General features: G+C 43.8%; 1 protein-coding gene and 1 long non-coding RNA gene across 2 annotated transcripts; one reads left to right on the top strand and one right to left on the bottom strand.

The window, feature by feature from the left end:
* Window positions 1-11,540: 11,540 nt before the first annotated feature.
* Window positions 11,541-37,032, bottom strand: LOC147006013 (glutathione S-transferase A3). The gene is made up of 7 exons (XM_085835903.1): window positions 36,799-37,032; window positions 27,585-27,685; window positions 19,595-19,646; window positions 18,000-18,132; window positions 16,787-16,928; window positions 13,874-14,005; window positions 11,541-11,909 (listed from the first exon to the last, which is right to left on the bottom strand). The coding sequence occupies exons 2-7, from the start codon at window positions 27,669-27,671 to the stop codon at window positions 11,790-11,792; spliced, it is 666 nt and encodes a 221-aa protein (XP_085692029.1). The 5' UTR covers window positions 27,672-27,685; window positions 36,799-37,032; the 3' UTR covers window positions 11,541-11,789.
* Window positions 37,033-37,057: 25 nt separating this feature from the next.
* Window positions 37,058-38,682, top strand: LOC147006014 (uncharacterized). The gene is made up of 2 exons (XR_015046760.1): window positions 37,058-37,192; window positions 38,434-38,682. It is a non-coding gene; the product is annotated as an uncharacterized LOC147006014 (long non-coding RNA).
* Window positions 38,683-64,680: the final 25,998 nt, after the last annotated feature.

Genomic DNA, 64,680 nt, shown 5'->3' on the forward strand with positions numbered 1-64,680 from the left:
TGGCAAGATAGCCATTTTTACAATGTTGATCCTGCCAATCCATGAGCATGGGAGATCTTTCCATCTTCTGAGATCTTCTATAATTTCTTTCTTCAGAGACTTGAAGTTTTTATCATACAGATCTTTCACTTCCTTAGTTAGAGTCATGCCAAGATATTTTATATTATTTGTGACTATTGAGAAGGGTGTTGTTTCCCTAATTTCTTTCTCAGCCTGTTTATTCTTTGTGTAGAGAAAGGCCATTGATTTGTTTGAGTTAATTTTATATCCAGCTACTTCACCGAAGCTGTTTATCAGGCTTAGGAGTTCTCTGGTGGAATTTTTAGGGTCACTTATATATACTATCATATCATCTGCAAAAAGTGATATTTTGACTTCATCTTTTCCATTTTGTATCCCTTTGATCTCCTTTTGTTGTCGAATTGCTCTGGCTAGGACTTCAAGTACAATGTTGAATAGGTATGGAGAAAGTGGACAGCCTTGTCTAGTCCCTGATTTTAGAGGGATTGCTTCAAGCTTCTCACCATTTACTTTGATGTTGGCTACTGGTTTGCTGTAGATTGCTTTTATCATGTTTAGGTATGGGCCTTGAATTCCTGATCTTTCCAAGACTTTTATCATGAATGGGTGTTGGATCTTGTCAAATGCTTTTTCCGCATCTAATGAGATGACCATGTGTTTTTTTCTTTGAGTTTGTTTATATACTGGATTACGTTGATGGATTTCCGTATATTGAACCATCCCTGCATCCCTGGGATGAAACCTACTTGGTCAGGATGGATGATTGTTTTGATGTGTTCTTGGATTCGGTTAGCAAGAACTTTATTGAGGATTTTTGCATCAATATTCATAAGGGATATTGGTCTGAAGTTTTCTATCTTTGTTGGGTCTTTTTGTGGTTTAGGTATCAGAGTAATTGTGGATTCATAGAATGAGCTGCGTAGAGTACCTTCTGTTTCTATTTTGTGGAATAGTTTGTGAAGAACTGGGATTAGATCTTCTTTGAAGGTCTGATAGAACTCTGCACTAAACCCATCTGGTCCTGGGCTTTTTTTAGTTGGGAGACTATTAATGACTGCTTCTATTTCTTTGGGGGATATAGGGCTGTTTAGATCATTAACCTGATCTTGATTCAACTTTGGTACCTGGTATCTGTCTAGGAACTTCTCCATTTCATCCAGGTTCTCCAGTTTTGTTGAGTATAGCCTTTGGTAGAAGGATCTGATGGTGTTTTGGATGTCTTCAGGATCTGTTGTTATGTCTCCTTTTTCATTTCTGATTTTGTTAATTAGGATGCTTTCCCTGTGCCCTCTAGTGAGTCTGGCTAAGGGTTTATCTATCTTGTTGATTTTCTCAAAGAACCAGCTCCTTGATTGGTTGATTCTTTGAATAGTTTTTCTTGTTTCCACTTGGTTGATTTCACCCCTGAGTTTGATTATTTGCTGCCGTCTACTCCTCTTGGGTGAATTTGCTTCCTTTTGTTCTAGTGCTTTTAGGTGTGTTGTCAAGCTGCTAATGTGTGCTCTCTCTAGTTTCCTTTTGGAGGCACTCAGAGCTATGAGTTTTCCTCTTAGAAATGCTTTCATTGCGTCCCATAAGTTTGGGTATGTTGTGGCTTCATTTTCATTGAACTCTAAAAAGTCCTTAATTTCTTTCTTTATTCCTTCCTTGACCAAAGTATCATTGAGAAGAGTGTTGTTCAGTTTCCACGTGAAGGTTGGCTTTCTATTATTTATTTTGTTATTGAAGATCAGCCTTAGGCCATGGTGATCTGATAGGATGCATGGGACAATTTCAATATTTTTGTATCTGTTGAGGCCTGTTTTGTGACCAATTATGTGGTCAATTTTGGAGAAGGTGCCATGAGGTGCTGAGAAGAAGGTATATCCTTTTGTTTTAGGATAGAATGTTCTGTAGATATCTGCCAGATCCATTTGATTCATAATTTCTCTTAGTTTCTCTGTGTCCCTGTTTAGTTTCTGTTTCCATGATCTGTCCATTGGTGAAAGTGGTGTGTTGAAGTCTCCCACTATTATTGTATGAGGTGCAATGTGTGCTTTGAGATTTACTGAAGTTTCTTTAATGAATGTGGCTGCCTTTGTATTTGGAGCATAGATATTCAGGATTGATAGTTCCTCTTGGAGGATTTTACCTTTGATGAGTATGAAGTGTCCCTCCCTGTCTTTTTTAATGACTTTGGGTTGGAAGTCAATCTTATCAGATATTAGAATGGCTACTCCAGCTTGTTTCTTCATACCATTTGCTTGGAAAATTGTTTTCCAGCCTTTCATTCTGAGGTAGTGTCTATCTTTTTCTCTGAGATGAGTTTCCTGTAAGCAGCAAAATGTTGGGTCTTGTTTGTGTAGCCAGTTTGTTAGTCTATGTCTTTTTATCGGGGAGTTGAGTCCATTGATATTAAGAGATATTAAGGAAAAGTAATTGTTGTTTCCTGTTATTTTTGTTGTTAAAGTTGGCATTTTGTTCTTGTGGCTGTCTTCTTTTAGGTTTGTTGAGGGATTACCTTCTTGTTGTTTCTAGGGCGTGGTTCCTGTCCTTGTATTGGTTTTTTTCTGTTATTATCCTTTGAAGGGCTGGATTCCTGGAGAGATAATGTGTGAATTTGGTTTTGTCGTGGAATACTTTGGTTTCTCCATCTATGTTAATTGAGAGTTTGGCTGGGTATAGTAGCCTGGGCTGGAATTTGTGTTCTTTTAGTGTCTGTATAACATCCGTCCAGGATCTTCTGGCTTTCATAGTCTCTGGTGAAAAATCTGGTGTAATTCTGATAGGCTTGCCTTTATATGTTACTTGGCCTTTTTCTCTTACTGCTTTTAGTATTCTATCTTTATTTAGAGCATTTGTTGTTCTGATTATTATGTGTCGGGAGGTATTTCTTTTCTGGTCCAGTCTATTTGGAGTTCTGTAGGCTTCTTGTATGTTCATGGGCATCTCTTTCCTTAGATTTGGGAAGTTTTCTTCTATAATTTTGTTGAAGATGTTTGCTGGTCCTTTGAGTTGAAAATCTTCATTCTCATCCACTCCTATTATCCATAGGTTTGGTCTTCTCATTGTGTCCTGTATTTCTTGGATGTTTTGAGTTAGGATCTTTTTGCATTTTACATTTTCCTTGATTGTTGTGCCGATGTTCTCTATGGAATCTTCTGCACCTGAGATTCTCTCTTCCATCTCTTGTATTCTGTTGCTGATGCTCGTATCTATGGTTCCAGATTTCTTTCCTAGGGTTTCTATCTCCAGTGTTGCCTCATTTTGGGTTTTCTTTATTGTGTCTACTTCCCTTTTTAGGTCTAGTATGGTTTTGTTCATTTCCATCATCTGTTTGGATGTGTTTTCCTGTTTTTCTTTAAGGACTTCTACCTGTTTGATTGTGTTATCCTGTTTTTCTTTAAGGACTTCTACCTGTTTGATTGTGTTATCCTGTTTTTCTTTAAGGACTTGTAACTCTTTAGCCATGTTCTCCTGTAATTCTTTAAGTGAGTTATTAAAGTCCTTCTTGATGTCCTCTACCATCATCATGAGATATGCTTTTAGATCCGTGTCTAGCTTTTCCGGTGTGTTGGGGTGCCCTGGACTGGGCGAAGTGGGGGTGCTGGGTTCTGATGATGGTGAGTGGTCTTGGTTTCTGTTAGTAAGATTATTACGTTTACCTTTTGTCATCTGGTAATCTCTTGGGTTAGTTGTTATCGTTGTCACTGTTTAAAGATTGGAGCAGAAGCTGTGTTCCACTCACCAGCAGTCTCAAGATCCTGTGGCGGGGGTCATGGTTAGCTGGCGTTACCCTGGTGCTGGTCCAGCCGGAAGAGGCCTGTGGCCCTACTCAGGCTGGTTTCTGCTTCCCTAACTAATGCAGTCTCAGGTCCCACGCGCAATTGGATTGGAGCAGAAGCTGTGTTCCACTCACCAGAAGTCTTAAGATCCTGTGGCGGGTGTTGTGGGTAGCTGGCAAGTGTCAGCCGACCCTGCACCCTAGCTGCCCCGGTGCTTTTCTGACCGGAAGAGGCTTGTGGCCCTATGTAGGCCGGATTTCTCTCTCCCCAACCAGAGCAGTCTCAGGTCCCGCGTGATTGGACTGGAGCAGAAGCTGTGTTCCACTCACCAGCAGTCCCAAAATCCTGTGGCGGGGGTCGTGGGTAGCTGGCGGGTGTCAGGCAACCCTGCGCTCTAGCTACCCTGGCGCTGATCCGGCCGAATCCACCTGGAAATCTTATGTGTCACTCAACTCTGAAGTTATACTAAATGACATAACTGAAGATCATTTACTCTTCAGGGTATTTATTAACTGAGCTTTCTTTGAATTCTTACATATTTTACTTCGCATTTCCCCAGGATGACAAGGTGCTGAGGCCACACGGAATTGTGTCTCTGTTGCTGTGGATCGTAGGTAGACAGTCTTACAGGTTGGCAAAGGCCGAAGGTTTCACTGCACCCTCATCCTGGGCTCCACCCTTGGCTTCCACTAGAGCAGGTGGCAGCTGATGGCTTGAGCTCAGGTGACAAGTTCCCTCTACCTAAAAGCAGTCCTGTTCCACATATCTGACAGTGTGGAATCCCAAATGCCCTACAGAGAGATGTTCTCTGGGGTTCAGTTAGAATCACTGAATAGGAGTGTGTTGTGGCTGCTTCCATCTTCTGGTACTTTAGTAGGAGAATCTCTGAGTGTCTACTCTGAGCCATATCTTATCTTAACCTGCTGCTGGGGCTGATGGAGGTTTGTGTGTGTGTGTGTGTGTGTGAGGGGTGTTTAAGTGCTACAGACTGCACAAGAGAGACTGTGCTCCAACTTTCAGACCAACGAAACAACAACAAAGATATCACAGCGTCATGACAGGAAGTATGATCTATCCAATCATGTCGTTGGGATAATAAAGCCTTCCAAAAGGGTTGTTTTGAGTAGGGAAAGTGTTCTGTGAGTCTGAGGAGACAGAAGGCTGGGGTGAGGGTGGACAAGCAGGATGTGGGAAGGAGGGCCAGGAGGATTCACAGGCAATCGTCAGGATGGGAGTGACTCTACAGCCTTGTGTCTTGCTGCCAGTGCTCCTGCACCTCTTCTGGGGAATGATTATTTCCCTGGGACCAATTTAGACTTCCAAATTCTCAAAATATAATCAAATTATTTCCCCCAAAATACTCTGTGTGTGTGTGTGTTCTTAAGTTTCATTTCTGGGAACTGATTCTCTGGACCGGCAAGATTCAATATGCTTTCCAATTGTGGCGTTCTGTGGCGTTCTGTACCACCCCTCCTGGACATCTAAACCTGGATACTCTGATCTCACAGGGCAATAGCAGGATCACGAGGATATGCCCTTATCTACCTAGATACTGAGCAGTGAGGGCACTCGCCTTTGAAATCAGATCAAGTAGGATTCTGACTGTGGACACATTACTTCACCCTTTGGAATGTCTCCACATCCACTGAAAATGGAAACAATTTGTAGTCTGTGGGTACAAAATTCTTATGACTTGAGAGGTGTGCGTGTGTGTGTGTGGGGGGGGGGGTCCTAGCTAAACCAAGGAGTCTTGCTGTAAGCATCATCCCGGCCGGCAGGGGGCAGCAGACTCCAGACCTACGCTCTGACACAGCTGGGTGGAAAAGGGACTTGGCCTCTGCTGGTCCAGAGCTGCACCTGACTCCCAGGACGAGGACAGAAGAAGGACATGGGATGAAGGACTCCACCTCCCACAAACCAACTCCAAAGAGAACAAGACTGTATAAACACTTAAGCCGGGTCACAGCTACGGAGTGCGCCTGCGCAGTACTGCATCGGAAGTGAGGTTCTGCCCTTGAGCATCTCTGCTTTTTTTCTGTGTTTTCCAGCTGCAAAAAGGGTGCAAGTGGGCTGTGCATCCATTCCATAAAAGAAACTTTTCATGCAAAGGCATGAGAATAAACCAGTCGTTGCTGAGCATCTGCCTTCTCCTTCAATCTCTTGATCTTCACAGAAGAAGACCTGGGGAAGGAGGAAGGAGGGAATGGCATCTGCCCTCCCACAGATCTTTTCTGGCTCATCCTGCCAATTTCCTGAATTTCTGCCTTCTTGGGGACCCTAAATTTCGCATCTGTTTTACCCTTTACCTTCCCGGAGGTGGGGCATTGTGGTAGGTAAAGTTCAAACAAGACTTCCTTCAAAAATGGTTCTCATGCCCACTTAGCTCATAGGTAGGCAATTAGTTTATTTTTATGTGAAGATGCTTTGTGCATACTTATTTACAGATCTCTTAGTGGGTGGGGAAGATTCTGGAGGACCTGAGACGGGGCTGCAGAGGGATTTTCAGTTTCCTATCCCGGGCAGTGAATAATTTTGTTCCATTGCATCCAGGACGTTTTCTAGTCCTATATCAACACCTAGCCTCTGTCTGTTGCACGAACATGCAATGAACATGCCTCCCTCTTCCAGCCACACTCAACTCCTTTCAAGTTCTTACAGCGTCGAGTGGGGTTAGGGGGTGGGTGGAGGGTAGGTGTCCCTTGCCTTCCAGAAGAAGCCAGAAAGGTAACTGACCTGTGTAAGTTTTCTCAGTGAGCACTTGTTGGCAATGGAATAATGTTGTCCTTTAGAATGAAACTCAGTTCTCTGTGGAGACGCAGGAATTGTGGGATTCCTGACAATGTAGCCAAGGATGGTGAGGCAGTGGGGGTGGGGGTTGGGAGTGTGTGGCCAGCCACTGGATAACTTCCACACAGGCTGTGTATTGGAGCCACCCACTCATTCTCTCAGGGCAGCGCTCTTGGAGCTGTGTGCAGGTCAGCAATGGATAAACTAGTGTGGGTTTACCCTACATGAGCTTGGCTGGCAGAGAAAAAGAATCTGACAGGCAACGAACCTCAAGCAGTTTTACAGGAAATTAAAGGAATTTATCTCTTATTGAGACAGGGTCACAAGAACAGTTGGGGGACTCAAGAAGGTGAACTCACTTTTCATATTTTAAGTTAGCTTAGAAGAAAAATTAGACTCCCAAGTTACTATCCAGTGATGAATAATCTGTGCTATCAGCTTTGGATTTTTAAAAAAGTATGTCTTCTTGACTATTAGGCACATCAGTGACTAGTTCAAATACATGTGTGTGTGCACACACAAACATGCTCTCATGTTTACACACACACACTACTGCCCAGAGACTCTGACTAAGGGAAAAGCATCAAGACTTCCCACCCTTAATTCCACTAGTGGTCCAAGGCAGAGACCAGTAGGGAGGGAGCCTTGCTTGTAACTCCCCAGCCTTGCCCACCTCCAGGCTGTAGACTCTCAAGGCTGACTCTCAAATTCATGCATGCTCCCCTTCATTGTCCTTTCTCACGGGTGGGTGTTCTCATCAACTGCTAGCTTCACTGCAGTCAGCTCCAGATTCATGTCCCCCTGTCTTTCCTGAGTATGTTCCACTACCACAGCTAGGAAACATTAAGTCTGCCTGTAAGGCTTGCTCGATTAACCCTTCACTGACCTTGGGGCAAGAACCACAGACTCCCCTTAGAGGCTGATGTGAGCGCAGGTGATATTTCTAATGGACACCCTTTGCACAAAACATGTGTGTTTCAGGTTTTAAGGTGTGTCATTATTCTTTTGTTTGTTTGTTTGTTTGTTTGTTTGTTTGTTTTGAGACAGAATTTATCTGTGTAGCCCTGGCTGTCCTGAAACTCACTCTGTAGACTAGGTTGGCCTCGAACTCAGAAATCTGCCTGCCTCTGCCTCTGCCTCTGCCTCTGCCTCTGCCTCTGCCTCTGCCTCTGCCTCTGCCTCTGCCTCTGCCTCTGCCTCTGCCTCTGCCTCTGCCTCTGCCTCTGCCTCTGCCTCTGCCTCTGCCTCTGCCTCTGCCTCTGCCTCTGCCTCTGCCTCTGCCTCTGCCTCTGCCTCTGCCTCTGCCTCTGCCTCTGCCTCTGCCTCTGCCTCTGCCTCTGCCTCTGCCTCTGCCTCTGCCTCTGCCTCTGCCTCTGCCTCTGCCTCTGCCTCTGCCTCTGCCTCTGCCTCTGCCTCCTCTGCCTCTGCCTCTGCCTCTGCCTCCCAAGTGCTGGGATTAAAGGCATGTGCCACCACTGCCCGGCGTGTCATTATTCTTTAATCATGTGTGTCTCTGTGTGGGTCTGTGCACACTCGGCCTCAGAGTTCAAAGGAGGTCATCAGACGTCCTGCTAGAGTCTCAGGCAGTTGTGAGCTGCCCAGCATAGGTGCTGGAAACAGGGTTCAGATTCTTCACCAAGCTCTCCCAGTCCTCCCCCTACCCTTTGCATTTCATTTCATTTTATTTACAAACATGCCTTGCTTGCTCGCTAACTCCCGGAAGGCTCTGCACATGTTCATTCATCTGCCTGGAACACTGGCTTACTATGCGTGTTCCTGCTTTCCCCAAGATCCCAGCTGGGACCCTGCCTCCCCTGGACATCTATCCTTAGACTCCAATGTCCAACAGATGCCTGTCCCCTTGGGGCTATTCACCATCTGCTTCTCCCTGCCCTGTTGTACTGTAGACAAGCCTGTGTCTACAACCTTTTCAAAACTGCTTCCTACTGCCTTGCACAAAGACAATGCTCAGTGAATACTTGTTGAGTGCAAAGGGGTTTAAATATGCCTCATTGAATGTGCAGGTGACAGATCTGCTCTACATCAGTTGTCTTCTTGGTGTGCTGAAACAGTAATGGTTTTTAAATGGGAGTATCAAGGGAAGGATATTACCACACACAGCTAACGTTTGTTCTAAAGTGTACCTTTATTTTTAATTGACACGTAGTATAAGTGAAAACGCATGGGATTTTTCTTTCTGGGCCTTGAACAATTAATGTTTCCTGAACACTCAGTAAGTACCGGGCACCATCCTGGCACTCTAATTCATTTTGGAAGTAACCATGTGAGCTAGACATTTCTAATTTCCTTTATTAAAATGCAGAAACTGCACCACAGAGCAGTTGAGGAACGCACCTGGTTTGACACAGCTAGTAAGCCTCAGTGTCAGGGAGGCTGAGGTATATGGTATGACCAGTTTCTACCTAGTACTACGTGGGGCTTCCTGTGAGATGCTCACAGGACAGAAGAGAGTGAGTCACAGGTGGATGGTGCACTGTGGTCACAGGGTGTGGGGCGGTTGAACAGAAGAACTCTCCACGGAGATCTCAAGCCCACCGCTCACACTGTTGTTCACCTTGTTCAGCTGGATACCCCTTGTTCTCAGGGGCAGGGTTGCATATGCGCCTAAGGTGAGACTTCTCTGATCCTGAAATCTTGGCTGTGTGTGGTTTGGACATTGCCTGCTTTCTCTGCACCTTAGTGTCCATGCCCAGGAAATACTCACAGTGATAGCACTGCCCTCATAAAAGCTTGTGTGGTGATTGACTGTGGTGATACGGGGCTATGTGCTTGGGGCTCAGAACTGTCTTTCTCATTACCCTATTGCTGTTTCTTTTACAAATTAACCTTTTCCATTTGTTTATTTGTTTAGTTTTTTATTTTATTTCAATTTGTTAAGTGCTTCCCACCTCCACATGGGGGAGAGTCTCACTATGTGGTCCTGGGTGGCCTGGAACTCATTTTACAGACACCACTGTGACCTCAAACTCCCATTATCTACCCACATGAGGTTGAAAGGATATGACTCCCAGTAGTCTGCCACTCTCTAGACCCCATACCCAAGAGTATTTTAGTAACACAAATTGGACTCTTTGGGGGAAGGACAGAGAGACAGAAAGACAGAAAGACAGATGCAGACAGACACAGAAAAGAACAAAACTGTGTTGAAAGGGAAGTAGGTAGTTAGGTAGGGGAGGATCTGAATGAGTTGGGTGGAGGATGTTAAAAATACATCGAATTATCAAAGAATTAATAAAAACAATATTAAAAATTACTAGGCTGGAGAGATGGCTCAGTGGTTAACAGCACTTAACTGCTCTTCTAGAGGTCATGAATTCAAATCCCAGCAGCCACAGGGTGGCTCACAATCATCTGTAACGGGATCTGATGCCCTCTTCTGGCGTGTCTGAAGGTTGGACAGTGTACTGACATACATTAAATAAATAAATAAATAAATTTATTTTAAAAAAATAAATAAAATTTATTTTAAAAAAATAAATAAAATTTTAAAAATTAACAATCAATTTAGGATTTAACAAGCTGCCTCACTTCGGGGGACATAGGGAGTGAAGGGCATGGCCTATGGATCCAGCAGCTAGAGACTGATTCCTTATCTCTTTGGGGCTTTCTGCTATTGCTTCTTGGGTAACTGAGAACAGGGACTCAATGGAACCTTTCTCATCATTGGAGGTGCTTTAGCTGTTGCATAAGTCACACCAAAATGTCACTGACAAACCCTTAATTTTGGCCCAGGGCTCCATTATAATGCATAGTGATTTACTATGGGTTACAACTGAATGTGTTGACCCCTGGAAAGTTGCTATGGACTGTACCTTCAAAGTGTAAACCGAAATAAAACCTTCATTGCTATGTATTGTAATGCTAAATACTGGTCAAAACCTGGTTGTTCTCAGGGATGAAAGAATCTTCACATAGTCCCAAGTGACTATATGTAACCTCGCCCCCCAAGTTATTCCTGATTGGTGAATAAAGTTGCATACAGCCTATAGCTGGGCAGAAGAGAGATAGGTGGGTCTTTTGGTTCAGGGGCTTGGGTTTGGAGGCAGGAGACCATGAGGAAAGAAAGAGGAAAGAGAGGGAGGAAGACACCATGAGGTAAGGGATAGTAAAAACTGGACATGTGAGCTGGCCAGTCAGAGTAAGAGCGGCCCATGCAGAAAATAGCAAGTCATAACTCGGGGTTCTTGATAGGGAGGTATAAACTAATTGCTTAGAGGGTAGATATCTGCCCAGGTCAATACATGTTGATTCTTTATCAAAGCCTTCTGAGAGAATCTAGTGGATCTCAGACTTAGATGTCAGACACCTCCCCAGAACTGAGGAAGAATAAGTTTTATTTTATTTTAAGATACAAAGTTTGTGGTACATTGTTATAGAAACCTTAGGAATAGGACACACAGAATGTCCAGTTCTGTGTTAGGAATGCCTAAGTTTTTAATCCTTCTATTACAGAAATTCAAGATTCTGTGGCTGGGTAATTTGATTGTCCCTGCTGTATCCATCATTCATGCAGCCCCAGGGAAAACAATTGCTCTATATTGAACATAAATGTATTGTTTATATAACTGAAAAAGAAAACCATTACTAAGTTAAAGGAAAACAGTTCCTCACAGTTTGAGTGTGCACACATCTGTGTGTATTTGGTCAGGAAGGACATCTCCATCCTCACAGTTTGAGTGTGCACACATCTGTGTGTATTTGGTCAGGAAGGACATCTCCATCCTCACAGTTTGAGTGTGCACACATCTGTGTGTATTTGTCAGGAAGGACATCTCCATCCTCACAGTTTGAGTGTGCACACATCTGTGTGTATTTGGTCAGGAAGGACATCTCTCTCCATAAGGAAAGATTATTTTTGCATCAGTCAGAATTTGACAGGAGGATTTCTCCTCTGTTTGACAAGGATATGGCAGCTATTGAGTGACGATTTTCGAATACTCCAGAGTCTAAGAAGCTTGTTTTGTTTTATTGAACAGTAAGAACATATCCGAGGAAGTGATCATGATTTCAATTTTAACTACAACTAGAGAGCAACCGGCCATTCCTCGTCAGTCATGTCTACCTGAATTAACACGGACACCTTAGGAAACTTGTTAGTTTTCTAAGTAGGGTCAACACTTAGTCAAAACACTTCAATGTGATACAAAATTTTAGAAGGTTGGTTTTGTGGGTGCTATGTATCCATAGTTGCCTGAATTAACTGAAAATCTTCTTTGCTGACTCAACACATTTTGCATCATCAAAAGGCTTCCTCTGGCTGCCAGGTTGAAGAAACTTCTTCACTGTGGGGAGGTTGCTGACTCTGCTTCTCAGCGCCTGCAACAGACAAAGCAGAGCCTCAGAGAGCAGCTGAAGAAAGAGTTATTGCTTGCCCTGCCCTGTGCCCCTGCCAGTCAAACAACCAACCGAGCCCCTCCATCAGCACCAGGGTGGAGGTTAGAGACAGACACCCAGAGAGAATGAAGATGAGAGGAAGGAAATGGAGCTTTGCCCCAATATATCTTGAAGATTCATTTTGTTCGAGTTTTTTCCATCTTCTTTGGATATTAATCCTGCAGACTCATTACTTCTGTTGGTTTTAAGGGTGGACAATGTATTTCTCAGATCCATAGACCCAAATAGGAAAGTTTTAGTAGAAAATAGAACAGGAAAACCTATATCCAGTCACTCTCAACCATCCCTGAGAAAGAAAAATGGGAGAATCAGAGGTTGGCAGTGTAGCCCAGTGGTACAGCCCTTGCCCAGTAGATGTAAGGTTTACTCACAAGCACCACAGAAAACCAAGGCAAATAAAAAGAGCGAGAGGGCTTAGGAATGGCTCAGTGCGCAAGATGCCTGCTCTGCAAGTGTGAGGCCATGAGTCTGGATCCCCGCCCGACACATAATAACCTAGGAGAGTAGTAGGTGTCTTTGATCAAGTGCTGTGGTGCGGAGGGTGGAGACAGACAGCTCTGGAGTTCACTGGTCAGCCAGGCTAGCTGAATTGATGAGCTCCGGACTCAGTGACATACTATATCTCAAATGAGTGAATGAATGAATGAATGAATGAATGAGATGGAGAATGAACCAGGAAGACATCCTATGTCTACATCTGGCATCCATATGTATAAGTGCATGTGCACACCCTGATAGTAACACAATCATCACACACACACACACACACACACACACACATGAGAGTTGTTGTATTGTGGAAACATGTTTGTAAAGAAGGCCTCTGTAGAAAGAAATGTGTTGAGTGGTGAATAGTTACTCTGTACGGAGCTCCTGGTGGGTGACCATGCTTCTAGCCACCAGCCAGAGTTCTCTGGATTTTTGAATGAAAGACACACGCCAGGTTACTGTTGATATATGCTTTGTTAACACTTTCTAAATCTATATTTTATCTTTGCTGCCCCAGACCCAAGCTGGAGCGAGGCCTCTAGCTCTGCTTCCCTGACTCTTATATGTCAGTGGGCCTTTAAGTCTGATGTCTCTGCTTCCCAATCTTGTCATGTTCTATCCTACACCCCTCTCTTGGCAGAATTTAGAAAGTGTTAACTAAGGAATACTGTAGGGGTGTGTGTGCTAGCTGTGGGGAGGTTTGGAAGTGCCCAATCATTGAGCTCGTCAAGGCATATCAAAATTAGGCTGAAGTGTGTGTGTGTGTGTGTGTGTGTGTGTGTGTGTGTGTGTGTGTGTCTTTTATCCGTGAATCCTGAGATCTCTGGCAGGTGGCTAGAAGTACAATCAGTCGCTGGGAGCTCAGTGCACATTAACTCTTCACGACTATTCACCACTGCAACATATTTCTCTCTACACACCTCCTTTACAAACATATTTCCACAACAGATTAACCATTACCTAACAGATTAACTAACTGTTAACTAGTTAACAGATTAACTATTCACTGCTACAGAAATACAATGTTCATTAATATAGAAGCTTGAAAAAGACCTCTCCAGATACATTCAGTGTGGAAGGACAAGACTGCACCTTTGATAGAGAGGATCCCATGAAATCAGAATCAAATCCAAGGTGGGATAGAGTGTGGGGAGAGAGAGTGGGGTCCTGGGTTTTTTCCATTATACAAGACAAAGTCATATGTCCTGAGATAGCATCCACCTCAGATTTCCTCATGTAACAGGATTCTTTTTATGTCTCAGAACTAGCATCTAAAGTCTAATCTCATAGGTTAAAGGAGAGGGCTAGCTATGGAGGCAGGCAGTAGCTGGAAGTTGCATCAGGATCACCCTTATGGTCAACATATTGGTTCCCATGAGGTAAGATATGTAGAGTACTTTCAGGAGAGGGAAGTTGTCCACAATGCCTGGGTCCAGCTCTTCCACATGATAGAGGAGTTCAACCAGGGCAATATCAGCCCTGCTCAGCCTGTTGCCAACGAGATAATCTTGTCCATGGCTCTTCAACACCTGAGGAATTCAAGATGTTAGTTAGAGCTTGAAGACAACTGGTATCAGACTGGGGCCCCTTGAATTTTCCTGAGCCTCTCCTACTGAATGTCCCTTCGCTTCCTTGTCGGGTACATATGGAGCCCATGCTTGCCTCTAGGCCCTGGCTCATGATAAAATCAAGAAGCAGATCTCTGACCATTATTGTGTCATCTGTCCTTCCCTACATCTTAGAGCCATGCCAAGCTCCTAGCTCCAGCTGCACTATTTCTTCCTACCCATCCTAAAGGGGTGAATCCCTGACATGTGGGGGTGCCCCTCGCCATACTCTGTAGTCTCTTTGTGGGAAGTGGCTTCACTGCACCCTTCACACACGCACAGACTGCCTCAGCAACCACCTTCTTCCTCTCTGCTTCCCATGTTCTCATGTCTATGGCATCTACAGTAAGCCTGATCTGTCATCTCTGCAACGTTGGCTCGGGCTATTTATGTTATGGGATCCTCAGTACTGCTGAAGCATCAAAGGGTTAACTGCATCCCATGTCTACAATTAATTTTCAAATGCTTCAGAAATGTATTATGATTAACTGGTAGAAACAAGGGCAGGTGAAGGAGAGGAATGGACACATTGAGCACACAGGATGTCAATTCTGTCATCAAGCAGACACTGCATATATGTTCTTTAATGTACTTTCTGTCTGTATGTATGTATGAATGCATGCATGCACGCATGTATTTGTTGAGTCAGATTTTCGTGTAGTGCAGACTGACTGGCCTCAAACACACTGTGTACTTAACCTTGTCTTGACCTGATCCTGCTTCTACACCTTGAGTGCCAAGTACAGGCGTGTGTCACCATGCCTAGCTAAACTTTTCTAGATGGATGGAAGTTTTTTAAAAATGTATTATGGCAATAAGTAATATTTGCCTAAATAGTTTATCCACGTTAAAGTCTTAAGAATGAAGAAAAGGACTTCCATTGTGCTACCAATTAAAGATAATATGTCTTCAAATACATATTAGATTAGGTATACACATATAAATATAATTCACTGCTTGGAAAAAGACAAACTAATGAACAGAGCATCTTTACATGGGTTGCATCCTGATCTGCCAGCGTCACGAGAGCCAGGAGTAAGAAACTGAGGGATGATGGTGCATGCTCGTTGCTACATCCTAGATCCGACATCTGAGCAAGGAATTGGTATTTGTTGAATTAAGGAAGGAATAACCTAATACAAAGGAAGTGTTTAATCAAAGAAAGGGGGTAGGGACTGAAATGTGTTACTTGCTAAAATATCCATCATTATTGAATTCCTGAAGACGTAAGGGGAAAGCACCGTATGCAGCAGAGGAAAGGTAGGTGAACTCTGTGGTCTTCCTTTGGGTGCAAGGCTCCGGCCACCGTCACGTGCTTAGAATTATTTCTTATGTCCAGTTTTTTTTTTTTGTTTGTTTGGTTTTTTTTTGGTTTTTTTTTTCGAGACAGGGTTTCTCTGTATAGTCCTGGCTGTCCTGGAACTCACTTTGTAGACCAGGCTGGCCTCGAACTCAGAAATCCGCCTGCCTCTGCCTCCCGAGTGCTGGGATTAAAGGCGTGCGCCACCACGCCCGGCCTTATGTCCAGTTTGACCTTTCCCAGTTCAGTTCTGAAACATGGCCCCTTCATTTGTAAATGGACTTCTCAAGAAGATGGTTATATACAACAAACACACATACATGTGTAAAGGCAGAACTTATTCTTTTATTTTGTGTAACTTTCTTTTTAAAAACTTGAGAGCCATGTTGCTAATTCTGGCAATTTTTTCCCTTCACATCTCTGCCCTGCCTCTTCCCTCCCATGCCTCTGCCAGTATTGTGTAGATACTTCAAATCTATCCCAAACAGAACAATATTCTTCTGATGGCCCACCTGTTTCAAACCTCCCTATATCAGGGGCAGAATATTTTCTGGTATTGCTTTCATTGTGATGCTCTCGAGTCAAAAAGATGGCAGTATTCTGTTTAATCAAGAGCAGCCCCTAGTGTGGCTTGATGTTCACATACCCCAAGTTCTAATTGTGACTGTGAAATCTTTCAGAAAAACTCTAGGGTGGGTCACAGCACTACTCTCTGCTATAACTATCCCAATGGGTCTTTACACTCTATGCTTACACAACACCTCCAACGTTTAGGTGCTGAACTAACAATAATGAAGCCCGTTCTGGAAGCCAAGACTTAACAACCCAAGAACACATTCTTCCTCTGTTGTGACTGAGGATCTGTGTCTGCCCTGCCCAAAATCAAGATGCAGAGAACCCCAGCCCACAGCATGATGCTGTTAGTAAGTAGGACCCTTGAGAAGGGAATAGATTAACTGTGGGCTTAGTGCTCATGAATGGCATCCCCGCTCCCTACAAGGGGGATTCCAGAGACCTCCCATACACCACCTGCAATTGAAGACACAGAAAGAAGGCAAGCATCCATGAACCAAGGAGCCAGTCCAGAATCTGCAGGGTCTTGATGTTATGCTTCATAACATGTTTTAACAGGCTCGGCATTTCTCTTCTAGCAACTTTAGTTGGTCACATGTCCCCTGAGGACTTTTGTTTTGTTTTGTTTTTGTTTTTCGAGACAGGGTTTCTCTGTGTAGCCCTCGGCTGTCCTGGAACTCACTCTGTAGACAAGGCTGGCCTCGAACTCAGAAATCTGCCTGCCTCTGCCTCCCAAGTGCTGGGACTAAAGGCGTGTGCCACCACTCCCGGCGCCCCTGAGGTCTTTTAGACCTTCTGAATGCACGGAAGTTCTGTCAGCTTCCACTTACCTTTTCATAGGCAGGGAAGTAACGGTTCCTTGCTTGTTCCTTGATTTTGGCAAGGCTTGCCTCTTTATCCTCAGGGGGCATATGGGGGTAATAGAGAATCATTATCTCCAGATCCGCCACTCCTTCTGTGTACATGTCAATGCTGAAAGACAGACAAGCATTCGGCCAAAGCCCCCTCACCTGAGGTTTCATACTTAAAAGACTCACACGGCAGGCGGTGGTAAATTTGTTTACCTCTGATGGGGCTTTGGAGTCAGTAGTAGTAATTTGATTTTTACTTGCAGATTAGCAATCCTTTTGGACTTTAAAAAATATATACAGACTTTCTCTATGTAGCTCTGGCTGGGTTGACAGATTGGCCTTAAACTCTCAGCAGTTTGCCTGCCTTTGTCACTGAGCTCAGGGATTAAAGGCAAATGCTATCACACCCAGTGGCATTCCACTTTGAATGACTTGAATGTCTAGCAAGCAATGTTCTTTGCATTCAGTCTTTGGTGAACACTTGGCTCATTTTTTTTTAACACTCTAACTAGCACATCTATGCACATTCCTGTGCAATTATTCCTGAGCATATATTTCCATGTCTCTTATGTATGTGTCTAGTAAAGGAACTGCTAGGTTATTGGTGGCTTGATGTTTAACGTTTGAGAAATAATCCACAGTTCCACAGAAGACTTTTGTTTGAATGGAGTGGATGTAGCATAGAGAGAGGAGATCTGATGATTAGTCTTGGCAGCTTCAAAAAAACCCTCATTCAGTTCCCATGAAAAGCACCGTGCACCATGCAACCCTTGTGTCTCTGCACCAGACTCTATGACTTACAAGTAGGCTGACTATATGTAGATTTAGATGGTAACCTAGGGTCACAGTTACTGTTATATGTCTTATAATGGCCAGAACTAGAAGGTCAGCTCTTTGGATACCTCTCTTTACTGTTAGTTAAAGACTTGGCCTTTGTCCAAAGTTATATTGACTAGAATATCGCTTCTAAAGATTAAACAAATCTTATGGAAACAGGGTACCAATATCTCCTATTCTACCACGATACATCTTTAACCCCTTATATTCTTCCTCCATCTCCATGGCACTCCTCCTAACTGATGTCAGTGTATGTATATCCAAGCACAAAACCCCCCTGTGTTCATGAATCCCTTGCTATAGTTCTGTTCACTCAAGAAAGGAAAACATCTTTTCCAGAGAAAGTCTACCGTACATGGCTCTCTCCTTCATGTCCTTCCCATAGAGGTTGCATTTGGAGGCAATGTAGTTGAGAATGGCTTTGGTCTGCACCAGCTTCATCCCGTCGATCTCTACCATGGGCACTTGCTGGAACATCAAACTTCCATCTATTGGATGAAGCAAAGAGAAAGGAGAATAAGTCGTAAAATCTATAGTTAGATACATTCAAAACAAAATATTTAATCAGATGACTGAACATTTAAAAACAAATTACTAGGTAACTTTCAGTGAAATAGCATCTAATTTTTTATTTCCTGCATCCTTAGTGTCTTCTAAGATGTAGACAATTATTTTACTGATGTTCTTACTTTTTAACCATAATCACTTATACTGTGTCTGTTGACAGGATATGATGGTGTGTTTATTTCATCTTCATATATATTTTAGAGTGAAGTTGAAGGAGGTATAATTGTACTGTCAACAGATTTCCTTACAATAAAAAAGACAGTCCTAAAGTGTTCATGTTATTCATGACATCAAAGGAAAATCATGAATCTGCTTCTATGTAGGTTCCTGTGTGCTTCTCAGTTAACACCAAGGGACAACATGTACTGGGTAGGCCCAGTGACCCTCACCCATAGGTGCTGCCCTTCTCCCTTTCTCCCCTTATCCTCTCTTAGTCTTCCACATAACCAGCACAATCTTTCCGTTAATCCGAGAATACAGTATCCCTATGGAATTAGTTTGCTAAATCTGTTAGAACTCAAGGTCAGTGATTGACATATTTGCTCCTGGCATCCAGTGAGTTGTGTGTGGATGGAGGGCACTGTGGGAGTCTGAGCTAACTGCAATGAGCATGTGGAAGCAAAGCTGGGACACCTGTGGAGCCCTGCGGATGGTTTCTCAGCAGACACAAAGAGCTTCTCAGCTCCTTAAACTGAGAGATTTTCAGATCTGCTCATAGAGAAGACCCGTGACTTAAACTTACTACCCTTTCATCAGCGAACACTACAATTACCTGTAGGGAGTTGGTCTGGTGCTCCTATGTATACAGATGCTAAATGCTGGCCGCTGAGACCAGGTCCCAGTCCTCCAGGAGATCTTCAAGTACAAATAATGCTGTACTTGAACCCTGATTGGTTAACAAAGATGCCTACAGCCAGGCCTGGGCAGAAGAGAGCGGTAGAGCCAAGTTTCCAGGACTTGGGGTCTGAAGTAGGGACCATGAGGAAGGGAGAGGAAAAGGAAGGAAGCCACCACGAGGTAGGTGAATGGTGAACACATGGACATGTGGGCCATGGATAGAGTAGGCAGATCCCAGGCAGAGTAAGGCAAGTTATATCTCAGGGATCATCACAGGATGTAGACAGAATAGTACAGAGGGTTGATACCTGCCCAGCTCTAGTGCTTTTAAGCTTCTTATACTACTAAAGGCTTCTTGTCTTTTATCTGGGAACAATATGGTGTGAAGTGGGGTAGAAACCCCCTAATAGATATTTAAATGAGGTGGTGTAGCAGCCCCCCCCCCGAATAATAATAACCACCTCCTTACATAGGTACTGACTTATGATTAAATGCTTATAGCTTCCACCAGAACCCCCCTCAGGAACATTTACATCTGTTTCTTACCACTTCGTAACCTTGCCAGGTCATCCCGAGTTTTCAGAAATTTCTCTTCAAACTAGAAAACAGAAAGAATAAACAAGTCTTTATTAATTAAGTTCATTGTGCCCCAGGATTTTCACTTTAATGGCTCCTGTCTATAGATAATATGAAAAAAAAAGATTTTTTTTAAAGTTTGGTACACAGGTGAGCTTGAAAAGGTCAGCTCAGGAACTTGGAAAGGTCAGGAAACATGCTCCCCAGCAGAAGGGAGGGGCTAATTAACATTTCTCAGATCACAGGGTGGGAACCAACCTGACCACATTGGGACACATTCCACAGGACTGACTTGCTCACCTTCAGACCAGGGTAGTCCTTGTCACCTTGTTCCCTAAAGACAAATCAGTTTAAAGAGCACACTGTTCCTCCAATTGTGCCTCGTTGCTGATCCTCTATTCCGTCCCTGGAAACCATATAAAAACTCCCCGAATGGATCTTGGGGCTCACTGCCTCTCCTTCGGGTCTGGGGTGACCCCAGTGCACTGGAACTATACATTCCTCTTGCTTTTTGCATAGATCCCAGCTCCACATGATTCACACAGTGGGTCCCTGGTAAGGCACGGTTTGCCAGAGTCTTACAAGCTAAACTTGATTGATGGAAATTTACAGCAGATATTTTAAGAAAGGAGCTGTGGCTACAATTCTTGGGTTTCAGACCCTGGAAAGGTGGTTATTTAACATATCAAAGGGGACCTGGCCTCTAGGTTCTCCCAGTATCCCTCAGTCCTTTGCTGTTACAAGGTGTGGCTGGCATACCCCACCCTCTGCCCTAAACTTTCCAGCCCAAGGGCTGGGCTTCCCCTCCCCCCAGAGGCCTACATCTCCCTCCCTCTCCCCTTCCTCTTCCTTCCTTCCTTCCTTCCTCCTCCTGCCCTGCTGCTCCTGTCCTCCCTCCCTCCCTGGGCACATGCTATCTCTTTCTTCTCCTCCAACCTTAGTCTCCTTGTCCGCGTGGTGATTTTTTTGGCCTTGTTCCTTGAGACTGATGTACCCACTTGAGAGCTGCCCCACAAATAACCTGTCCCTTTTTACTTTTAATTTGGTTTGAATTGGCTTATTTCATGGGCAGAGAAAACCTATTATGTTGTTGCCTTAGGCCAGGGAGGGAGGAGTTAAATCCTCTTGGAAACTGAGGACCTCTCCTTTCCCCTCTCTTTCTCTCTGCATGATGTGATCAACTTTTGACTAGGTAAGTTATCCTTTCCCAGCAGCCTAAGAAGCACCAGGTACTTCTGGGTCTAAGAACCCCAGGATCCCTTGCCAAGCTGCGAGGTGCCTGGGCAAGCCTATTCCGGAACAAGGGGAACTTTGTTCAGGAGCCTTAGGACCCAAAGACATCTAACCCAGAGCAAACCCTCCTCCACTCCAGGCCACCAGGTCGGACGCCATGTTCGAAGTCCTCCCTCGGGTTTTCCCACCACAGTGGTTGCTCAAACCAAGCTGCTGATCTGACGCTCCTGAGGCATGCACTTATCATTTGTCTGTAACTTCAAATTCAAATTCTAGAGCACACTTTATGTCTGCCACATAGTACTGGCTCCTGCAGCCTCCCCACGTGGACTTTGCCATTGGCTTTCTGGGGCCTGTGCTAAGCTAAGCACACACCTGCTCTCTCTTCCTACACGGACTCAGATTTTATACAACAGCTTGGCTAAATTCAAAGGCCAGAAATTGGCATACCTGATTTCCAAATTCCCACTGCCATGGACAAATTATTCACAAATATCTTATGTCTAAACTTGTTCTGCTACACACTCTCAAATTCTCTTATCTCTAAGATTCCAATTCCCCACACTTAAAAAAAAAAATCTTATCTCCTGATTTCTTTGCACTCTGCTCTCAAAAACAAAACATCTTAAGATTATGCCATAAATTCTTATCTAAGGATTTGTATGTTACCCATTAGATATGGTTTAAAATGTATATAATCTGCAACAAAATTTGACTTTAAACCTATAACAAAAGGCTTAGAATTAAAAATGTATATATGAGTGTTTGTATACATGGGTGTTTGTATATGTGCTTCAACTCTTGTTTAGGGTATATGTGCATGTAACGTGAATATACTCATTAAAAAAGATAGAGAGATGATAACTAGATTAGGAAAACAAATGTTTTAAATAGCAACCATGCCAGCCACATGGTTGACAACCTGCCATGTGACTTTGCCATCTTAAGATGACCACACCACATAAAACAATGATCATAATCGTTCATAATCACTTCTTTGTCATAATGAACTATTCATTAATGTATCTCCTTTTAGACTAAGAAAGCAACAAGTCTCAAATATTTTAAGTTGCTATGGCCTTTTGTGTGGTGATGGTAGAAATTTAAGGTTATATTTGCCACAACACACTATATATATGATTCAACTCTAATTTAAAATATTCTGTATGAAATTTTATGTCTTTGCTAATGATTCAGCACGGACTGCTAGAAAATTTAGATAAGTAGCAACATATGTTAAATGAATAAGGTATATTAAATAATCAAGATCTATAAACTCCTAAGGTCTAATATGTTCATAGTAATATTTACCTAGCTTCTCTGTCCTTTAAGCCTTAGCTGTTTGTATACTGTAATTACACGTCTTATTTTTGAGCCAGGCATGGCGGTACAAGCCTTAATCCCAGTCTACAGATCAAGTTCCAGGACAGCCAGGGCTGTTACACGGAGAAACCTTGTCTTATAAAAACAAACAAACAAACAAACAAACAAACAAACAAAAGGCTTATTTTGATACTAAAAGGGCTTCAATTCAAAATCATGATTTTTAAAGCTAAAACCTAAATTCCTAGTCTTATGAAAGCTACTAAATTATTGTAAACTGTTAATGATAATCAAGAATTGCAAGTCAGGTCAGGCAGTGGTGGTGTACACCTTTAATCCCAGCACTTGGGAAGCAGAGGCAGGCAGATTTCTGAGTCCGAGGCCAGCCTGGTCTACCGAGTGAGTCTCAGGACAGTCAGGGCTACACAGAGAAACCCTATCTCAAGAAATTAAAAAAAAAATGCAAGTTAGTAGACAGTCACCTTATAAATGATAAAATCCTTTAATATGTTGAGAACTATATCTGTAATCATGCTAAGTACTAATGTAATTAATTATAGAAATAAACCTTATTTAGCCTCCTGTGTGTGTATATTTTTAAGGTTAAGACTAGTATGGGTAACGAGATACAAGCAAAGTTTGTCTAGTCAAATACACTTTAGACAGAGAGATGGCCTTCAAAAACTTCAGAGATGTGTAGAATATGGCATTTCAAATGTATACTAAAAACCTCTTTGTGATAGACATGGCAGCTTCTGACAGCACCTCTGATCTCAAGATAAGATGGGAACAGGAGAACCTACACCTAAAGCTTGCTTCAAACTCAGAAAAGCTGGACCCTGAGCAGTAGACTGCCCTTTGCCTCCCTGTTGACAGCACACTGTCCCAACTATGGACAGGCAGGACACTGGGAAGTTGACCGATTCACTTTGCCTAGACAAAGTTAGGCAAAAGTCTAAGGAATTTTGAAAGTCCTTCAAAATTCCTGCTTCATAGGAACATCAGCTTATTGTAGTTGATGTTGAAAAGGTCAGCTCAGGAACTTTGGGAAGGTCATGAAAAACTTGCCCCTCTGGAAGAGAGAGGCTAATTAACATTCCTCAGATCACAGGGTAGGAACTGACCTGCGGGTGGGGACACATTCCACTGGATGGACCATTGCCCACCTTCTGACAAGGGAAGTCCTTGTCACCTCGTTCCATAAAGACCAATCAGTTTAAAAGGCACACTGTTCCACCAATCATATTGTGCCTCGTTGCTGATGCTCTATTCCGCTCCTGGAAACCATATAAAAACTCGTCGAACATGCACCAGGGGTGACCGCCTCTCCTTTGAGTCTGGGACAACCCCAGTGCACTAGAACAATAAATTCCTCTTGCTTTTTGCATGGATTCTGGCTCCACATGGTTCACTCAGGGGGTCTCCGGTAAGTTAAGGCTCCCCTGAATCTTACAATGTCACCTCTCCTAGGATCATTCCAATGTCAGTGACTAAGAAATGAGCTATGGAATACCAGTGGCAGGGAAATGATGCTCTTTTCTTCTGGCTATGTATTTGTAATATTTCATGTGATCCCAAGTGGGATTAGAAGGAACATTGTGCATCTCCAGACTGGAATAGGGCAGGAGCCTGTGTCTAACATCCTGCCAATAGGCTTCTGCTGTACTTAACAATACTTATGTTCGCAGGAGCCCTGCTGTGGGTGAAGAACTTCCTGTTTGCTACCCTAGTCTTGTAAGTAAGTAAAGTTGTCCCTCCTGGAAAACGGGAGCACAATTATATCAAATTCCCAGTTTAAGAAGGAATTAACGTCTCTACATTATTTTTTGTTATTAAAACCTATGAGTTCTGACATGGCTTTGTGAGATCTTTGTGAGATCCGTTCTTTAAACGAATACTGGAATGTTTTCAAGACACTCAGTACCTCACTTGCCCCACAGAAAGCAAATACCGTTACATGATACAGTGGAGTTACTTTTGGCGACTATCTGACATTCATAGAATTCTTGGTTGGAAAAATTCAGGACATTGGGCATATTTAGAATGCTCCACGGATCAGTTTCTTGTGGCACTATGTGATTCCATCGTATCACACTTCAGGGACGATAAGATAATATGATAACACTTTGCCAAACATCCAGCCCAGGAAAACCATACAGGGTAGAAAATGAGATCACAGGAGAGTGTGCAAGGTGAGCTGGGGCTGGGAGTGTGATGCTACTGGTGAAGAGGAAGATGCTGGAGGAGATGATAATCAACAGGAGTTCTGAGCCAGAGGGCCCAGGCCACTTGCTCTCAGCAGGCTCTTCAGTCCTGCTGAGGCAGGAGAGGGAGCTGCCAACACTGCTTCTCACTCTGTCTGGACTGACCTCTCTCTGCCCAGAGGCCTAAAAGTCTTGAAACACCAGACTGCCATCTGGTTACCTGGGAAACCAGGCATTCATTTGTATGAATAAAACAATCTGTGATGGCTCAACACAGTTTTGTTTGTTTGTTTGTTTCTTCATTAAATTTGAAACAGGATCTGGCCACATAATAGATATGTTAACAGTGTGGTTCTGTGTGGGTTGTAACCTGAGGCTTTAGAAAACACCTTGCTATGAAACTGAGGGGGCAGTAGAAGCTCAGGTAAAAGACAGGACCTCATATGAGTGGCTAGCTTTCTTACCACTACCTCCCAGGGATAAGACCTCTTAGCAGTTTTCTCAAGATCTTGTCTCAGAAAATCAGTCACCCATTTGTGGAATCCTTCTGCCTGGAGAAAGTAGTGCTCAGCTGAATCACAAAGATTCCCACTAGATTACTGGGCAAAAAGTTTGAAAAAGAATGACTTTTAGCTCTATAAAAACTTGAGGGCTGGTGAGATGGCTCAGTGGGTAAGAGCACCCGACTGCTCTTCCGAAGGTCCAGAGTTCAAATCCCAGCAACCACATGGTGGCTCACAAAAATTAAGTTTTGTGTCTTCAAAAAAAAAAAAAAAAAACTTGATTCCTTCTCTTGTACTGTGAGTAAAAAATTCCTAAAAAGAAGCTGTGTCTCACTTTGAACCAAAAATCCCTGGAAGGAGTCTGTCTGTAGACACCATTGGAATGCCAATGCTCTGGAGAGATTGGGGTTTACAGGTTCGGAATGATATATGTTAATTAATATCATATAATAGTAATCTATAAATGTTTTGAGCAGATAGACCAGACAGCAGACCAGGCCAAGGTGGTTCCACGTGGGAGAGGTGTATTGTGCAGGGATAAGGGGGGGGGGGGGGGTGGGACGAAGCGGTTAGAAGGGCAGAGAAGAGGAAAAAGAGAGAGAGGAGGGGGTGACTTCCTAATTTATACAGAAAATGGCATCACACCAGTGAGGGTGGGAACTGAGCCAAATGGGTTGTGGGATTGAAGGTCGTTGTCCTGGCAATGCAGGTCAAGGGTCACATAGTTAGGCCGGGGCTTGGAATGTCCTGGTACTAACACGGAGTCTAATTCTTTTATCTTGGGCTAGCTTTAGCCTTGTGGAACAGCCATTCCTTGTTCCATCTTGTATCTAAACTAACATCTCATGATAATAATAATTAAAAAAAAAATTTTAGAAGGTTTTGACACAGAGCATCTTGTGATAATAAATTTCTATCAATATATTTTAAATTTGTCTTGATTTATTGCCTTCTTTGTTCTGTGAAACTATAAAAATCTTTTGAAAGTGCTTTCATGTTGGAACATTGGTTTGGGAAATAACATACGTCTGTGTTCCCTGGGCCATGCTAACTCCCAGTGGGTACTTAGATAGAACAAGCTATCTCTTATTCCTTTTAAGATGATAAATATGGTTATTACAGTGGCAATATGATGTCCCAGGGCAAGCATTCTGTCTGTCTTCTATGGCCCAATATCTCCAGGACCCAGAAAAAATAAACTGACTTCTCTAGCTATTATGAATGAACAGGTTTCATGCTTAACAGAGGGTTTGTTTGCATTGTCTCCTGGCCACCTCATCTGTTATAGGTATTTTCAGTGTAATTAAGTTCATTTCCCAAGAGTGTATGCTTTAATCCTTTTAAGGTTGATGTGTTGGGTGTGCATGTGAAAACTCTGCGGTTCCTCTTTGGGCCCCTCACTTTCCATAGTCAAGGCAAGAGACTTTCACCTGTACGCCTCTTTTCTCATCTGGTGAAGGAAGTCTCAGATTCCACGCACACTCACACCTTTTATACCAACGCTGGGTCAACCACACACCATGCAAAGGTGCTCTCATAGCTTATAGCAGAATTACAGTTATTACTGCACAGAGAATGTATAGATTGAAAACAAGGCAGGAGCAGAGGAACCATAGTGGAACATTTAGAAATAGTGTCAGGAACATTCCTTTTAAGCTGAAAACGTGGATCTCAACATGGAAGCATCTTTCATCTGTAGGATGAAAGGAATATCATGCTCCACTTCCTGTTTTCAGGAATGTCAATCAAACTCATGACAGACTGACATCTCCTCAGATGAGCCTCAGTCAAACAGTTGTTCCAGACGGAGGCACAGTCCTCAGTGGACACAGCAATTGGTCCAGGGCACCACCCCAGAACTTCCCAGTGCAGCAAGAGGTGGAGGAGGACAATTGTGACCCTGACCATCCAGACCACGATCAGGACAAGGATAAAGTTGTGAGTGTGTGTTCAACAACACACCCACAAAAAAAAATGAAAAATAGAAATATTAGAAAACATTAGAAATATTTTACTTTGGCTGCAAACTGTGTACTCTTTCTTATTGCTATGACAAAAGCAAAAAATGTTTTAAAAATGAAATGTGTGAAGTTCAACTTTTACTTTGAGATTAATTTATTTATTATTGATGCTTGTTTTGTTTAACTTAACATCAAGTAGACAGTGTTCATTTTTCTATTCTTTTTCTCAAATGACATGTTTGGTTTTTGTCTTGTACAGATCCTTTACATCTAAATAGAGTGTACAAGTTTTGATAAATTACACGTTTCGTTGTTTTGAAGATTTACTCTCTGCATGTGTGTGCAACTGTGTTGAGTATGTATGTGTGTGTATGTGAATGAGTGTGTGCATGTGTGTGTGAGTATGCATGTGTGTGTGAGTATATGTGTGAGCGGGTGCGTGTGCGTGTGTGTGTGTGTGTGTGTGTGTGTGTGTGTGAGTGTGTGTGGTGTGAATTGCAGTCAGTGTCTCTGAAATTGCAGCAAGTGCTCTTAACTGCCGAGCCATCTCTCCAGCCCTTATTTTAATGTTAACGATCGATGATGAAAATAAGTATTAATCTATTAGGAGAAATCTGTGAATCACTTAAGAGTTGTTAGTATTTATCTTAGGACATTCAGTAAGATGCTTTGTCCGTTCATGTGAGGAAAGTGTTTGATATAAGTAGTTTCAGGTTCCACTCATGTCAGAACGTACCTCCACACCAGCTGCAGCCAACAGCCACCGGATAGGCTCCATTCTTCCCCTGCCATCAAAGTAGTGAAGGACTGGCTTCCCCGCCATGACAGCTTGGTTTTCTAAACAGGGATGAAGCACACCATGCTCTTAAAAGTTTGTCCTATGCGGGGTCTGAACAGCAGCAGCTAACTGAAGAAATATCTGCCTTCTCTATGGCAGGGTTGGAGACAGTCCGGGACCATGTTCCTTGGTCCAGATTAATACATATCAGGAGCCACCCTCAGATGGACCAAAACACTTTAGTGTCTCTATTGGTTAATATGTGACTTTTTTTTTTAAAGGATCATACTTCAAGGTGGAGGATGATAATGTGTGGGACTTAATAGGAAAACAAGGTACCAGCAAACTACAGTTTATTGTAGATCTCCAATGGTCCCACCCATCCACCCCACTGTCTTGTTCTCTCTTCCTTTCCCCCTCCCTCGGTGAAGGTGTAACCCTGGGCTTTTCACAGGCTAGGCAAGCCCTGCATCCCTGAGGTACGTCCCCAGCCCAGATCTCCTCTAACACACTGCTTTTAATACTCTCATATGGTCACATGAACTGCCTATTTTCTCCATGTCTCTCTCAGTTAAGGAAACTGGACATCAGTATGTTTAAACAGTGTGCACAATCACATGGAAGTCAGTGCTGGACAGGAAGAGTCACAGAGAGGCACAAAGACAAGAAGGCTCTGCACCCTCATAAGCAAGCACATCAAACCCAGAGGACATGGTTAACCCAGCAATGGCCACAACAGCAGGCACTGTTCAGCCCTTTGGCTGCTATGCTGCATTTGATCAAATGCAGAGATTAAACTCTTGCAGACTCCTTGCTTCTGCATTTCAATGTGAAATCAAGGAAAAGAAGTATTGCTGAGTTCATTTTACAGAATATAGGACCAACATCAGGTCCAAAGGAAACCCCATTTCCCCAAATTCCTGTGGGTAGACAAATGCCAGCATTCCCCCAGGAACCTGGGAAGCCTAAAACAGGAGCCATTTCCCTTATCACTGGCAGAAAGTTATCTGTGGTTCCTAAAACCATGCTGGCCTCCCTCAGTACCACGAGTACCTGCTACACATTTCATATTAGCAGCCTCATCCTTCTCACCTCCTACCTTAAACTTTCCCAGCATATGGGCTTCCCAACTCCCAGCCACTTATTCTCATTATAACCCTGCTGTGTTGGGTATGTTCCCTCTTTTACCCACACTCTCTTTATCTTCCTCTCTCTGTCTGCCTCTTCCAGCCCCTTATGCTCTCCAAAAAGAGCTTGCCCCACCCCTCCCCACTCCCCCATTCCTGCTTCTTTTATAGCCATGTCCAGTCTGGTGGATACGTTCAGGCTACGATGTTCTGTCTTTGCTATGGACTCTGTCTGATGTCCTCTCTCATATTTAAAATAAAAACCAGTCCCTTACCCATATCATGGAGTAGTCATATGTTCAGTTTAACTGGTTGTTAACAAACCAACGGGGGTATAAATGGACCCAATTCCAACAGGTTGGGCCACCCCTACCTGAACCAGGCTACTGGGTAGAACTCTCCTAAGGAGTGGATTGTTTGTTTCTCTAGGCTTTCTCACCCCACCCCCCACCCCCCTGCCCCCATCATAGTCAACTCCAGATTTTAGAACTGCCCTCTTAGCTAGTTCTTTCCTCCACCTACTCTCTCCTGGACAATGTTACCTTGGAGTTGCTTGCTCTGACTCTGTTGGTTCCTGGAAACTACTACTAGGAACCTACTGCTGCTGACTCCTTACCCCGCCCCCTCCTGGAGCTTACACTGTTTCTACAAAAGTCACAATTGGGACGAGCAAGTTCTCTTGCCCAACTGGGATCTCATTACATGAGAAGGGATGCCTCTCCTTTGTGATTTGGAGTCATGGAGTTTCCTTTGGACCTGACACCAAGCTAAAGGTTTTCCACGTCTGCCCCACTGGGCATCCTCATCAGTTTATTGTCATTTTCTCCGAATAAATAAGTCACCTAATGGGACCCTTAAAAATTATATTCATTGTACAGCTGTAGAGATGGGTTTCTAGAGAAGTCTACACGAAATTGTTGTTCTACCAGTCACTTTTCTATTCAAAACCAAGTCTAGGCTTTATTAACTACTGTATGATGGTTTGAATATGGTTGGCCCAGGAAGTGGCACTATTAGGAGGCATGGCCTTGTTGGAGTAGATATGGCCTTGTTGAAAAAAGTGTGTCAGTATGGACATGGTCTTTAAGACACTCGTCCTAGCTGCTGGGTGTGGTGGCACACGCCTTTAACCCCAGCACTTAGGAGGCAGTGGCAGGTGGATTTCTGAGTTCGAGACCAGCCTGGTCTACAAAGTGAGTTCCAGGACAGCCAGGGCTATACAGAGAAACCCTGTCTCGGGGGAAAAAAACAAAAACAAACAAGCAAAAAACACTCATCCTAGCTTCTGGGAAGTCAGTATTCTCCTGTTTGCCTTTGGAACAAGATTTAGAACTCTCAGCTCCTCCTACACCACGCCTATCTGGACACTGCCATGCTCCTGCCTTGATGATAATGGACTGAACCTCTGAACCTGTAAGCCAGCCCTAATTAAATAATGTTCTTATAAGAGTTGCTTTGGTCATGGTCTCTGTTCACAGCAGTAAAACCCTAACCAAGACATCTGGTATTAGTTTTTTTATTTTTTTTAATACAAGTGGAAATCTCTAGATCAGTTATAAAATCTGATTTTTTTGATGAACTAGAAAAAGGATAGGATGTACCAGAGTTCAGAAAGTGTTAAGTAGATGGATGTGATTTTAGTTTCAGTGTGTGTATGCTGTTATATGCAGGTCTGTATGCTTGTTTGATCACTGTGAATAAATTAAGAGGTCTTGAGTCCAGTAAGGAAATCTGACAGTTCCCCATCTCAGGATGCTTGGAGGTAGGACACAGCAAAGAAATAGAAGATAGAAAGCAATGGCTTCTGGGATAGATGACCAGTGAGGTCATGGGTATAAAGTAAACACTGAAGAATCACTGTGACTAGAGGCTCCAGTGCTGGATTGGGGGAGACATACTTTCCCCCTAAAGCCCCAAAGAGCTGATATAGAACAGCATATAACCTCTTGAAGAGTGTTTGATGTTGTGCAGTTGGAAACACTCTCCTTGTCTATACCAAAGTATGTGCACTTGTGTTTAAGATAGCAAACAACTTTAAATAGGAGCTCCCTTAAAGGCAGAGCTCCTAAGTCCCAAACTTTATGTTATAAAATTTGTTGTAAATATAAGCACTCCATTATTTTTACAGCTGTAGGATATGAGTATTGCATGTCCTCATTAGCTGGAATGATTCAGAAGGAAGAGAAAGTTCGCGTGGCTGCAGGTGATTGTTGGGAACACTGAGCCAAGTAATTCAAATGTGCTCACTAATCCTATTAGCATTGATAGAAGATCATATTACATGGTATTTCATCATAATGTCCTTCACTTGGACATTTGCCAGTCTCCAAACAGGAGTTGGTTTGTCAGTTCTCCATCAGGACAAAGGGTGTCACACAGCCTCACAGAGTCAACAGAGGATGAGAACCAGAGAGACTGAATGAGGTGACAGGATCTTACATGTTCCCCAGCCTCAGATAGTTCTGAGGAGTAGCTGTGCTGTCAGTAACCACGATGGTGACAACTCCCGGTGCTCCCCACCACTAAGGGTTTCATGAAGTTCAGGAACTGGGGTGACGGTGAACATGCTTCTGCAATATCTCTGTTATGAATGTTATGTGTATTAATTTATTGTGTTGCTCATTAGCTTCCAGAGGGAGAGTATGATTGTCTCTATAGTCAGAAGAGAGAGTGAGACTCAGATTTAGACAGACAGACAGACAGACAGACAGACAGACAGATAGATAGATAGATAGATAGATAGATAGATAGATAGATAGATAGATAGATAGATCTGTTAGCTATTCACATAGTGGTGTTAGATTTGAGTTATAATTATCTAAAGTATTTAAAGGTTAGGCAACATGTTTAGGCATGCTTAGTTTTATCCATTTCCTTCCCCCAGTAACTCCCCTCTGCCAATAAACTAGATTGTGTGTGGTTTATCAGGGATCTTCCACTGGTATGTGGTTTATAAGGCATATTGTACTAGTTTTTAGAATGATAAGATAGAACACAAGCCAAAAAAAGGTCAATGATCAAGACACTTTGCTTTGGCTATAAACATAATTCATAATCTTTAATCTCAGCCAGTAGAGGCAAGGAGCTCATTTTTCATCCTCATGTCTAATTCTCTTTGTCTTGCCTCAGCCATCACAATTCACAGTCGCACATTGGTTTCTTCTATACACAAGGCAACTCTAGCATAAGTGTTGAGTAAATGGTCCAAGCTACTTCTAGGTGATAAAATGCACCAATCCCTGAGCATGAAAATAGCCAATCCCTGAGCACGAAATTCTACCAATCCCTGGATTTGCACCATACAGGACTTGAGATCATACCAATCCCCACCTTGGAAATCTCCACCCTGGATATTCCAACCCTAAGGAACCCTAAATAAAATCTGTTTCTTGTTCAGTTCCCTGTTCAGTACCCTGGAGCAGGGGCAGCCACCCTCTTGAATCTCTCGCAGTAACTCTCTTGGGTGAGGTTTTATGTGCAGTGTGACTTTGTGTTATTCCTTAGTTCACTACTGCTAGAACACCATTCCCTTCAAGACTGCGACATTCCTCTAGGGGAAACCTTTCCCCTCAGAACTATGTTACTTCCCTGGGGGACCTCCCCGCTCAAAGCTGTAACAACTCCATTGGGAAAGCCCCTTTCCCCTCAGAGCTATAAAACTTACATTGTGCTCTACCTCAAGTAGGCTCTCCTGGTGCCTGCACTGCTGCTTGGAGTCTAAATCTCTCTGGGACTCTATCCCTCAAATCTCCAGTCCACCTGCCACAACAGACGCACCTTCTGGCTCACTGATCACTTGGCACTCCATCCACCAGGAGCAATTCAGTAAGATCCCCCTTCGGTTGGGCATAAAAGCTTTCCTGAGTCTGAGGAAGTAATTGTTGAGCGTCTGACACTCCTCTGGTATCCCTAGCATGGTAGTTAAGGCTATGGCTGTCCCCCTTTACCTGGCCCTGACCATCCCCCTAACTCAAACTGCAATGCTGCAATTTCCTTAGGTCCAACTAGGCTGTTTTGCCCCGTTCTGCCCTCTTCTGCCTTCCTTTCAGAGCTGGCAATAATCCCACAGATCCTCTAGAGTCCATTCCATATCCTTCCCTCAGACTTGGTATTTTATCCTCATGTGTGGCCTCCATAAAAGCCCTAGTACCAGGCACACATCTCTGTTTAGGCTTAGCCAGGATAAACCACTAAGTGGTGATGATCCACTCAAAGGCTCATGACTTCCTCCACTCCTCCAAGTCCTGGGGATGCCTGCAAACACAGGCTGTTTTTCTTCCTGCCCTTTCATCTATGGGACCTTTCCCTTCCCCCTTTGGGTGCATTTAGAAACCTCCAGCCTTTCCACATGGCACCCGACCTGAAGGGCTCCAATTTTATTTGTTTTTGCAATTGATTCTGGCCTTAGATAATCTACCTTTTAGATAATCAATCCAAAATGTTGCCTAATGACATCCTAGGTCTCAATATTATTCTGGACCTCTACAAATACTGTGAGTGATAAGGGAAATGGAAAGAAATTCCCCATTCCCTACATTCAAGCTTTCTCTTTTCTCCACTCTAAGGCATGTGTATGGTCTTCCTGCAAACACACACACACACACACACACACACACACACACACACACACACACACACACTGCTGGCTAGTGAGTCTCTCAGCTCTCTGCACTGTCCTCTGTTGCCAGAGCTCATTTTATTTTCTATCTTTAAGCCTTGCTTACTTTAATTTTACTGGGTTTGGTTTTATAGGGACTCGGGTGTCTTTTAGGTATGAGCGACAGTATACTGTTGTCATATGCTGTTCCTCTTTACCATCCCTACAGGGACTTCCCATTTTTTTGTCTTAGACCTCAAGGATACTTTATTTTCCAGTCCTCTAGATCCTCAGCCACAAAATATCTTTGCCTTTACTTAGACCAATCCAGACTCTTACCTCTCAACCCTGCTCACAGGGACTGCCCACAAGTATTTGGCCAAGCTCTAGCCTCTGACTTATTCTCTTTGTTGCTTCCTAAACTCAAGCTTATAAAATACCTTTGTAGTCCATCCCTGAAAATTAGCCAGGACAACACCTTACAAAACTTTGTATCTGGCCAGGGATAAAGGGACTCATCCTCTAAGGTTCAGATGTCCACCCCTCAGGATTCTTATCTGGGATTAATTATTATCCCAGCTCACAAGGTCAGTACCCTAGATAGAAAACACTTAACCTATTCTCTCATGGTCCCTGCCACCAAGGATAAAATTCTGTCCTTCCTAGGGATGACTAGCTTCTTAGGCTCTTGGATTCCCTCCTTCTCTCTTCTCACCCTCCCCTAGATAAGGCAGCTCTTGGCCCCCTCATACAAACCCCTTCTTGCACCCATCATTAAACCCTTTTGTAAGCTTCAAAAGGATGCTTTCTAGGCCCCAGCTCTACATCTTCCAGATTTGGCTCACCCCTTCTCACTCCATGTCATAGAGAAGGAGGGATAAGTCCTTGTGGTCCTGGACCACCAACCGGGACCTTCCTTGGCTCCCATAGCATATTTATCAAAAAGATGATCATACTATACAATGATGGGCGCCTTGCCTGCATGTTCTGGACATAGCCAAACTGCTTATCTAATTAAAAAAAAAAAAGGTTAACCTTCAGGTCACCCACTATCATCTTTCCCTCAGCTATACCACTGCCTAACATACAAGGGTCTTTGAACATTCCTTCCTGACTTCTCTCTTTTCAGGTAGAGGATGCTAGACTTACCTTTCAACCATGCCTACGTCTCATCATTTCAAACTGACTCAAGATGCTGGCGGACTCTCTTAAGGTGTGCACAGATCATTTGTTGCCACTGGATTCTGCCGTCCTGTTTGTTTCCAAATTCTAGAGTCTCTCTTCATCCTTGTCATCTTTCCACTCTTTCTAACCATTCATCTTTCCCCACCTACTCAATACGTCTCCTGTCTCTGGCTCCTGGAGCCTGCTACTCCGGAGCCCTACTAATTGGGCAAGTTACTAAGATATTTTTCTCTCCCACTATTTCTCTCCGCCTAATGGAACCCTCCCTATTTCCTTGCTTCCTCCCCTCAGGAGCTGACTGCTAAGTCCCACAGCTTCCCTGGGCACTTCTTCCTGTCTCTCAGCTCCCTCTTGGAACTTATAGACACTCGATCTCTCAGAGGTCATTTTATGACCCTTCTTCTCTTCCTCCACGGACTCAAATTTTATTAAAGCCTCCCTCCATTACTACAAACAGCTTGAACTCGCCACAATTCAATGGCCAAAACTGCCATAGCCAGGTTTTAGTGGTAGCAATTTCTGTCACTGTGCAAACAACAAATCTAAAAATCTTTTATGTCTTAACTTGTGCCTTCTTCTCTATGTCTCCTATCTCAGTCTCCTATCTCACATGTCAGGGCTAGCTTTTACATATAGATGTTTATTTTTCAAGAAGCTCTCCCCTCTAACCAACAGCCCTTCCAAACAGTGTCGGTGAATTGTTCTAGCAGGCTGTCAAAGGCCAATTCAGGTCTGTATCCATCTCTCTGTCACTCCTGTTTTCTCTATGATCAAAAGGAACACTACTGTAAAAAGTGGTCAGAAACTTAAAGAGGTTACCCACGTTGGTCCTACAAATACCATGGGATAAATCTGGGCTGTCCTAGTTGTAGATCAGCTACTAAATAACCCCCTGGATGGCCACTTTGGAGAAAGTTAGTTGTGTGCCCCTTCTGGATCAAACTCACAACCCTCATTTGTAGCTTCACCCATTGGCTTATCACACTCTGCACCCTGCCAAAATCGCCACCACCCCTCGTTTCTCCGACACCTCTTTCTCTGGCATCACAGGCTGCTTTAACTCTCCAGGGACACACTGGACCCCTCAGACTGTGATAATACCCTCACTGAGCACTACCACCCAGCCCCTATGTCCGGAAGTTCACAAGCCCCTTCTTGTCTAGATTTCTTCAAGGAGAGATCAGAAAGATTTCTAATCAGACTTTTATTCTGCTGCTATTATACAATGACCAGCCCCTAGCTACTGAGCTAGAGGCCTGTGACTATACCCTGATGGTGAAGATCAAGTTTTCCCTAAGAACTTCGGCACTCCCAATCAGCAGAAAGTAGTTTAATGAGAATGTTGCTCCCTTTCCTACTACTTGGTTGCATCATCATCATCATCATCATCATGATGATGTAGGGTAAATGGTATGAGCCCATTTCTAGATGACAAAAGCTACCCAAACCCACCAGTGCCTGAGCATGAAAACCTACCAATTCCCATGTGCAAACTTCCTGCCAATCCCTGCACTCGCTCCAAGCTCACAACTTGAAATCTTACTAATCTTCACCCTGGAAATCTCCACCGTGGAAAACTCCTCCCTCAAAAGAGCTGTATATAAGCCTTTCTCCTGTCCAGTTCTCACCCTAGCAGAGGTAGCCACCTTCCTATATCCTTCCCAAGAAATCTCCAGTGTGAGGTTTGTTGTGCAGTGTGACTCTGTGGTATCACCTGCCTCCCAAATGCTGGGATGCCTTTCCCTTCAGAGCTGCAACATTTCCTCAGAAACCTTAGGGGAAACCTTTTCCCTCAGAGTTATAGCAACTTGCATCAGGGAAACCTCCACCCTCAGAGCTGTAACACACGAAGTCCCATGCTTCTCTTCCCTGGACATAATTGCAATTTGTCTAGGCTATTACCTCCTATTGTCTACTTATGGGGTTAATTTTTCTCTTACCAATAAATTCTCATGTCTCAATCCTTTACTAAATCCTCAATCATTATCTAAATCCTTTATGTTTACATCTCTGCAACAATGTATCCAGCAGAAATGGATTCGACAATTCTTAGACTGTCCTGGATGCAGCACACCTAGTCTGCGTGCCAGTATAAAACAGTTGTTTTCTTGTGCTAAATTATTTTCTAGGAACATAAGATGTGTGTGTGTGTGTGTGTGTGTGTGTGTGTGTGTGTGTGTGTGTGTGAGAGAGAGAGAGAGAGAGAGAGAGAGAGAGAGAGAGAGAGAGAGAGAGAGAGAGAGAGATTTGATTCAGTACTTACCTTGTTAAAAAGCTGTTCCCTCTAAAAAGCTACCTCTTACCATATGTAAGAGTTTCTGCTGTTTTGTAAGCTACTTATTAAATTTGAATATGCCCTTCCCAGTTAAGGGGAGACAATCCAATAAGGGAAAAGCTGCTCCCACAGTGTTCAGAGGCCAGACATTTAGATAAAGGATTAGAAGAAAAATGCAAAGTCATGCCTGAGTTGCTAAAGAGTTAGTTAATGTGTTTCTTCCTCAATGCCAATGGTAAGCTGGAAGAACCTGTTTCAAGCACATTTAACTCTTTGGCTGTCCATGAGGATGGGCTAAAGCAAGTAGGAAATCTCAGCTGGCAGATGTTATAAAGAGAACTCTGGTGACACCAGGGAGTACTTCTGTTGACTGGGCCACCAGGTAAGGCACAGAACAGATATCTTGTTGGGAACAAGCTAAAGAACCTAAGTACTACCAGTTTGGTTTCAGACTCCATTTAATCCTTAGAAAAAAATTAAATTCAAGGTGCCAGGCCCTAGGGAGCTGGGAACTTCCCAGTAGTTGACCAGCTTCTGTTGTGAGGAAACAGCTGTCTGAGTCCAGACATCTCAAGGACAACTTCTCCAACTTGCTGGCAAGGTCAAACTAAGTTCATCTTCCCAGGCTCAGGAATCAACTCCACTCTTGATTAATGGAAACTTCCTTGCTCGGTCCCTTATGTGATGTGGGACAAATTAACCTCATAAGTAGACAATAGGAGGTAATATGATTAGACAATGCTATAGCCCACCTAGCATCCCATCTCTTTATGGTTTCATTCTATAAATATGATGGACAGCATCCCTTCAGGGTCTTAGTTCAGCTCACAAGTCTGATTTGTGGCCCTGATCGAGCAGTAGTGGCTTGATTACAATCAAATTTTTGTCAACTGCATTGACCTGCTGTTTGAATTATGTTGGATTTAAGCAGACCCCACAATGAGCTGAGTTTCAGGTAGTGATTATTAATATGTCACAAGTATTGAGGGAATGTGTTTATGCTAAAAAGAGATGTTATCTTTGAACTTCACATTGACATGGCTGTCCTAGATGTTACCTTCTCCGCAAAAGGCCTTTGCATGTGCCCTGTGTTCAGTTAGACTTCTCCACTATCAGCTACTATTTCATTTTCTCAATTATTGTGTCCTGTGGTATGTGTCAAGTCCCTATAAGTGGGCATAAAAATATGACCATAGATAGTATCGGTAAATTAACTTAGAATGCTTGCAATAATTTCTACCAAAAACACAAAAGTATTTTTAAAAACCCCACATACATTCCATCACTCAGATTGATAACTTGTCAGCTTTTTGTCAACTATATTGTAGAATAAATTAAGTTTATCATGTGCCTTCCCTCAAAGTTAGACCCATGTCCAAATCTTAGGATCTTGTAAATAGAATTGAATTTGGAAAAAGGTCTTTACAGATGTTCTTAATTTGTGGAACTTGATATGAGTTCATCTTTAATAACCCACACAAACTTTCAATATGGTGGCAGGCACCTCAATAGAAGCAGAGAAGTGTATAAGATGAGGTGGTGGAGAAGACACAGAGCTCAATACCATTCTCCACAGACATCTTTCTTCAATTAATTTCACATATATGGGTGTTTTGCCTGCAGGTATTTCTGTGCACTACCTGCATCTTTGGAGCCCACATAAGCAAGAAGTCATCAGATCTCCCTGGACTAGTGTTTTGGATGGCTGTGAACTGCCACGTGGATGCTGGGAATCACACTCAGGTCTTCTGGAAGAGCAGCCAGTGTTCTCACACTGAACTATCTCTCCAGTACCCACAAAGATACCTTAACAACATTAATTTGCAGACATTCTTGTTTCTGTCCTGTACATTAAATTCTTACATTTATGGTCTTATGTCATCTAAGGTATGTGAGATGCCAACTCATAGGAATCTCTAAGCAGATAAGATGAAGTCATAGAAATCAGATGAAATCATGTACATGGAGGTGAGATAGGAATGCCTACTGTCAGGGTCCATCCAGCCTCGACCCAGGATTGGAGTTCTCAACTGGAAGCAGAGATATCTGGAAGGCGCATAATAAATAAACACAGACTACTTCTTTGGGTACAAACTGACAGGCAATTTTTTCAAGGCTTAAAGTTTCTCTCTCTTCTCTCTCATTCTCTGTTTTTTTTCCCTCTCTGGCTCATTCACTCGAAGCTTGAGGCTGCACACACTCTGCATTCTCCTGTGCACTCTGCTTCTCTTGAACTCTCACACTCAGACACACCTCTGTGCATTCCCCTTTCACTGTCACACACACTCTTCACACACATCTCACAAACATACCACATGCACTCTTCTTTCACTCTCTCACACACTCTCCATGCACACCTCACATTCTCTCTTCACTCACATTCTCTCCTCACTCACTCTTCTCATGCTCTTTCTCTGTGTCTCTGTCTCTGTCTGTCTGTCTCTCTCTCTCTTCACTCACTCTCCACATTCACCTCACATGCTCTCTCATTCTCTAGACTTTCTCTTGCCCAGTCTTTTATTGTTACTCCAAAAGCAGGTTAAAAGAGAGGGAGGGGGAGGGAGAGGGAGAGAGGGAGAGGGAGAGAGAGGGGGGAGAGGGAGAGAGAGGGGGGAGAGGGAGAGAGGGAGAGAGAGGGAGAGAGTGAGAGAGGGAGAGGGAGGGGAGGGGGAGGGGGAGGGAGAGAGGGAGGGGGAGAGGGAGAGGGAGGGGGAGGGAGAGGGAGAGGGAGGGAGAGGGAGAGAGGGAGAGAGGGAGAGAGGGAGAGGGAGAGAGGGAGAGAGGGAGGGGGAGGGGAGGGGAGGGGGAGGGGGAGGGGGATTGTATAATCACTGTCAAATCAAATTCAAAAGAATAACCATGTCCTATAAAGAATCAAGTTACAATTGTTCCCCCAAAGTTTCAAGCTTCCCTATTCCCAGGTCCATAGCCAAAGTAGTAATAATTGCCAACTTATCATCCAACTTCTTTTAACTTTTAACTTATTATACTTCAGAGCTCAGAGCTCCGAGATCAGCTACTTGCATTTTCTTGTGAAGCTCTGATGATAAATGACATGGGCAAAGCTGTCAGGCAGTAGCCAGGAAGAATCAAATTAACCCTTAACTTAGTAGTTCCACTTTTGGACACTGTACACAATGACTGTCCTAAGAGTCCCAGTGTTTTGACTTAGTTTTACTAATATAAGATTTTATATATTTTATACTTGCTTATCTAGGAACCACTCTCAAGTGCTGTGTAAAACTCATTTAATAACTTTAATAGTTTTTTTTTTTCTTTCTCTGAGTCCTGTGTTGGCTCTAATTCATTTTCTAATAATTTCTTCAAACTTTCTTTGTAAATCAAGCATTAATCTGGAACTACCATTGTGCAGTTATCACATTGTTACTAAGATGAGAACACACAGCATACACCTAGGCCATTAGGACTGTGCTGTGCTGTGCCCAAGCCTTAGTTTTTAATTGTTTAAGTATTATTACATCAGGGAATCTCTGGTTTCACAGAATTCACCAGAGCAGAAGGAGAAAGAAGTAAGAAAGTCAGATATAATAGAATAATTATGCACACCAAGGTCAACTGAAAAGCAGTCACACACAAATGAAATCTGCACAGCCGGTGTCCAAGTCTAAGGTTAGGAGAAATGGGAACAACTATTGTTTACAAAGAACTATCATGGGCTACTGAGATGTCTCCATCCCAGCCTACTTGAAGGCAGTCCCTGGCATTGTATGCTGTCTTCTAGTCTGACCACAGCCACCATGGCCAATTCTCACAGATAAAGCTGAGGAACTAAGGAGGGGAAGGCATATGCATATAGGGTCTGCACAGAGAACAGCGGTGTGTCTCACAGTAACAGCCTGGGCTGAGAGATGGAGAGAGGAGGATACAGTGTGCCAGACCAAGGCAGACCTGGAAGGTCTGCAGGTGTGAGATCTGGAAAGAATCTGTGCTCTCATCCACTCTCCCTTACTGTAATAAAAGAAGTTCTTCCACATGAATATGTGTAGATCACAGACATGTTATTCTTTTCATTTATATAAGACTGTTCTTTTCTTTTTCTTTCCTGGGCCATATTTTAGATCTTCATACCTTAATGTTTTCTTCCTGGGAGTTTATTTAAAGGTAAAATTCACAAAACACTGCGCACATGTGAACAATGATGACAGAGTGGTATTTGGCACATTTCCGCTGTTGATGAACCTTCATTCCTATCTAGTCCTAGAACAGCTTCTTGGCCATGTGTAAGTTCAGTAGTTACGCTTTGTTTCCAGCACTCTCCACGGACTTCTTTTTTTCTGACATTTCATAGAAACAGGATATAATACATGACTGTTCTAGCCTCTTTCACTTAGCATAATGTCTTCAAGATCCACCATTGTTGGAGCATGTAGCAGTACTTCACTTTTTTCTATGGCTACACAATATATAGCACGCATATGTTATGTTTAATTCCACCAATGCTTCTCTGTAAAACATTGCTATGATGTTGTAAATAACCACAGTTGATTTTCTCACCTCACTAGGTAGCAATGTTTCTATTTTTCCTTTTGTGTGTGTGTGTGTGTTTTTTTAAACAGGCCTTGGAATGGAAGTCAGCACAATATACATGCTAATCGAGTACTACACTCAACTGACTCCACGGCTCCACAAGAGTCATAACTGGGTAATAAATACCATTAAATATTTATTTAATAATTACAGTTCTAATTCCAGAATAATATGCATAAATTATTTTATGCTTTGTTTAAATCCTCATTGAAATGAGGATCTCAAATTATGATGTCTCCTAGAGTCTAGAGAGATCTTGAGGCAAAAAATTTCCTTCCCTTTAATATGTGAAAGGCAGTAGATGGGGTTACTTTTAGGACTGACTTCAGCTGTCCCGATCAGAGTCCATCTCTAAGGCAGATACAACCAAGCATGACCAGATGCACTTCATTCTGCCCTGTCTGCAGCAACAATCTCTTGACTTGCTTACATATGTATCAGTGAGCCAAACCATGCAGGTATAAATGCATGTCACGGGGAATGGTTAAGCAGTGTCGACTGTACTGAAGCACTTCGTGTCTTTTTAATGGTAGGTTCTCAGCAATTCCTGAAATGCTTTCCTTGGTATGAACCTATTAGTAGCCACTCTGAGATATTAACAAGCCCCAGGTATCCCTGGAATGAGACATGGCTGTGCTTGCCAGGTTCTCGGGTAAGAGGGTGTGGTAATAATAGGTGTATGAGGATTAGTGTGATGGGAAAGAACTGAAGAAGCATTATTTATTTTAAAACTCTTAATGATGCCCTCAGTGCTAGTCTATGGCTTCTTGCATTTCTCACTAGTCTATGTAGAACTCCAGTAAACTGTCGGCATGCATCACTAAAGATCAGAACAACTGCTAACAAGTTTTCCTTTTCTTCATTGTATGAACGTCACGGAGTATGCTTCTGAAACCTAAGTGGAGGGGGTCAGAGATTGCACAGGGCATCTTGATATGAACAGTGGAGAGAGAGTTAACTGAGGATGGCTGAGGCACCTGCTGGCAAACCCACCATAATTAGCTTTACTTTTATTTTTTTTCAAGCAAAATAATAACGAACTGTCATGCCCAGTTCCCAAAACACCCAAGACCGCACCAGGGACCACGACTTGGATACAAGAACAGGACAGTCTTTATTCAAGCTCGAGCTTAGGCTACAAACCTTCCTGATGGAACAGGAAGGAGAGTGACCCCCAGCTCCAGGTGAAGGAGGTTTATAAAGGAAAAAAATGCAAGTGGGGGTTTCTAAGCCTTGGCATTAATGAGAAGGTAAAGGGATGTTGGTCTCCTTCCCAGAGTCAAAGGGTGGGGGCCATATCACTTCAAGGACTACAGACCGTAGCTTTCTAGACATTTCTAGTACCATTCTCCAAACAGAAACTTAAAATAGAGTTTGGAGGATAAGATGGAATCTGTCCTGCTGAGGTTTTTTTTTGCCTCTTCATTGGCCATGTCTCTCTAAGGGCAAATTATCTTAGAATGGAGTCTTAAGAACAAAATGGAGTTTATTTTGCTACCTCAGTGCTTTCAGAACACTATATTGTGTAGCAAAAACATATACCAAACACAGTTGCCTACTGTCTTTACCCAATAGCAGGAATTGGGGCTGGAGATACAGCACAGCTGCTCAGAGCACATTCTGCTCCTACAGGGGACCTGAGTTTGGATCCCAGCACCTACATACATCAGCTTGTAGCCACCTGTGACTCCTGTTCCGGAAGCATCCGACAGCTCAGGTCCCTGCAGGCTCCAGCACTCACATGTACAGAACCACACACAGAGCTATAAAGGGATACATAATTTAGACATATTGACATAATTTTTAAAAATCCATCTTTGAAACCCATCATTTGGAGGACTGGAGAGATGGCTCACGTGTGAAGAACATTGGTTGCTCTTGCAGACGATCAGGTTCAGTGACCAGCATGAGTGGCAACTCATGACTGGATCTGCAGTTCCAGAGGATCTGATATCCCCTTGTGACCTCTGGGAGCACCAACCACAGATGTGGCCTTCAGACATCCAAAGAGGCAAAACACTCAAACATACATAAGTTCAAAATAATCTATAAAAGTAAATGTGTTTGGGATGGTACATGACTGTATACTCCATATTCTTTTTTTGTTTGTTTGTTTTTTTGGTTTTTCGAGACAGGGTTTCTCTGTGTAGTCGTGGCTGTCCTAGAACTCACTCTGTAGCCCAGGCTGGCCTTGAACTCAGAAATCCACCTGCCTCTGCCTCCCGAGTGCTGGGATTAAAGGCGTGCGCCACCACGCCCGGCTATACTCCATATTCTTATAGAAAGTTTGGTGGATCTATTTACACTAAGATTACAACAGATCTGTGCCCAATGTGCTGTATTTTGGTTTACAATGGCTGTGCTGTATGAACTTATCAAAAGCATTCATCTCCACTCTAATCATACAGTACCACTGTCAATCATGAGGCTTATCATGGGTATCAGGTGCATGGCCATATTTGTTGCTACGTTCATGTAAATAATGGAACCATGTAAGGAGAGGCAAGAAGCAAAGCCTACCTTACACAATGTCCACGTATGAACATGCGGTTCACGCCCCGTGGGCAGCAGAAAAAACAAGGGCAGATTTGGGAGACCAAAGCCCTGGGAACCAGAGGCTACTACTGTGTCATGGGTAAGGAGACAGCATCCACTCTTCAGCTCCTTGGCTGTTACTCCACATTGGAGTCAAAGTAAAACTCAGCCTGGGTTCAGTGCAGTTCAAAGATTCTAATTCTAAGCCTAATTGCTAATTCCCTGCTCATGCCAGAAATCTGTGTGCTGCTCCCGGAGGTTGTATTTTGCTTCGTGGTTTGGGAAAGTGGGGATGCTCTTGCATTCACTTCCTAGCAGTGTGGATGAATGGGATGAAAGGAACATTTGCTAAATATCAGTCATACACTCGTCAAACTCACGAATTTGTCTGCATTTTACCCTAGAAGAATTAGAGAAGGTAGTGGCTGTTCTGATATGTGGGTTGTACTAGCAACTCAAACTCATATTTAACCCAAAAGTCCAGGATTCAGCCTGGTCTATACAGTGAGTCTCAGGGTAGCTAGGGCTACATAGTGAGACCTTGTCTTTAAAATAAAAAGTCTAGGGTTTTATTACCTACTGTGATTTGGACCTCACTAAGCTATTATAGTGAAAAAAAAAAAGAATAAATAAATACTCAGTGTGATACTATGAGAGGGTAGGGGTCCAAACCCCTGGCCATGACCAGAGACAAGGTGAACCTAGAGCTTACTGGATCAATAGAAAATGAGACCAGGAGAGACTGAGGGCAGGTGCCTCATCTCTGTTCTTCATCCACAGTCAGAACGCAGGAGCGACTCTCCTCCCCACAGGTCAGGTGCCATATGTATTGAAATAACTTGTTTCGATTAAAGAATTGCCCACACTTAGAAAGCTGAAGATGACCTTGGTGTATGAGATTGCAGCATACCCTTAAAGGCAACCTCCTGCCACCCTACTGCAAGCCAAACATACCTCCCTCATAATGGAAGGTCCTCTCCTGTCCTCTGCTTGCTTTGCGTGGCTTCCTTTCTGTTTACAATACACATTCCCTGTGCCGAGGGTCAAAGCATTCTGATCTTTGTGCCTCAGACTGATGTCTTACATTCACTACAATCAGAGGCAGGTAGATCTACAAAGCTAATTTTTAAATATTTTTTTTCTATGTGTATGAGTCTCCTGTATGTCTGTCTGTGTACCATATGTGAGCCTGGTGCCCAGAGAGACCACCAGAAGATATTAGACTCCCCAGAATCGAATATATTGTAACCATATAGTGCTGGGTCCTCTGGAAGGGCAGCCAGTGATCTTGCCGACCCATCTCTCAAGCCTTTACAACACTGGTTTTGGTGGACTTTTTTTGGAAACTGTTTTTTAGTTTTATATGTGTCATGCATGTGAGTGTGTGGGTGTAGACTGCTGTAAAGGGCTTCGTGATGGATAGAAACATGTTCTTTAATATCAGTCAAGGGAATCTGATCGGTGCTCTGTCTCAGCAGTGTGGAAAGTGGCACTCAGCAAAGAACCTGACAATGAAAACCAAAGGCTCTCTGACACTTGCAGCTTGAAGAGAAACACAAGGAGCTAATTTGACTCCGCTACAAATGATTACATAATTTCCCACAGTGTTATATAATGGCCCAAAGTACAAAGTGTGCTTAGAAAACATCCAGAAACTTCCTTGCAAAGTTACATTTGCAGGGCTATAGTTTTTCTTTTAGTGAATGTCCAACTTTTTTTTTTATTGATTTACTTCATACTTTGATGATTTGCTCTCATCCCTGTCACCCCATCTCCCCAGCCCCTCCTCCCTGCAAGTTCATTTCCATACTCAAACTGTTTGCTTTTGTTTTGTAACCCACCCGTTTCAACTGGTAGTGTGGCCATGGGGTTAGAGCTGTCCATTGGAACCTGATCTTTACAGGGTTTCATACTCAATTAAAGACAAACACTGCGCCTTTGCTAACAATTGAGCCCCTCCCTAACCATGCTGGGCTGTTGACAGACCCAGGTTTGTGCCAGCCCAGTGCAGGAAACTGCAACTGCTTTTACGTCATGTTTGCAAATGCATGCTTCTCTTTGGTAAAATGTACTTCGACATAAACAGAAGGAATCTCTAAAATCAAAAATATATAACCATGTTTTAAGAATCCACACTTTTAAATGTAGAACTCCACGGTTTAGTGTTTTGTAAGAAGGCATGGGGAAGTATGTCAGTAAAGAAATAACAAATGTGTAAGGAAATAAACTACTAGAAAACTATTAATATACTAGAAGAGCCAATTCCTGCTCGAAATGAGACATGCTGCCAAGAGTGAGTCCAGAAAATCCAAGCAGGAATCCTCTGCATTCTGTATGGTGCTAGAATAAGCTCACATGGAGTAAATGAAAGTCATGAGTTTTCATTACATTTACTTGTGGGTGTGCACATGTGTGAGTGTGTTTGTGCATGTGTAGGTGCATGTGTATATACCTGTGTTTGCTGTGGTACATGGGTTGAGATCAGAGAACAACTCTCCTCATACCCTGTGAGCTCTGGGGATTGAACTCAGGTTATCAGGTTTAGCAGCAAGCAACCTCACTTGCTGAACCATCTTGCTCACCCTCAAAGGTTAAAAAACAAAACTCATCAGACACACACACACACACTAACTCACTTTCACTGCCTTTTGGTGAAAGTCCAGGATGCAGCGTAGCTTTCAACAGCTTCTAAAAGTCTCCATCACTGGGGTATCTTCCAGATACAGCAAGTATTTCTACAACCAATCGCACAACTCACCCTGGTTTCAGTGTCAATCACAGAGTGAGCCCAGTCAACCTTGCCTGTTGTCAAGGAAGCAAACCGTTACCTGCCATTTCTAGTCCAGCTTATGGAAGCCATGTGATTAGCATTGTTGGAATCAGAGGGATTTGTCGGTCCTTTTAAGAAGGGCATCATTGAAAGCAAACTAACAAAGTTTGTATGGGTTTCCTACTTGATTTCACTAATGCCTTTGCTTGCCCCCTCCTCAGTTCCTCTTGGCTGAAAGGTTAGCATCCCACTTGTACTTACAAGAGGGTAAGTGCTCCTGCCTTACCCCTTGTAGGCCAGCAGCTGCAGTTCTCCACCCCTTCCTTGTCAACAAAGGCCACACACAGTCTGAAGGACTGAAACTGTGAGCCTGGTACCTTGGAGGGCAAGCTAGCCATTAATATCCACCTCCATAGGGATGAGAAACCGAGTCTCCCAGAGAGGGTCAGGTTTCCCAGAGACCATAGCAGACATTGAAAATAGGCAGGGGTCTCCAGATGGTTCTTCTGGTCCCTAAACTGCCTTGGACATTACAAGTTATAACTGGTCTTCACATGGCGTGGTGTTCTCACAGGGGTGTGGGGGACAGGGAGATGCTCCTGAGAAGTATGGAGATCTATTGTAAACAACCCTCCCTGACATCCTTTTCACTACTAATGAACATGTTAAAGCCTAAACGATTGAGTGATTGAGTTTCTAGAAAAGACATAGAAATGAATGAGAAGGCTTAGAATAAGATGCATTTTATTTCAACACTGAGTGCATTCTGTCAGGACGCTGATGTGCTGAGAATAGAATTCCTTCTATGCAAACTGCCCCACCCCCAATAATACAAATAAAACCCCTAATGTACTGTACAAAGTGACTTATAATTCATTAACACTCCCTGTGGCCCATGCCAGGAATCCCATTGTCTGACAGGTTGCAAATTATTTTAAACTTATTTGAGTCATGAGTGTTTAGAATTGACAAAACTGGAAAGCACCAAGCCCTAAGATCCATGTAAGCCTGAGACAAAGCGAATGAGCAGGTCCCATGTCATCATAGAGCAGGACCAGCAAACAGAAACATCTCAAATTTGTGCTTTAAGTTAAAAAAAAGATTTTTAATATTAGGGTTAAAAAAAAAAGAACCTGCCATGCCAGGCACAGTAGCATGCTGGGAGTTGGGCTCTCAGCTTCTCTAGATGCTAAAGCAGCAGCAGGACAAGTCTCAGGATCATCATGAGGCTGAGTCAAAAGAAGAGGAAGACAGAGGGACAGTCACGCTGATGGACAGGCCTGCTGTGTACTGCCCTGTCATGTCCCTGTGCTGTGGGCTCTGAGGGCTCTGTCATAGCCCTTCTCAGAGGAAGCAAGGGGGACTCATTTTTCCTGTGTTCTAACTTCCCAGATGCAACTTGAAAATATTCCCTGAACAGATGAGAGAAACCAAACCTGCTGTTCTGAAAGGCTCAGATCAGGGCTTAAGGGAGAAAGGTCAGGGAGAAAGGTCAACTTCCAAAGACTACTGAAGATGAGCCACGGGGAAGGCCTAGTCAAGGTGCTGGAGAGCTGGCTCAGCAGTTAGGAGCACTTGCTGCTCTTCCAGAGGGCCGGAGTTCCGTTCCTGCATCCATGGCAGGTGTTTATAATAATAAATGACACGTAACTCAAGCTCCAATCTTCATCATTAATTACTACTTTTGATCCTTCTCGGTATCAAAAATCACCTTAAGTCAGGGACAGAGCTGCAAAGTTGTCTTTGGCACTCCTCCACACAAATAAAAATCACCACACTACATAAAAACGGAGCCACTCTAGAAAATTCAACATCAACAAAAGATCATAAAACTATTTAGGAGGCTTGAAGCATTTCTAACTTGTCCCCCCCCCCTTTTTTTTTTTTTTTGCCATACATATCTTTAAACATTGTGTCAACCTGTATTTGGTGTGTTTTAATCATGATTTGTATTTTATTATGACTTTATTAATTCCCATGTCTTTTAAAGCATGATATACTTATGCAAATGCCTGCTCAATATTCTATAAGATAGATAAAATATTTACACTTCTTTTCTGGTGAATTTCAAGGTAACTTTAGTTTTTCATCTTATTATATTTTCTATTACCAGCTTATCAAATTTTCTATTAGAAATACGGCCATAGTGAGCATTAGGGTTTGCATACTTCTTTTGGGGGGATAATTTCTGGAAAACAAAATGTGTACCAAAGGGAGGTGATGTTTGTGGCTTTCAACATACAAGGGCACCTTCCAGGAGGAATTAGAAACATTTTCTCTATACTTCGTTTGATAATATATATATTTACCAACTTTACCTCAAAATAAGTATATCCTGTGTAAGATGGCAGACTAGAGGCCACCTCTGTGAGACTGACTAAAGGAAATCTGTCAGAATAGGGGAAAAAAATAGACTCTATTTTAAAGAGAATGAGGAAGGGCTTTGAAAACTCACAAAGATGCAGAGGTAAAGACAGGAGACACACTGAAAACAACTGAGAAGCTAACACAGCTCTAGACACATGGTCCCTAGGAGCAGTGAAAGGAAATAGAAGCCTCACCCAGAGCCTAAGCTGGGCAGCCCCAGGAAAAGCCCAGTGTCCTCAAATCGCAAGCACAGTTTAGTTGAAGGTTTTGGTGGGACACTAATTCCTCACTCAGACAGACAGTAATAGAGAGGACTCCCTTTCTGCCTTCCTGTGTCCTGGGGGGCAGTAACCAAGGTGTGATCTTCAGAGGCAGTCTAGAGAGGGGGGCAGAATCTGTCAATTATAGAGGAAGAAGGTGGCTCAGTTGCAAACGTACAGCAAAGGTGACCTTCACGGTAGGAGATGAATAAAGGAGAAAGAGGAAGGATTCTGTTGTTGGAAACATTTAATCCCAACCCGGATTTTCTACCCTGCCTTTGACCATTTAGGTCCCGAATAAGAGACACACAGCTTGTATTATTACAATAAGCCTTAGTCAGCACAAGTGCTAGGCAGCTATCTATTCTCCATGCGATTATGTCTATTTCCACTCCAATAATCCCATTATGTCATTTGCCATGTTTCCTCTGGGCTGCTCTTAACTCCAGGTAGCCGACCCACATGACCATGCTTCCATGCCTCACCTAATCCATAGTGGCTTCCTCCTCTCCCACCATCTCCCTCTTGTGGTCTCCTCCAACCCGGTAAGCCCAGGAGAACTAGGGTAGAGTCTATCACATCCAACACCACACTAGCAACCCTCATACTATCAGGGATGACAGAAAAGAATAGTCAATAGCGCAATCAGTCAAACAACACCACAAATGTATAAGAACTAGGCCAAGTGGTGGTGTAATCCTCTAATCCCAGCCTTCAGAGGGCAGAGGCATGGGGATCTCTGAAAGTCTGAGGCCAGCCGGTTCTACACAGAGAGCCCCAGGGCATCTAAGACTCTAAGGAGAAACTGTCTCAAAAAGAAATGAGAAAAAGAAAAAAGGAAAAGCCGGGCGTGGTGGCGCACGCCTTTAATCCCAGCACTCGGGAGGCAGAGGCAGGCGGATTTCTGAGTTCGAGGCCAGCCTGGTCTACAAAGTGAGTTCCAGGACAGCCAGGGCTATACAGAAAAACCCTGTCTCGAAAAACCAAAAAAAAAAAAAAAAAAAGGAAAAAAAATAATGGAACACAGTGCACTGGTGAAGACATCATAAAATGTTGTCAAATGTTGGTAGTAATTTATCTTGCATACCAGATCCCCAAGCAAACTGGAACAGGACTTTGATAGTGAACATAATTAACCTTAAACAAAGATTTTAAGCTATAAAGAAGGCCACTATAATAAGACAACAATACATAACGAAGTCATAGCAATTATAAATATGTACACATACCTAAATTCGAGTTAGCAGTTGCATAAAAAATTTATGCTATAGTAAAAGACCAGGTAGGTCTGGCTACAATCGCGGTGGTTGTCTTTAATGGCAGCCTTATCTTTAGATGGATCATTCAGCCCTCCACACTAACCAAGATACTTCAGACTTAAACTTCACCAATGATGAAATAGATTTACAGAAAAATTCAGACTTCCTGTCCTACAGATGCAAGCTATATTCTTCCCTATAGTCCACACAGTCATATCTAGAATACTCCATAAGCAAACTATATCTGCCTATAATTAATTTTTTAAGTCCTCTGAAATTGAGGCTGGGTGTGGTGGCACACACCTTTAATCCCTGCACTCAAGAGGAAGAAGCTGTCAAAACAATGTGAGTTCAAGGTTAGCCTGCTCTACATAGTGAATTCCAGGCCATCCAGGGCTATGCAGTGAAACACTTTCTAAATAACAAAGAAATGAAACAAAATTAATTATTAAAAATATCTAGCTATAGTGCAATAAAAGTTTGAGTAAGATTCCGGAGAGGTCAGAAAGAGGGGAAAGAATTCAAATGGGATAAATAAAGAAATCCATTTATCCTGCCCCATCCAAGTCTTTCTTGGAGGCCCTGAGGAAAGCCTAGCTCTGTGTCCTTGCTCAGGAGCAGACTTGGCAAGGGCAGTCTGGAGTTGAGCTGTGTGGGCCTTGAAGGAATTAATTCAGCCCCTGAAGAGACTGAAGCTCTCAGGCCAAGGCTGCTGGGTGCTAGAACAGCTCTTGAGATACCCTGGGTTCCTTTTGTGGAACATGGCTTGCTTGGCCTCCCACTTCCAACTTTGTCCCATTGTATGATGGCGTCTGCTGACTGTCCCATTTCTGCCCTGAAAACAGTAATATGGTGCTGTACTCATTAATAAGTGTTCTAGGCATAAGATAATGCTTCAGCAAGACCTCCTCCCCACCCCCAGCTTTTATCCTTTCTACCTTTCTCCTCCTCTAGCACCTCTAACTCAAGATCCCATCACTGAGGAAGGACCTTCTATTGCTATTCCAGGTCAGTCTCCCAGCTGCTGAAGAACCAATGACAAGAGGCTGAGGAAGGAGTCACAGTCTGTCTTGTAGATGCACTGCCCCAGTCTCCTCCCACAACCAGAATCTTTGCATTATCTGAGTCCTCACAGTAACAAGGGCAAGAACAAAAGATTGAGGCCTCAGTTGTATGAATTGGTTTGGAGATTTTGGTGGTGGCAGATGAATATTTTGCTTGCTTGTTTGTTGTTTGTTTATTTGTTATTTTGTGTGTCATGGTCACAATATGTAGCTCTGACTGTGTTGGTACTTGCTACATAGCCCAAGCCGACCTTGGATTCCCAGAGATTTGCCTGCCTCTGCTCACCCTAGCCTTGTGATTAAAGGCATATAACCCCATACCAGGCATCTGCCTTGTTCAGAATTCCAGCTCCATGTCTTAGTAGCTGCTTGACGTTTGCAGGGATGTTCTGTTAGAATCCAGTTACTGTTTAGACATCAATGCTTGCAACAGGTTTTCCCTTTCATGGACACAGGCAGGCTTTCCACTGAGACACTCTCTGTGAGTCCCTAGCTAAAAAAAGTTCCAGGTGCCAAAGGGACCTTTCAAGGACAAGAGTAGTGGTGGCCACACATCCTGTTCCCTACCACCTCCTTTTTAGTGAAGGTACGTGCAGAAAGGTATGTGCACACATCGTCAGAAGGGTACATGCCTACATCGTCAGAAGGGTACATGCACACATGGTCAGAAGTGTATGTGCACACATCATCAGAAGGGTACATGCCTACATCGTCAGAAGGGTACATGCACACATGGTCAGAAGGGTACATGCACACATGGTCAGAAGGGTACATGCACACATGGTCAGAAGGTTATGTGCACACACCATCAGAAGGGTATGTGCACACATTGTCAGAAGGGTTTCAGGGCACACCTCTCATTCTCTCCTTAGAGGCCTCACTCACCTCACTGTTATTGGTTTGCCTGTCCATAGTATTATTTTTTAAGAGTAAACTCTTAACTCCTCAATGATGCATCCAGGTGACGTCCTCAAATCACTTCTCTGAGGTGATTTAACCCCTGATCCCTGTGTTTCAGTTCTCTCCTGCACAAAGCAGGGATGAAGCAAAGGTTAAATAACTTAGTACAAAAAAAAAAAAAGAAAAAAAATCTTACAGTTAGGGCGATTCCAACATGCCCCTCCCACTCCACCCAGGGACCTAGCAACAGCTTATGTTATCACCTGCCACCTTGACCTGTCACCATGACCTGCCACATGCAACCTGGCCCATGTTTAAGAGGACTGCATTCAACAGGTTTTGGGACAGGCCCTGCTCCAGTTGTCCAGGACCCACCGGAAGACCAAGCTGCACATCTGTTACACAGGTGCGTGACGGCCTCGGTCCAGCCCGTGTATGTCCTTTGGTTGGTGGTTCAGTCTCTGAGGGGCAGCAAGCCAGATGTAAAGTGAATAATTTAAAAAAGAAAAAGAAAAACAAGGTTTGCTTGAGCATTCACTCTGTCTCTGTCTCTGTCTCTCTCTCCCCCACCCTCCCTCAAATTCCTGACCATCTTCTCTGTCCTGCTTCCTGTCCTTTCTTCTGTCCTCTGTGTCCCCCACTTCTCTGCCCTCATGGCTCTACTCCAGTCTGCCTGCCTATACCCCTTCCCGAGGACCTCACTCCCCTCCCCCTTTATGCCAGGTCTGTTACATTGTGTGACTTCTCAGGGGGACCCCTTGGCATAGGCTTCTAGGTAGCCCTGACACTACCTTATATTTTACAACACCTGGCACATAGTTACCATTTGATGAGGGTTCCTCAACTCAGTAGCCAGAGGCCCTACAGTGCTGTCTGTGTTAGACCTGTGAGGAAACTGAGACTGGCACGAAGAGTTTTTGTCAGATTTAGAACTGAAGGCCAGGTTTCCTGGGAAGACTCACTGTCTGTTTTTATGCAGTGATAAGAAAAGCATTAGAGCTTAAGGAACACTTGCTAAATGCTCCTTGTGCCAAAGCCTTAACACACAGAGCGTCATTCGTTCCTCGTAATCAACAAAGCAAGGTTCTTAAGCGTGTTCTTTGCTCTCAAGTTAACAGAGAAATCTGTGCCTTTTCCACTTAGCAGGTATTCTTATCTCCATTTTAGAGAGGGAAATGTTGAGGACAAGAAATTCAGAATGCAGCCGGGCTTGGTGACACATGCCTTTAATCCCAGCACTCAGGAGGTAGAGGCAGGTGGATTTCTGAGTTCAAGGCCAGCCTGGTCTACAAAGTGAGTTCCAGGACAGCCAGAGATATACAAAGAAACTCTGTCTCAAAAAACCATAAAAAAAAAAGAAAGAAATTCAGAATGCAAAGATTTATTGCTCTGTCAGTGATGAGCACTCAGGACCAGGACACAGGGCTCTGCATTCCCAGAACCTGGGGCATCATCAATGTGTGTTTGGTGACCTCTGCAATGCAAGAGATCAGCTTACTAACTTTACAAACAGCAGTGAGCTACCAGGACAAACTGGGTGACGTTTATGCGTTACTCAAGGTCAGGAAGTGTTGAGAATTGGTTCTACTGCTTTCTCTTAACTCGGATCCCAAAAGCCCTGCTTCCAGACGCTGAGGGTCCCTGCCCCCAGCTGGCTTTGACTGTTAATAAAGAACTGCGATTCAGCCAATGCCTGGCACAGAGATGGAGGTGAGATTTTTAGACTGTGAAGGCAAGGGACCAAAGGGGAAGAAGGACAGAATTACCATGATGAGGAAGCAAAGAAAGCAGACCTAAGGCCCACCAACATGTAAGACTCGGGGAAAGCAGCCCAGATTCCCTGATCCCACTACCCTGATTGTGTCTGGGGTAGCACAGAAGAAATGTAGATTTTAAAAGATGTTAACTCAGGAATACCAGAGGAAAGTATGGGCTAGCGGCAGGGAGATTTAGAAGTGCCTAGCCATGGAGCAAGTAAAGCTTATCAAAATTAGCTGTCCTGTGTGTCCTGGAAGGGCTGCAGCTGACTGCCCGCTGTAAGAACATGAAAGATCATGACAGAAGGTAAAAGGTCACAGAAGCCCTGAAATTGGCAAAATAGATTTCATTGTTAGTAGAAGTAGCTTCACTGATTTAGAAAAATAGAGGTGCACAATGCTCTGGCCACTCCTTGAAGCCGTGTGTCTGCCAAGGTTTTGACGGTTCCTTGAACCCAGGTGTGTGCTCACTGATGAAGCCCATTGCCAGGTGTTTGTGATATTGGTTGCTGGGAAAGAGTCAGAAAATCTCCCCAGCAACCACAGCCGGGCCAGTCCGGAGTTGCTACACCTACACCTGCATCAGACTCTTTCCTTGTGCCCCTCCCATACCCATTTCTTGAGAATAGACATTGTTTAGATCTGGAAATCCCTTACTCCCCCTTTCTCCTTTTCCCCCTGAGGGCCTATAAAAACTGGGACCCCTTTACCCTCGTGTTCGACTCCTCTACCCCTGTGTGGGATATGAGTCGTCCCCAGAGCACTGGCTTTCAGAACACTGGCTTTCCCCGAATAAAGCCTCATATGGTTTGCATCAAGCTTGGTCTCTTGTAAGTTCTTGGGTGTCCGCTATTGTCCCCAGACCTGAGTCAGGGGCTCCTCTCAGAGTCTTTCAAATACAGACTAGGTCTCAAGACACAGCCCTTTACTAGGTCATAGTGACTGTGATCACACATGACTGTGGCTGACAGGCCAGACAGACACAACTGGTCTGGCTTCTGTTGTTTCTATGTTTTCCTCTATCATCAGGCATAGACTCAGGGTCTGGGATCTCAGGTCATGTAATGGGAGGTGATGGCCAACCCATAAGCCCTCCCAATTCTGCTGGTCCCCCCTGCTGGAAGAGGAAAGGATAAAAACACCACCACTTTAAAGAGCTGTCTTGTCACTCTCCCTGCTGTCCTCCATAGGGAAATGATTTACTGCAACTTAAGGGGCAGCAAACACAACAGCTCTGGAGTCCAAATGGCCTCTTATGTTGGAGGCAGAGCAATGTCTGTGCCTTAAGGGGCTTCCCTTTCAAGGTTCCACAGCTGCCACTGCGTTTAAAGGGTCCCCACTTAGGACTGGAGTAGGGACAGAGTATAGGTTGAGCAGAGGGGTATTTATTCACTTAGTTCCTGAACATGCCCCACCCCGCAAGCTGTGGAGAATAGTATTTTCTGGAGACGTCTTACACAACCCTAAACCCCTGAGTTCAGACTGAGATGCAGTCTTATAGATTTTTGTTCCCTCTCACTATCATCAGAAAGTCTGCTGAAGCCAGGCCCTGTGTGGCTGATCGTACTCTCTGCAAAACGTCCCTGGAGGTAACCGCATGAACTCTGATGGTCAGCAAGCCCTCAAGGCGTGGGACATGTCAGGCACTGAGCAAAGCTGGCCCAAGTGTGAGGTGACATGCTGTGGGTGGCAAGAGCTGACAAGTCAAGGCTGCCAAAGCTCATTGGAGCCCAGACAATGCCAGACATGGAGATGGCAGGGTTGCTGTTTCCCTGCTGGCTCTCAGTGTGGATTTGGTCCTGTCACTCCTTGCTGTCTACCCTCGATCCTCTCTTTGGTAATGAGTGTCTTTAGTCTGTGCTGTGACACACTGGGAGGCTGTACTTCATTGTCCTGTATCACTGGGGCTCATAGTTTAGAGATTGCACCGAGTCTTAGAAGCAACTTTGGAAGAAGAGTCCTGAAATGTGTCTGTGGTGTAGCATCAAGTGTAGCACAGAGTCTCAAGCTTCCTGCACTAGAGATGCTGGGCACACGAGCACGGAGCCCAGCCTCCAGGCTTCCAGGTTACTGGCTTTGGAGTAGGGCCTGGGAAGCTGCTCTTCTAATTCTTTCTCAAGTGGTGCTCACACAGGTCTGGGCACCACCCTTGGAAGATCATTGTGTCTATTTAAGACTAAACTCCAAGACGGCTTAGCTAGGCAGCAAACAAGCAAACAAACTGCCAACTGTTCTGTTTCCCACTCGAAGTCAAGATTCACTCAGCAGAGGCAGTCACCAAGTCCTCTAAGAGATGATGAGAGGTGACATCTGGTGGGCTTTGGGAGAGTTTCACAGTGAAGGGCATTTGAGAAGTGGAGAGCCTCTGGGATAAGCTTAGTGGTGCAAACGACCTGGCTGACACACAGCCGGTCTATCAGACAAGCCTGCAGATTCAATGTAGGTCACTGCATGAGGTTAGGGTGTGTGCGGGGGGAATGGAATCTAAAACCTTGCCGTTTCTCAGAGGTAAGGTCATGAGTATTCTAGCTCAAAAGCTTTCCTAGGCAGGATAAATAGCTTGATGCCAGCACACTGTACTGACAGAGGACTTGTGTAATAACTGGCTTGAGGAGAGCAGAGCTTCAGGGCAGAGTGAATTCTACCTGAGACTTACTTACTTCTAAGACCCGTGAAAATAAATACCCTCAGGGCTAAAGGCAGTTATTAGAAGTATTATTTTTCTGTATCATGGAAATAAAAAACTGAATATGTGTGTGTGTATATATATATATATATACATATATATATATGTATATGGGAAAGGGTTGTTAATCCTATAGTATTGGTATTCTCCCTCTATAACCTCTTTGTTATACATGTACATGAATAATATTTACAGTAGTAGCAGAATGGTATGTGTTGCTCTTAAAACAAGCTATTTTGGTTCACATCTATAAGTCAGCCATTGGTAAGCAGAGGCAAAAAGGATTGCTATGGCTTTGAGGCCAGCCTGGGCTACTTAGTGAATTTCAGGCCAGTGCGGGTAACAGAGTCAGGTTCTGTCTCAAAAATTAAGCAAAGATTAATATTCTGTATACATGCATGCTCCTTCAACACATTTTTTCCTGTAAAGTAGCCATGTCAGAGTTGTGACACATATAAGAACTGTGTGTAACAGGACTGTGTGTGGTCCCCGGTGATAGGAGACACACAGTAGTGCTACTGTGGGTTGATGTGTATTTCCCTAATGCAAGCAGTGAGACTGAATTAGAGGTTAGTGGAAACATAAAATTGTTTACTCTGCCTGACTCTCGCATCTGGTTCCAATCCTTACAGCATTTGGGAATTGCAGATCCCAGAGGAAAGCTGCTAGTTCTGTAGTAATGGGTGTTTCCAAAGGTGGAAGACAGGAAGAAATGGAAAATGTCAAGGCATTTTGCTTTAGTTGTTCTTTAATATCAATTAAGTCACTTGTGATTTTAATTTTTATAAATAAATCTCCCCAAAGCCAGGTACACCTGGAAATCTTATGTGTCACTCAACTCTGAAGTTATACTAATAGACATAACTGAAGATCATTTACTCTTCAGGGTATTTATTAATTCTTACTTATTTTACTTCTGCATTTCCCCAGGATGGCAAAGATGCTGAGGCCACACGGAATTGTGTCTCTGTTGCTGAGGATCATAGGTAGACAGTCTTGCAGGTTGGCAAAGGCCGAAGGTTTCACTGCACCCTCATCCTGGGCTCCACCCTTGGCTTCCACTAGAGCAGGTGGCAGCTGATGGCTTGAGCTCAGGTGACAAGTTCCCTCTACCTAAAAGCAGTCCTGTTCCACATATCTGACAGTGTGGAATCCCAAATGCCCTACAGAGAGATGTTCTCTGGGGTTCAGTTAGAATCACTGAATAGGAGCGTGTTGTGGCTGCTTCCATCTTCTGGTACTTTAGTAGGAGAATCTCTGAGTGTCTATTTTGAGCCATATCTTAACCTGCTGCTGGGGCTGATGGAGGTTTGTGTGTGTGTGTGGGGGGGGGTGTTTAAGTGCTACAGACTGCACAAGAGAGACTGTGCTCCAACTTTCAGACCAACGAAACAACAACAAAGATATCACAGCGGCATGACAGGAAGTATGATCTATACAATCATGTCGTGGGGATAATAAAGCCTTCCAAAAGGGTTGTTTTGAGTAGGGAAAGTGTTCTGTGAGTCTGAGGAGACAGAAGGCTGGGGTGACGGTGGACAAGCAGGATGTGGGAAGGAGGGCCAGGAGGATTCACAGGCAATCGTCAGGATGGGAGTGACTCTACAGCCTTGTGTCTTGCTGCCAGTGCTCCTGTACCTCTTCTGGGGAACTGATTATTTCCCTGGGACCAATTTAGACTTCCAAATTCTCAAAATATAATCAAATTACTTCCCCCAAAATACTCTGTGTGTGTGTGTGTTCTTTTTTTTTTTTTTTTTTTTTTGGTTTTTCGAGACAGGGTTTCTCTGTGTAGCCCTGGCTGTCCTGGCACTCACTTTGTAGACCAGGCTGGCCTCGAACTCAGAAATCCGCCTGCCTCTACCTCCCGAGTGCTGGGATTAAAGGCGTGCGCCACCACGCCCAGCTCGTGTGTGTGTGTTCTTAAGTTTCATTTCTGGGAACTGATTCTCTGGACCGGCAAGATTCAATATGCTTTCCAATTGTGGCGTTCTGTGGCGTTCTGTACCACCCCTCCTGGACATCTAAACCTGGATACTCTGATCTCACAGGGCAATAGCAGGATCACGAGGATATGCCCTTATCTACCTAGATACTGAGCAGTGAGGGCACTCGCCTTTGAAATCAGATCAAGTAGGATTCTGACTGTGGACACATTACTTCACCCTTTGGAATGTCTCCACATCCACTGAAAATGGAAACAATTTGTAGTCTGTGGGTACAAAATTCTTATGACTTGAGAGGTGTGCGTGTGTGTGTGTGTGTGTGTGTGTGTGTGTGTGGTGGGGGGGGGGGGGTCCTAGCTAAACCAAGGACTCTTGCTGTAAGCATCATCCCGGCCGGCAGGGGGCAGCAGACTCCAGACCTACGCTCTGACACAGCTGGGTGGAAAAGGGACTTCTTGGCCTCTGCTGGTCCAGAGCTGCACCTGACTCCCAGGACGAGGACAGAAGAAGGACATGGGATGAAGGACTCCACCTCCCACAAACCAACTCCAAAGAGAACAAGACTGTATAAACACTTAAGCCGGGTCACAGCTACGGAGTGCGCCTGCGCAGTACTGCAACGGAAGTGAGGTTCTGCCCTTGAGCATCTCTGCTTTTTTTCTGCGTTTTCCAGCTGCAAAAAGGGTGCAAGTGGGCTGTGCATCCATTCCATAAAAGAAACTTTTCATGCAAAGGCATGAGAATAAACCAGTCGTTGCTGAGCATCTGCCTTCTCCTTCAATCTCTTGATCTTCACAGAAGAAGACCTGGGGAAGGAGGAAGGAGGGAATGGCATCTGCCCTCCCACAGATCTTTTCTGGCTCATCCTGCCAATTTCCTGAATTTCTGCCTTCTTGGGGACCCTAAATTTCGCATCTGTTTTACCCTTTACCTTCCCGGAGGTGGGGCATTGTGGTAGGTAAAGTTCAAACAAGACTTCCTTCAAAAATGGTTCTCATGCCCACTTAGCTCATAGGTAGGCAATTAGTTTATTTTTATGTGAAGATGCTTTGTGCATACTTATTTACAGATCTCTTAGTGGGTGGGGAAGATTCTGAAGGACCTGAGACGGGGCTGCAGAGGGATTTTCAGTTTCCTATCCCGGGCAGTGAATAATTTTGTTCCATTGCATCCAGGACGTTTTCTAGTCCTATATCAACACCTAGCCTCTGTCTGTTGCACGAACATGCAATGAACATGCCTCCCTCTTCCAGCCACACTCAACTCCTTTCAAGTTCTTACAGCGTCGAGTTAGGGGGTGGGTGGAGGGTAAGTGTCCCTTGCCTTCCAGAAGAAGCCAGAAAGGTAACTGACCTGTGTAAGTTTTCTCAGTGAGCACTTGTTGGCAATGGAATAATGTTGTCCTTTAGAATGAAACTCAGTTCTCTGTGGAGACGCAGGAATTGTGGGATTCCTGACAATGTAGCCAAGGATGGTGAGGCAGTGGGGGTGGGGGTTGGGAGTGTGTGGCCAGCCACTGGATAACTTCCACACAGGCTGTGTATTGGAGCCACCCACTCATTCTCTCAGGGCAGTGCTCTTGGAGCTGTGTGCAGGTCAGCAATGGATAAACTAGTGTGGGTTTGCCCTACATGAGCTTGGCTGGCAGAGAAAAAGAATCTGACAGGCAACGAACCTCAAGCAGTTTTACAGGAAATTAAAGGAATTTATCTCTTATTGAGACAGGGTCACAAGAACAGTTGGGGGACTCAAGAAGGTGAACTCACTTTTCATATTTTAAGTTAGCTTAGAAGAAAAATTAGACTCCAAGTTACTATCCAGTGATGAATAATCTGTGCTATCAGCTTTGGATTTTTAAAAAAGTATGTCTTCTTGACTATTAGGCACTTCAATGAATAGTTCAAATATATGTGTGTGTGCACACACAAACATGCTCTCATGTTTACACACACACACTACTGCCCAGAGACTCTGACTAAGGGAAAAGCATCAAGACTTCCCACCCTTAATTTCACTAGTGGTCCAAGGCAGAGACCAGTAGGGAGCCTTGCTGTAACTCCCCAGCCTTGCCCACCTCCAGGCTGTAGACTCTCAAGGCTGACTCTCAAATTCATGCATGCTCCCCTTCATTGTCCTTTCTAATGGGTGGGTGTTCTCATCAACTGCTAGCTTCACTGCAGTCAGCTCCAGATTCATGTCCCCCTGTCTTTCCTGACTATGTTCCACTACCACAGCTAGGAAACATTAAGTCTGCCTGTAAGGCTTGCTCACTTAACCCTTCACTGACCTTGGGGAAGAACCACAGATTCCCCTTAGAGGCTGATGTGAATGCAGGTGATATTTCTAATGGACACTCTTTGCACGAAACATGTGTGTTTCAGGTTTTAAGGTGTGTCATTATTCTTTTGTTTGTTTGTTTGTTTGTTTGTTTTGAGACAGAATTTATCTGTGTAGCCCTGGCTGTCCTGAAACTCACTCTGTAGACTAGGTTGGCCTCGAACTCAGAAATCTGCCTGCCTCTGCCTCTGCCCCTGCCCCTGCCCCTGCCCCTGCCCCTGCCCCTGCCCCTGCCCCTGCCCCTGCCCCTGCCCCTGCCCCTGCCCCTGCCCCTGCCTCTGCCTCTGCCTCCCAAGTGCTGGGATTAAAGGCATGTGCCACCACTGCCCGGCGTGTCATTATTCTTTAATCATGTGTGTCTCTGTGTGGGTCTGTGCACACTCGGCCTCAGAGTTCAAAGGAGGTCATCAGATGTCCTGCTAGAGTCTCAGGCAGTTGTGAGCTGCCCAGCATAGGTGCTGGAAACAGGGTTCAGATTCTTCACCAAGCTCTCCCAGTCCTCCCCCTACCCTTTGCATTTCATTTCATTTTATTTACAAACATGCCTTGCTTGCTCGCTAACTCCCGGAAGGCTCTGCACGTGTTCATTCATCTGCCTGGAACACTGGCTTACTATGCGTGTTCCTGCTTTCCCCAAGATCCCAGCTGGGAACCTGCCTCCCCTGGACATCCATCCTTAGACTCCAATGTCCAACAGATGCCTGTCCCCTTGGGGCTATTCACCATCTGCTTCTCCCTGCCCTGTTGTACTGTAGACAAGCCTGTGTCTACAACCTTTTCAAAACTGCTTCCTACTGCCTTGCACAAAGACAATGCTCAGTGAATACTTGTTGAGTGCAAAGAGGTTTAAATATGCCTCATTGAATGTGCAGGTGACAGATTTGCTCTACATCAGTTGTCTTCTTGGTGTGCTGAAACAGTAATGGTTTTTAAATGGGAGTATCAAGGGAAGGATATTACCACACACAGCTAACGTTTGTTCTAAAGTATACCTTTATTTTAAATTGACAGGTAGTATAATTGAGAACACATGGGATTTTTCTTTCTGGGCCTTGAACAATTAATGTTTCCTGAACACTTAGTAAGTGCCGGGCACTATCCTGGCACTCTAATTCATTTTGGAAGTAACCATGTGAGCTAGACATTTCTAATTTCCTTTTATTAAAATGCAGAAACTGCACCACAGAGCAGTTGAGGAACGCACCTGGTTTGACACAGCTAGTAAGCCTCAGTGTCAGGGAGGCTGAGGTATATGGTATGACCAGTTTCTACCTAGTACTACGTGGGGCTTCCTGTGAGATGCTCACAGGACAGAAGAGAGTGAGTCACAGGTGGATGGTGCACTGTGGTCACAGGGTGTGGGGCGGTTGAACAGAAAAACTCTCCATGGAGATCTCAAGCCCACCGCTCACACTGTTGTTCACCTTGTTCAGCTGGATACCCCCTGTTCTCAGGGGCGGGATTGCATAGGCGCCTATGGTGAGACTTCTCTGATCCTGGAATCTGGGCTGTGTGTGGTTTGGACATCGCCTGCTTTCTCTGCACCTTAGTGTCCTTGCCCAGGAAATACTCACAGTGATAGCACTGCCCTCATAAAAGCTTGTGTGGTGATATGGGGCTATGTGCTTGGGGCTCAGAACTGTCTTTCTCATTACCCTATTGCTGTTTCTTTTACAAATCAACCTTTTCCATTCGTTTATTTGTTTAGTTTTTTATTTGATTTCAATTTGTTAAGTGCTTCCCACCTCCACATAGGGGAGAGTCTCACTATGTGGTCCTGGGTGGCCTGGAACTCATTTTACAGACACCACTGTGACCTCAAACTCCCATTATCTACCCACATGAGGTTGAAAGGATATGACTCCCAGTAGTCTGCCACTCTCTAGACCCCATACCCAAGAGTATTTTAGTAACACAAACTGGACTCTTTGGGGGAAGGACAGAGAGACAGAGAGACAGACAGACAGATGCAGACAGACACAGAAAAGAACAAAAATGTGTTGAAAGGGAAGTAGGTAGGGGAGGATCTGAATGAGTTGGGTGGAGGATGTTAAAAATACATCGAATTATCAAAGAATTAATAAAAACATTATTAAAAATTACCAGGCTGGAGAGATGGCTCAGTGGTTAACAGCACTTAACTGCTCTTCTAGAGGTCATGAATTCAAATCCCAGCAGCCACAGGGTGGCTCACAATCATCTGTAATGGGATCTGATGCCCTCTTCTGGCGTGTCTGAAGGTTGGACAGTGTACTGACATACATTAAATAAATAAATAAATAAATAAATTTATTTTAAAAAAATAAATAAAATTTTAAAAATTAACAATCAATTTAGGATTTAACAAGCTGCCTCACTTCGGGGGACATAGGGAGTGAAGGGCATGGCCTATGGATCCAGCAGCTAGAGACTGATTCCTTATCTCTTTGGGGCTTTCTGCTATTGCTTCTTGGGTAACTGAGAACAGGGACTCAATGGAACCTTTCTCATCATTGGAGGTGCTTTAGCTGTTGCATAAGTCACACCAAAATGTCACTGACAAACCCTTAATTTTGGCCCAGGGCTCCATTATAATGCATAGTGATTTACTATGGGTTACAACTGAATGTGTTGACCCCTGGAAAGTTGCTATGGACTGTACCTTCAAAGTGTAAACCGAAATAAAACCTTCATTGCTATGTATTGTAATGCTAAATACTGGTCAAAACCTGGTTGTTCTCAGGGATGAAAGAATCTTCACATAGTCCCAAGTGACTATATGTAACCTCGCCCCCCAAGTTATTCCTGATTGGTGAATAAAGTTGCATACAGCCTATAGCTGGGCAGAAGAGAGATAGGTGGGTCTTTTGGTTCAGGGGCTTGGGTTTGGAGGCAGGAGACCATGAGGAAAGAAAGAGGAAAGAGAGGGAGGAAGACACCATGAGGTAAGGGATAGTAAAAACTGGACATGTGAGCTGGCCAGTCAGAGTAAGAGCGGCCCATGCAGAAAATAGCAAGTCATAACTCGGGGTTCTTGATAGGGAGGTATAAACTAATTGCTTAGAGGGTAGATATCTGCCCAGGTCAATACATGTTGATTCTTTATCAAAGCCTTCTGAGAGAATCTAGTGGATCTCAGACTTAGATGTCAGATACCTCCCCAGAACTGAGGAAGAATAAGTTTTATTTTATTTTAAGATACAAAGTTTGTGGTACATTGTTATAGAAACCTAAGGAATAGGACACACAGAATGTCCAGTTCTGTATTAGGAATACCTAAGTTTTTAATCCTTCTATTACAGAAATTCAAGATTCTGTGGCTGGGTAATTTGATTGTCCCTGCTGTATCCATCATTCATGCAGCCCCAGGGAAAACAATTGCTCTATATTGAACATAAATGTATTGTTTATATAACTGAATAAGAAAACCATTACTAAGTTAAAGGAAAACAGTTCCTCACA

The sequence above is a fragment of the Mus caroli genome, unplaced genomic scaffold (assembly GCF_978045245.1).
Source record: "Mus caroli unplaced genomic scaffold, Mus_caroli_1 scaffold_1, whole genome shotgun sequence".
NCBI classification, from domain to species: domain Eukaryota; kingdom Metazoa; phylum Chordata; class Mammalia; order Rodentia; family Muridae; genus Mus; species Mus caroli.

What these genes read in the sequence shown, in the direction of transcription:
- LOC147006013 (XM_085835903.1), bottom strand. Translation starts at nt 27,671, where the DNA reads ATGGCGGGGAAGCCAGTCCTTCACTACTTTGATGGCAGGGGAAGAATG. An exon ending in ACTTCCCTGCCTATGAAAAG is followed by an intron (nt 14,006 to 16,786) that starts GTAAGTGGAAGC and finishes TGAATTCCTCAG; the next exon opens with GTGTTGAAGAGCCATGGACA. An exon ending in ACAACTTCCCTCTCCTGAAA is followed by an intron (nt 11,910 to 13,873) that starts GTACTCTACATA and finishes TGTCTGTTGCAG; the next exon opens with GCGCTGAGAAGCAGAGTCAG.